This window comes from Labeo rohita, chromosome 2, assembly GCF_022985175.1.
Source record: "Labeo rohita strain BAU-BD-2019 chromosome 2, IGBB_LRoh.1.0, whole genome shotgun sequence".
Lineage (NCBI taxonomy): Eukaryota > Metazoa > Chordata > Actinopteri > Cypriniformes > Cyprinidae > Labeo > Labeo rohita.
Window position 1 is genome coordinate 15,568,389 of NC_066870.1, and position 65,280 is coordinate 15,633,668.

The following is a 65,280-nucleotide window of genomic DNA, read 5'->3' on the forward strand; positions in this document are numbered from 1 at the left end:
AAATTAGCTTCCCTTTAACGCCTTTATTGAACACAAGAGGCGGGATTTATCGCATGAACCAATCACAGCTGATCATAACCAGTCGTGTCCAATCATATCGCCTCCTCAAAAATGACTTTACTCCATTTATTCTCAATTTCCCCCCTATTTGTATGTTTCTGTTTTACATTATTTCATATTTATAACATTAAATTCAAATTTCATTATTTAAACAACAAATAAATAACATAATTTCAAAAGTCATTATTTCTGCATAATTTCTGCACAAGTGCTTTTATGCCACATCTGTGAATCATTAAACTGCAAATGTGCCTTTTCCTGGTATATGCACTCTCACATGAAGTTTCTGAGCGAAAAACAGTGTAAAAATGGCAATAAACTGATAATGCGTGGGACTAAATCAGCTTAATTTGAAAAATCACATCGCATTTCAGGAGCTTGGAATCAAGCATGTGTAATAGTACTGGCGGCTGGTTCAAGAGTGGGTCAGCTAGGGCTTTGCCTCATGGGACTACAGGCTGAATGTCACTCGTAATCTGCTCTCTCATTGTCAACACAATGTCTGGCGGCTCCTTCGGCGCAGCATGTAGTTCTTTTGGAACAACAAACCCACATACGGAGAGCATATGCTAATGCCTCACTCAACATTTACAATGAGTATATTTATAACTCAAAGCCTGATAAAAGAAAGAAAACAGTAAGTGAATAAAATAGAGGTAATGATAATTCCATATAGGCTACAGAATCAGATACTCAGAGAATCATTTTGCTTAGTGATGAAAATGTAGGGCAACAGTGGCCCTTTTGAGATGAGGTCATTTTTTTCTTGGTTTGATTAAGCATACGTTATTTCTTATAAATAAAAATAAGGATGTTAATACAGCAAAACGATTTCACTCTTTATGTGTTGAACTCAGATTTCTTAAATGTGCGCCAATTGTTGATATATCTTGAGTTTAGTGATGTAAAATGATGTTGAGTCTGCCTCTGCCTGACAACAAGAATTCCAATTTTCAGCTCAGTTTAGCTGTTGCTTGGTAACAGGAAGGTCTGTGAAGTGAAACCCCTTAGAAGCCTGTGCCGCTAACAGTCCCCCCTTTGAGAGTGAAATATCACTAATATCTCTTAATGTCGAATGTTTTTCCTCTTTGAACATGATCAGCAAAAGATACACGATTAATTAGTTTGTTTAATGACAGTCATATGGTACATGCATTGATGAATAAATGATGAATAACCACAGTTTCAAGGACTTTATTGAGTAGTTCTTCAAACTGCGTGTGACAGGAACAATAGCAGCAAATGCTACATTACAACATTATGGATTCTGCTATATTTTTACAGACCCCATCCCCCCTTTTAATCTTTGTGAAAGTTTCTTTGTTTAGAAGTGTGATGAGATGCGAGTATATGAAAATGATGGTCAGTTCTTTAAACAAGCTGAAATCTTCAGACCATTCAACAAATATTGTAGTAGTTTATCTAGAAACTTTTCCTATTAAAGAGCTCATCGTCATGACTCATGCAATGAATTTGTCTTATAATGTGTCTTATGTTTTTGCCAGAGTCATTATACAGACTGTCCAGTAAAGAATAAAATAAAATAGATATGAAAATATGAAAATTAGCCACTGGCTAAATCTGGTACAATGTATTCATGGAAACCTTTATGTTTAATATGATATATGGTCCCTTTCCAAGTATTACTAATATTATTAATTCTTTTATTTTGCCAGGCTCTTTGTAAATTATTATAAAATAAAATAAAATAAAATAAAATAAAATAAAATAATAAAATAAACAAGGGACTGCATATGAAAAATGCAGATTGCATTGGCTAAATCTGGTACAGTGAATTCAATAAAAACCCTTTATGTTTAATATTTTATATGGTCCCTTTCCAAATATTATTATTATTTTGCCAGGATCATTTCACCAAACTCATTACAGAAACTGTACAGTAAAAGAATAAAAATAAAATAAAATAAAATAAAATAAAATAAAATAAAATAAAATAAAATAAAATAAAATAAAATAAAATAAAATAAAAGTAAAAATAAAAATAAAAGTTTTCAACAGAACACTTTATGTTTAATATGGTATATAGTCCCTTTCCAAATTATTATTATTATTATTATTATTATTATTATTATCAGTTTCACCAAACTCATGTACGGTAAAAGAATAAAATACAACAAAAATAATAAAATAAAATAAATCTGGTGCAATGCATTATATAGAAAATGTAATGTAATAATGTTATTAATGTAAATAATGTAATGTAATAATATTATTATTTAATATGGTATATGGTTCCTTTCCAAATATTAATATTATTATTATTATTATTATTATTTTGCCAGGCTCATTGTAAAATTATTATTATTATTATTATTATTATTATTATCAGTTTCACCAAACTCATTACAGAAACTGTACAGTAAAAGAATAAAAGAATAAAAAATAAAAATAAAAATAATGAAATAAAATAAAATAAAATAAAATAAAATAAAATAAAATAAAATAAAATAAAATAAAATAAAATAAAAACAACCTGCCAAGGGACTGCAAATAAAAATTAGCCACTGGCTAAATCCGGTACAATGCATTAAATGAAAACCTTTATGTTTCATATGGTACATGGTCCCTTTCCTATTATTATTATTATTATTATTATTATTATTATTATTATTATTATTAACAATAAATAATTTCACCAAGCTCATTACAGAAACTGTACAGTAAAAGAATAAAATAAAATAAAATAAAATAAATAATAATTATTATTATCAGTTTCACCAAACTCATTACAGAAACTGTACAGTAAAAGAATAAAATACAACAAAAAGAATAAAATAAAAACCACCTGCCAAGGAGCTACATATGAAAATTAGAAAATCTGGTACAATGCATTCAGTGGAAACCTTTACGCTTCATATGATACATAGTCCCTTTTCTTTTATTATTAAATAATAATAATAACATTTTCACGATTAAATCGTGAGTTAACTATTTTTTTAATAATAGTAATATACAAGCATTAACGTGTAAGCGTTGATCTTCTAAATAAATTAGTGTCAAACATTTTTTTTTAAACAATAGAGTATATGAACAACAGAAACACATAGCTAAAAACTTCAGGGTGTTAAACAGTAATAATTTTACCCAGAGGTCAAGTTCATTATTTATGTTTGACATTTCATGTAACGGACCACAAACTGCGCTCATCAGCTGTATGTGGTTAAAGTAGCGGTCCCTTTAAGAAAATTGGACCGAGGTATTTTGAAAACGGGGGTGAACTGGTCATTCAAAACTGAAAAGTCATTGTACAAAGAGGGTATATATTGTATATTTGATCTGTTTATTATGCAACTTACGTATTATTTCCTAAACTGTAAAACTGGATATCAACTAATGATATTAAACTAAAATAATAAAGTCTGTTTGACCGATCACGCCTCTTTCGCGCAACGGTCTGTTCTGGATCTAAGGCTCATGATGCAGTGGGATTCAATAAGCTGGTAGGTGCTGCCCAACTCAAGGTTTTCAGCTCCAGTCGACAGCGAATGAGCACGGAAATATACCGCAGCATCCTCATTCATTTGAAGTGTTTAGGCGCAGATCGTAAAGGTAAGTTCTTTGCTGTAAACATCGTTTTGTTTAACGATGCATTCAGGACGCGTCAGTGTGTGTTTAGAGCTCATAACAGCCCATTCAATAACAGTCTAGCATCCCTCACCTATTGTTCAACTGCAGACATCCAAATTCCGCGGACGTGAACACTGCCAATGACATGTTGCATGTGATTTGGCAGTTTTGCTTGTATCTTCAGGGATTTTGATATATAAGCAGCTTATCTGAAGAGTCGTTTGCTCAATATAGCTAGTGTTTGAATCATATTATTCTTAGTAACTGCATTTTGCAGAAAAATCTTGCTGTTGTCATAAAACCGCATGGATTACAGAGCAGACAGACAATACGCTACAAGTAACAGCAAGCTTTTTTTTCTCCACATATTTAGTTTTTCTTAATTGTAATTGTCTGATAATGTAGATGTATGAGTCTGGGTCCTTGTAATGTGTTGACTAAGCTATTGATTGTCTATCAGGACTGTTACTAATGTAGTTTCAGCATGCCAAACACACAGTCTCATAAAGGTCTAGTTCTTTCCACTCTCACAATATGCATGTCCCCTAAACGTTATACTCCGTTGCTTATGTCTTGGCTCATTCTAGGCTTCTAATAGAGGTTTGAGGGGTATCAGAGCCAAAATGACAGCTTGCTTAAGTCATCCAGGCATCCAAGGTTTGACAGGGTGCCTGTCATTGCAGTGCAAAATGTGGCTCGGGTGACCTGTTGTGTTTATAAAAAATACTTTTGTAAAATACAGCTGCTCAAGCCAGATTTAAAGGCTGTTTGAATGGAGTATGCTGTCTGTTTGGATTAGGATAGCTTAAGGGGATGGTCATACAAAGTTAGAGCTTGCATCTCAAAATTCTTGTTTCGAGCATTAGTCATTAGCCAAAATCCCACTATATTAGGTCATTCGGTTTGAGCAATCACAAACTAATGCCGTTTTTGAGCACAAGGAACTAACCGTCACTTTTAAATGCCACCTTTGTTGGTTCACTCAGTAAAAATAGTCAGTTTAAACTCAACCGGTAGGTCAAAGGTTATGGATAGCAAAGAAACAATGTTAAATGCTTTGTGCGCTTTTAACTGTGTGTTATTGAGCATATTGTGTGAACAATTTGTCTATGCGTGTTTTTTTATATATATGTAATTTTTTTTTTACTTCATAATTTGTAATCAAAATCTTTCGGTAAACTTCTGTCCAGTGATGTGTGCTGGACTTCTCCAAACATTTAGTCCACTTTAGTCCTTTCTTACAATCAACTGCAAACTTAATTCATATCTGCATTAGCGCTGTCAATCAATTAAAACAAATGAACTAATTAATCACATTTTTTTCTGGAATTAATCACGATTAATCCCACCTAACATTAAGGTTTTAAATATACTTTTATATTGCAGTAATTTCACATGCAATCTTCATATTAATGTCGAAACAACGTTAAGACAATATACTTTCAATATTTGTTATCTTTTTATGACTGAAGGTGAGAATCACTGATACCAATATTACTGATGTTTCTATGAAATTGTTCTTTTTTTCCTAATATTTAACCATTGACTATAGCCATTCAAGCCATTTATTACAGTATAACTGAGAGCTATTAATTTTAACATTTATTAGACTTGAAAAAATATAAACTTCTAATTAAAGTAAACAATTTTCACATGAACCCATTATTTACCTGTGCCCTTCAGCAAGTAGGAAATATGTGACCCATGACCACAAAACCAGTCATGAGGGTCGTTTTTTTTTTTTTTTTTTTTTTGAGATTTACATCATATACATCAGAGAGCCAAATAAATAAGCTTTCCATTGCTATAGAGTTTTTTAGGATAGGACAATATGGTCGAGATACAATTATTTGAAAATCTGGAATCTGAGGGTGCAAAAAAAATCTAAATATTGAGAAAATCGCCTTTAAAGTTGTCCAGATGAAGTTCTTAGCAATGCATATTACTAATCAAAAATTATGTTTTCATGGAACATCTTTACTTAATAATCCTAATGATTTTTGGCAAGTAAAAGAAAAATTGATAATTTTGACCCATACAATGTATTTTTGGCAATTGGCAATATACCCGGTTTAAACTGGTTTTGTGGTCCAGGGTCACATTTTGGCTCAAATGTTTGTCATATATATTTTTTTTTATTGTTGGACCTATAAAGTTCATGGTAATATTAATGTCATGTTTTGCCGCATTTATATACGCTAAACTATTTTGATTAGTGTTTTTGGTTGCCAAAGATAGGTTTTGAATCAAAACAGCTGGTTTAGATAATGTAAGTAGTGTTTTATAAAAATTTAAATTAACTTTATGCGTTTAATTAGGCCGCATTTTGGTTACAAGCTACACTGCAACACTTACAGAAGTTGGTAATAACACAACAGGAATGCAGCGCTCTGTCTTCTTTGGTGGTGTAAGAAGGGATGTGGAATGAAAAGAGCAGAGCTGGAACAGTGTCATGGGATTGTAAAGCCATGATTATATGAGGAATGCCGTGATGACTTCAGCAGAGATGCGGAAATGAACTGCGTTTAGAGGTAACAGATGAAAATGCAGTTAGAGTCTTTGTCAGCACTGCTCTCAGGGTTTTAGGAAATAAAGGACTTTGGTACAGTCTCTACTTAGGCTGAGGGGAAACAATGGTGGAACTATGAATAGCTGACAGATTTTGACATCAGATTGGCACCTTGCAGTACATATTCAATCCAGCTGCGATTGGATCATAATTTAAGAAGATGATCCAGTGGGTCATTCAGGGTGAGTTTTGTTGTTGACATGTGGAAAATCTTGGGCATTTTCCGTCGTCTCACAGTATGAGAAGTGAGTCACAGGATAAATCATGAGAGTAATTAAATCCAGTAGGTATATCAGCTTTTCAAAGCCTCCCTCTTTTTACCCTTGCGAAAGAGTTTTCTTTTAGACACTGGCTTGTTCCTTTCGTGCAGTTCGTTTGCATCTGTCATCCAGTTCCTTAAATGCCTTGTATATGTATTATATTTTAAAATGCTTTATCATGCTTTGGTTAAATATGCAGAGACAACTATAACATAAAAATTCATCCGAACACCATTTTCTGTCAAAGCTGCTGAAGCTCACAGTCAGTCTCTTGTAAAGGTAAAATCTTGAATACTCTCAGCCATATCAATGAAGAAGATCCCTGCTATGATATTGGGTCAGCTTGATCTGAAGAGCAGGAGATCGGAGGGATGTGAACAGGACAAACCCATGTGGTCATGTCTCAAAACATAATAATGAGTATTTCAGATTGGACTTTATACATTTTATATCATGGAAGACCGTAATAACTAGAAAAGAAAGCCTCTGGGTTATGGACATGGTAAAACATTCAAACTCTAAGCTAGGTACCACTGACATTTTATCGAGTGTTAGAAATATAATTAGGGCTGTCAGTAGTTTAACTGCATGATATACCAGTTGATTAATTACAAAAGATGAGTTGATTGTGTACATGAATATTAATGTTTGCTTTAGGAAAAGTCCCAAAATTAAGAGAATTCAAAGATGTAACATTATTGCTGTGCACAAAACCACTAATCCACTTCTTTTTGAGTATTTTGAGTTATTTCAAGCAACTTTGTGTACAACCCACTCGTTCTTATATGCAGTGGTGGACAGTAACAAAGTATTTTTGTTACTGTAAAGGGATAGTTTACCCAAAAATGAAAATGCTGCCATTAATTACTCACCCTTATGTTGTATTGAACCCATGAGCCCTTCGTTCATCTTTGGAACACAAGTTAATATATTTTTCATGTTCAAGGCCCAGAAGGGTAGTAAGGACAAGGATTAAAATAGTCCATGTGACATCAGTGGTTCAACCGTAATTTTATGAAGCTATAAGAATACTTTTTGTGTGCAAAGAAAACAAATATAACATTATTCAACAATTTCTTCTCTTCCTTGTCAGTCTACAACACGTTTACGAGATAACCATGACGTATATGTGTGGTGCTGCTGACACAGGAGCTGGAAAATGTCTATTTCTCTTAGTTCGTCGTCTGTATATTCTGGTCCAAGTAAGTAAAGCTGGGTAAAAAATTGCAAGTCATCCTCTCTTTCGAAAACTTCAGACATGTTTACGAAGACTTTTAGGTACAGCTTGTGAACAAGGAGCAGTGCATCTGGGTTCCACGTCGGAACGCCGGCTCCTCCATCAGCAGCACCACACGCACGTGTCGTGGTACCCTCGTGTACGCGCGTTAGTGTTGTCACGATACCAAAATTTTGACTTCAATACGATACCTGACTAAAGTATCACGATACTACTACTGAACCGATACTTCAAAAAAAGGAAAAGTAATTGAATAATAGGTGATTCAAATGGAGACCATAGTTATTTTATCTATTAAAACAAAGCATTTCATCCCCCCCTTTAAAAAGAATAAATAAATAAATTAAATAATATTAATCACATGCCAGCAACTACCAAGCCTACAGGTATGTAGAGATCTTTGCTATATTGGTAAGTTATCTTAAAAGATGAATCCAAATCTAATTTCATGATATAGTAATTTTATTTCACAACAACAATTTATATCGTGACATAATCATTTTTTTATTTTATCTTTGTTATTAATAATAAGAACCCAGACGCACGTGACAAACTAAAGAACAATCACAATAAAACAAAGAAACAAATAAAATTAAGAGGGCCCTATGAAATGTTTTATTTTTTTCCAAATTTTATTTGAATTTTTTTAGACTTTATTTTAATGGTTAAATAAAAAAAGTATTTATCAAAAAGCATGTCTAATTAATTGAAATCATGAAACTTGCAGAATTTAACAGCAGTGTATTATTATTATTATTATTATTTTAAATTACATCTTTTTATAGAATACGTTTTATTATTTTTCTCAAATTCAGTTTTGTTTGTGAATCTCTGTTTTTCATTCATTTTCTGGATTCTATTTTAATTGTTTCATTAAATTTTAATAATCAAAAGCATGTCTAATGACTTTATAAAGGATAATTAGATTTGATAAAGAATTAATTTATTATAGGATATTTCCTTCTTTCTTTTTTCTTTTTTTTTAACAAATTTACAATTTTCAGGTAAATATTCCTTAAACATTGTTTTAATAATATTTTTATTATTATTAATAGTACTATCTTTACATTAAGTAATATATTAATATATTTCTGACTGTCAAATTAAACCAAACTTTTATTTTGACAGGTTGCTGTGAAGACTGTAGGGTCTTCATTATATGACCATAGTTTTCCACAAAAGAAACGGTAAAATGCTCACGAAGTGACTCTCAGAGCAGTTCTACAGATTATGTTGGTGTGTTCATGTACTCATATATTGAGGTGGCAGAGGCTGAAAACACCACGAAGCGCCACACATTTGTGTGTAGTAAACAAAACAGTGTCTGTGCAATTCACTAACACAGACACGCAGAAATACGGCTCTTATTAAAAACATTCTTACCGGTACTAGTAAAATGTGGAATCGTACCGTTTTTAAAAGCAAGGTATTGCGATACGAGTACCGGTATATCGTGCAACACTAACACGCGTTGAAGGCTGACATGAAAGAGAAGAAATTGTTGAATAAAGTCATTATTTTTGTTTTGAAAAAATTATACTGGAACATTCAAATTTGTATTTACACCGCTGACACAGAGAGCAGACATTCACCATGTTTGGGTAAAAAAACAGCTTCACAAACAGTGTTACAGTCATTCATATTATCACAGAAATACTAGGATGAAAGTTTATAGTTCAGATCTAAATATTGATGTCTATGGTAAAGACAAAATAGAGCAAATCCCCTTTTGAAAGTAACTGCCGCTTTACATAACGTGTGTCGGTTGCAAAGTGACTGTTAAAAACGTGTTTGTCATTGAATGAATCATTCATTCAAGAGATTCGTTCAAAATGCTGATTCAGCCAGTAATGAAACAAGTGTAGTATTATGATTGAGTCATTCAAATAATTCATTCAAACCACTTAATAACATTACGGTTGAACCACTGATGTCACTTTTTAACATTTTGTGACTGTTTTAACAATGTCCTTACTACCTTTCTGGGTCAGTTTCAGGATTTCATCAAAACTATATTAATTTGTGTTCTGAAGTTGAACAAAGGTCTTACAGGTTTGCAACGACATGAGGGTAAGTAATTAATGACAGAATTTTCATTTTTGGGTGAACTATGCTTTTAAGTACATTTTTCAAGTATTTTGAAAAAAAGTTTTTATTTTGAGAAACTTTTACTTCATCCCAGAGTATAATATCATACAACCAAGCGCTGTTGATGGTTCCCAGATCTATTTTGAAATGGTGATTGTGCTTTCACTGTAGATGGCCCTAAGCTTAAACCTTGCATTTATTTATTACAGTTAATCACACTAAGATACATGTGACCCTGATTCAGTGTTGGATGTAATAGCTATTGTTCTGTGAGCTTTTATAATAAAGACCAATCAGGATCCATTTAAATGGCAAGTAGCTTTACCGATTTCACAACAACGCTGACTAGCTTGGATGCCCTCTGACCGAGTAGTTATTAGCAGTGATGAAACACTTTTGTGCCCAGGTTGCGTTATTGTGGTTTCATGTTGCCTTTGTATTGTTTATTCTCTTGGGGCGGTTTAGGCCCATCTGTCTGATTCTTCACATCAATAGGGGCCGCAGCTGCATAGCCTGACCCCCAGCAGGCCTTTGTAATGTGCCCAGGCGTGGCGTGTGTTTGTGTCTGGGTACGTGCACGTGGGTACGTAGGCGCCATACTCTCTTTTTCGTTCAGGACGTGCCACTGGTCTGCTTTTAAGGGTCCTCAGAGTAGGCGGTGCATTAGTCACAAAAAAAAAAAATACAAAGATGTCAAGATTTTTATGATGCTGCTGAGTACAGGTGTCCTGTCAGCAGAACCACAGCTCTTTTGTCTGCATGCATAATTACAATCCATGCTCTGATTTTTAAGTCTTGAGTGCTCAATAATAATGATTTTTTTTCTGCTGATCCAGTCAGGTCAGATTTGTACTTGCCTTAATAATATTGTCAGGCTAACCGCCATAAATTTAACATTATATTTTATTCATATTGTTTTAGCAATAAATTTGATGTTAGAAATAAATTAATTTTGTTTTTCTTGAAATATTAAAGGGAAATTCGGTCATTAGTTACTCACCCTCATGTTGTTCCAAACTCGTAACACCTTTGTTCAACTTCAAAACACAAATTAAGATATTTTTGATAAAATCCGAAAGCTTTCTGACTAGTGTTGCACGATATACCGGTACTTAATAAGTAATTAATAAGAGCCGTACTTCTGTGTGTCTGTATTTGTGAATGGCAGCAGACGCGCAGTTTTGTTTACTACACACATACGTGCGAAGCTCGCATTTCACCCTTTCTTTCTATCGTCATAAATTGAAGACCCTAAAGGTGTTCACAGCAACCCGTCAAAATAAAGGTTTAAAAAAAGTTTAACTTGACAGTCAGAAATATATTACTTAATGTAAAGATAATACTACTACTACTAATAAAAAATATTATTAAAACAATGTTTAAGGAATATTTACCAGAAAAAATATTTTTTAGAATTTTGTCAGAAAATTGTAAACACACAGCACAGTATTTCTGAAAATAAGAGAAATAAATAGCCTATAAATAAATTAATAATAAATTAATTCTTTATCAAATCATAATCAAAAAATTATCCTTTATAAATTCATTAGACATGCTTTTGATTATTAAAATGTAATTAAACGATTAAAATAGAATCTAGAAATTAATGGAAAACAGATTCACAAACAACTAAATTTGAAAAAAAATAATAAAACGTATTTCATAGGGCCTTAAAAATTTAATTTTTGTTAAGCTTTTAATAAATTACTGTTAAATATTGCAAGTTCCATGATTTCAGTTAATTAGACATGCTTTTTGATAAATATTTTTTTAATGTAACCATTAAAATAGAGTAGAAAAATTAAAATGGAAAAAATAAAAAAAATTTAATAGGGCCCTTTTTACTTTTTTTGTAGTTGTCCTTTAGTTTGTTACTTGCGTCTAGGTTCTTATTATTAATAACAAAGATAAAATAACAAAAAATGACTGTCGTGATATAAATTGTCGTTATGAAATAAAATTACTATATCATAAAATAAGATTTGGCTTTATCCTTCTAGCTAACTTACCAATATAGCAAAGGTAGTTGTTTACCATAATCCTGTGTAGTGGCACTTGCATGTGATTATTTTATTTTTTTTTTAAAGGGGGGAACAAATGCTTTGTTTTAATATATAAAATAACTATGATCTCCATTTGGATCATCTATTATTCAGTTACTTTTCCTGTTGTTCTGTGTTTCTTCATAGTATCGGTTCAGTAGTAGTATCGTAATATTTTAGTCAGGTGTCATATCGAAGTCAGAATTTTGGTATCGTGACAATATTTCTGACCCTACATCAGAATATCAGAAAGCCAAATGTCTGTTTAAAAGGCGTAAACAAATAAATGATCAACGAACATAATATGGCCCTAATCCCTGGTCTCAGGCCATCTGGCTATTGGTCCATTCTTATTGGCCTTGTCGTGTAACCCTACGAAGCTGTAACCCCAAACCATTATGGTTTTATTGCTTTTTTTTTAATGTCCTGTTATTCTTACATAACCGCTGCAGACATTTTACAGGGCCTATTACTAAATATTGCTTTGATTTCACAGAAAGCATTGACAAACCAAATCCTTGTGTAAGCACAGCAGATCAGGCCTTTATTGAATCTCTCAGCACTTATTCCATCTCGGGCCTTGTCGACTTGTATTATAGAGAAACGCAACTGCGTCTTGTTTACAGGCTCCTGAGAAATATTTCTGCAATTAAAGCGGCCCAGCGCTGGGTCAGCTGATGAAGGATTAAGGCCACACTGCTGGGAGTGTGAACAGCTCAACAGAAGGTGTTGATGAAAGCAGCCCTATGGAGGTGCTCCACAGCAGATGGCACACACACTGGGAACTGATGTCAGGTGCCAGGTCACATTCCTTCTCCGACTTCCGGAGGATTATTAGAAATCATTCAATAGGTCTCTGTCTGGGTGATGATCTTTATTTGAGGCAGATATAGTATAAACTGTAATATCCTGCTTTTATGGACACAATAGTGACAGCTGTTCTCTGCTCTTTGTTCTCAGTAATCTATGCATTATGAATGTTTGCATTGCTGTTCACACCTTTAAATATTTGGCACGTAAATGCTTCCCTTGTAACTCATTTCACAGCAGTTGCTTACATATTAGAATTCTTTCTAACGTACGACAATCACATATAAGGGTGTTTCTTTAAAGAGATTGTTCACCCCAAAATAAAAATTTGGGGACCAACAACTATTTGGTTCTTCAAATTCAAATTCTTCAAAATATCGTTTTTTTGTGTTCAACATAAGAAAGAAACTTATACAGGTTTGGAACAACACAAGATGAAAATTTTTGATTTTTGAGTAAACTATTTCTTTAACTGTGACCGTTATTGATCTTTGTGGCATAAATTCTGCTAAAACACACTTAAACGGTCAACTAACAATTTCTAAAAAAAAAAAAAAAAAAGAACTCATGAAGAAAAGATTCATTTCTATACTTTATATAATTATACAAAATTGTAAGAAATAGATATTATATTTAATAAGGTCAATTTCTGCATGATATTTGCTTACACTGTAGTCACGATGGTCAAAAATAGTTGAGCCAAAATAGTTGATGTGGAACACGTAGAGAAATTGGTAAAAAACACAAGGGCAAAAAAATTACAAGCACAAAAAATAAATAAATAATACAAACAAACATACAAACAAACAAACAAATAAATACTTCTCTAACTCAAGTTACATGGTCAGCTCACAATGTCTGAAAAAAAAAAGTATTTTTTAATACATTAATTTTAATGTATTTTTGTATGATTCAGATTCATTTCCACACTTTTTGTGTAATGTTACAAAATTGTAGCTTAATTAGAAATTATATTTAATAAGGTAAATTTCTGCATACTGTTTGCTTACACTGTAGTCACAATGGTCAAAAAAATTTGGGCCAAAATAGTTGTTGTGGAACTGTTAAACTTGAAAAGAAATTGATAAATAGCACAAGGGCGAAAATAACAAGCACAAAAAAAATAAAATAAATAAATAAATAAAATATAAATAAATAAATAAATAAAAACTTCTCAAACTCAAGTTAAATGGTCAACTAACAATGTCTAAAAAAAAATATTTTTGTTTGATTCAGATTAATTTCCACACTTTTTGTGTAATTTTACAAAATTGTAGCTTAATTAGGAATTAGAAATTATATTTAAGGTCAATTTCTGCATGCTGTTTGCCTACTGTAGTCACAATTGTTGTGGAACTGTTGAACTTTAAAAAATTGGTAAATAACACAAGCGCTAAAATAAATAAATAAATAAATAAATAAATACTTTTTCAACTCAAGTTAAATGGTCAACTAACAATGGCTGAAAAAATATATATTTTTGAATGATTCAGATTTATTTCCAGACTTTGTTTGTGTAATTTCAGAAAATTGTTGCTCAATTAAAAATGGTACATTTTATTTAATCTGGTAAATTTCTGTATTACAATGCTTACACTGTAGTCACAATAGTTAAAAAAAAAAAATAAATAATAAAAAAAATGTAACTGTTGAACTTCAAAAAATTGGTAAATAGCACAAGCACAGAAAATGACAAGTAAGTAAGTAAAAATGAAAATTAAATAAAATTAAATTAAATTAAAAATCTATTCATTTGCATTTGAAATGTAGTAGTAATAAAGACTGGGTAAAATAATTCCTAGATAGTTAAGTTTTACATTTATATAACAAACAGAAAGATTTTGAAATCTCTTAGTTTTAATAGAAATCAACCCCTGGGACATTTAAGTGTCTGTAGTTGAAGAAGCACTCATGAATGTTTCATAAATGAATCAACAATGAAATATGAATGTTTAATTCATTCCAATACAGTGCAATGTGTATTATGTAAATAAGCAGAGTGCATTATAAAAGTAACGTCGCTTTGAAGTAATTAACTACTGAACTCTGTGAGGTTCGTCTGACTGCAGGATTAAATTGTGACCCAAATCCTCTGGACAGGATGAAAAGCATGCATGGACCTGTGATTTGTGTTCGCATTTAGGGAAGGGGCTCTTAATTACAGTTAAACATGCCATGGTGGTGTTCATGGGAAGATCCAAGCAATTTCTGACATTCGTCCACCTATTTTAACTCGTTCCATGTGAAGGAAAAACATTTGGTCTTATTTCTTTCCTGTTTCAGTCTCCATGTATCATTCGGACATTTTCAGCACAAACAATAGGATTAGCCTTACATGTGTGAGAGAAGCACAATCTCCCTCCATTTTAGGAGGCTTCATCCCAAAATGAAAAATTCTCCCCATCACTCATTTATTAGTGCAGCATGTCTAGCAGAATGAATAAAATGTCTGCAGTTTACATCATCTGCCATCTTGTGTTCGTATGACTGCTTTTACCGATCAACAATAAAGGAATAAAAAAAAGAGAAAGAAGCGGATCGGTGAATAGTTGGAAGCATTGGCGGAGGGCCAAGCACGACACTCAAACGCTGACCTATTTCACGTTGTCCAGAGTGTGCTAGACTAGAGAAGAGATGAATTACTGTCTCTGCTGCCATCTCATTTCAGGTGCTTATTTACTTGGCACTGTTTGTGCTATATTTTGGCACTATTTCTCTTTCAGCAACGGTTACGTCAGCTGGTTGCTAACAGCTGCTTTACATTATATGAAACGTGCAGTATCCTTCCAATGACCCTCATGCTATGGGACGTTATGTGACTGTTTTAGTGACTACTAGCTCACCCGCTGGGCATCTAGCTACAAATACATGGCGGTGGGTCCATTTAATGCACCCTGGAGGTTGTGCAGACGTATAAATCACTCGGTCTGAGTCAGTCCTTGCCAGGGTAAAATTGTGCCCAACCCCCAGGGTTGGTTGAAGTGGCAGTGCATTAGCACAATCCAAATGCCAATTCTCATGGTGGCACATCCAGTTCTCTCTGGTGGCACAGTATTGGCGGAAATGCAGATTATAGCCTGTGTAAACACACACACACACACACACACAAATGTTTGTTTTTCTGTCATTTTGGCAACTGTCCTTTCATTATTTTTGTACTTCGATAATTTTACACTACCAGTCAAAAGTTTTTGAACAGAAAGTTTTTTTTAAGTTTTTTAAGAAGTCTCTTCTGCTCACCAAGCCTACATTTATTTGATCCAAAGTACAGTAAAATTTTGAAATATTTTTACTATTTAAAATATCTGCTTTCTATTTGAATATATTTAAAAATATCATTTATTCCTGTGATTTTAAAGCTTATTTTTTAGCAACATTACTTCAGTCTTCAGTGTCACATGATCCTTCAGAAATCATTCTAATATGCTGATTTGCTGTTCATATTCTTCATTCAAGAAGAAATCAGATAGTTTCTATAAAATAAAAACTCTGTCATCAGTTCTTTCCCACCATATTGTTGTAAACTTGAATGACTTTCTTTATTATGAAGAACTGAAAAGGAGATCATTAAATGTTTGGTTGGGCTAATTTAGTCTCTTAAATGACTCATAATTGTGATTTCATGTTTAAGAAAGCAGAGCGTCAGCAAAATGCTTACAGCTCAGTGATCATTTTCCAAGTGGTTTTGGTGGTAAAACAACTCAATATTTAAGCAGTGTTGTTAAGACACTATTGCATTATTGCTGTGCACCATTGCGTGCTTCACACTGCTATCCATTAGGTAGCAAAATGTACTGCTGCTGCTCTATTGGATGTTCAATAAATGATATCTGTTGTGTAGAAAAAAGTCATACAGGTTTGGAACAACATGAGGTTGAGTAAATGATAATACAAGTTTTATTTTTGTGTTAAGTTTCAAATTTATTTCAGGAATATATGGCCTCTCTGCCCATAGTTCCACAAAATTATCATGAGATGGTAGATAGTCTTTTCTTCATTCCGTGATATATATACAATGCCAATCTCCATGCATACCCCGAATCACTTGACACATCACTACAAACATCACCAACAAGAACAACATCACCTATTGAGGTGATCTGGTATTTTTGCTTTAACTACTTCTTAAATTAAGCCTTTTCTGTTTTTGTTAAGACATTCAGGGCTGAATTCCTTGAATGAATTAGAGAATTCGATTTTGTCCGTGTCAGTTATCTGGCAAAATACCAGAAATGGCGCATTCCATGGATGAAAAATCCATGAATACCATTATTAGACCATTTTCTAAGGCTGCACGAAATATTAAAACCATTTAAAAATCATAATAAAGCATAGTGATATTGTGAATTCACCAAGGCTGCAATTCTGTTAAACAAGCATATGCGCTTTGGTAGGTTATGTTCACAGTAAATGCTGCTCCACACAAACAGTTATCTTTTACATGCGTGGACCGTCTCAAACTCCATCTTTGGATATTCTGTGAGTCGGAATTGCTTGTAACGTTCATCTGTATCATTTATAATCATTTTTTAACCTATGCAAACACAGGAGAATACATCATTATCTTTCCAAATATGTTAACTGTTCATCGTGGTAATGAACAGTTATGTTTTTATTACCTTAAAATGAGCAATTTCTTTCTACACACACTGTGGGTCCCCATGTGCCGCCATCTTTCTACAGTAGCCTTAAAGGGACAAACAGTGAGCGTGTCACTGTTATTCTTGCGAATAAAACACTGAACATACCTGTCAACCCTCCCGTTTTTCCTGGGATTCTCCTGTATTTTACCGTTCTGTCCCGCTTAAAATATCTTGTTTAAATATTTTCCCGTATTTCTCACGTATTTTCAATCCTTATATATAAAAAAAATCCCACTGGGTGTATTTTATGTTTCCTACATTCGCAACATATTCCAAGGTTTTCAAGTTGCCAGATCTTGTATGAAACGCATGTAAATTGAGATATAGCTTACACTTCAAAAGGCTATGGTTTAATCGATTAAATATCAGCGCTGCAAGTTTCAAAGTCAGGTGCTGTGCTGCTTTGTTTACCATGTTTACCATAAAATTGATACTTTTGACTCCGCCCCGCCCGTTTTCTCGTACTTTGGATCCCAAATGTTGACAGGTATGCACTGATACAATGATGAGTAAGTAACAATAATATTCACAGTAACATATTGGTTTACTGAATAATTAAGTAAATATAATTCCGTAAATTGCCACTGGCTACTCTCTGCTGTCTCAGATGACGAAATCTTTGTCCTGTGTCGGCCACTGTAGCTTCTCTGGTTACAATTCCCAGCCTCACCACTAGATGCCACAAAAATTTACACACTGCATTTAGATCGAGCTGTAAAGTGTAAAAACAATAGTTTTTGGTGCCCTCTGCAGGCATTTTTGTTTTATTAAATTATGTAGTATAACTATTCAATAAAACCATATTACTTGCTTTTGATATTCATTTTAAATCATTTTAAAATCTATTGTTCGCTTAGATCAGCTCGACTACTCAATTAATCGCCAGAATAATCGACTGATTACTCGATTACCAAAATAATCATTAGAGACAGCTCTAAAGACATTATTTATATACTTAAAGCAAAATCAAAGATGATCTGGTATGGTGCCATTTCAAACAAAATCAGGCCAAAAATAAGTTTGTTTGCAAGTTTGTTTCGGAAGTTCGAAATGACTCTTGGAAAGTTTGTTTTGGTTGCTAAACCCTTTCGAACAACCATTGGTTTGTGGCAAATACGTAATCGGTAGGTGTGTTCAGAGCTCCGCCTTCTTTGTACATTTTCTCTGGGTCATTTCTGTGAAGGTCAGATGTCTGCGAGGTAAAACGTACACATTGAACACACTAAAGAGCTGTTTTTTAGTAAAAATGGAAGTAATTCTATTTGAAAGCGACACTGACACTATATGTTTGTGATTTTGTAGTTTTTAATATTATTGTGGGAACATTTGGTCTGACCCGAGGCCTCCAGAGAGTCAAAATAATCTGCATTGACAAATAATAGGCTGTTTCTCATTTGATGTCCTTTCACACATAAGAAACCTTTCAATATTTGTTTTTGGTGACAAAATGGCCAAATTCTCACAGTTTTCAGCACAGCTCTAAGTGACTCACTAGCTGTTGTTAAACATAGCATGTGAATCACTGTCTTTGATGCCAACATTTTTTTTTTTTTTTTTTTTTTTTTTTTTTTTTTTTGCTCTTACCAACTTACGTGGCCTTACATAACACAAATCCTGAAACAAATCCTGAAATTGCTTAATGCTACATCTCAGCCTGAAATTAGCATATCTTTCCTCTCATTGGCCAGTCGCTATAGTCTGACTGAAGGTCATTGAAAAGTGTCCTTGTATGTGTTTTTTTTTAAACTGAACTTTCTGTGGGCAGTGAGAGCGGCGATCACACTGTAATCCCATTGAAATCTGGCCTACAATCTCCACTGATGCGATTAAGATGTTTCTCAGCGCTCTATTGCTGTAGGCTCTGCTTCTGAACAACAATTAGGCTTCATCTCTGTGGGCCAATGCATGACCTGTACATGGTCTTGCGACTTTATTTATTTCATAAAGTCTTCGTTATCACAAACATGTTTTTAAAAGTGAAGATTAGGGTCTTGCCATTTAAGGAAAGAGGGTAAGCAGTTCAATGTTGACCTGTGATTAAGGAAGGCAGTCAGACTGTATTAGACTAATAGAAGTTGATGGAGGGCTAACTTGCATCCTGGCTGGTGTATCCAGTCGTTTGTAAGATTTCGTTTAGTTTGAAGGACGCTGTCATTCCTGTGCCATCGTTACGACACTAAACCCGTCAATGAAATATGTCGAAAGATGTGTACTGTGATCCTGTGCTTCCTTGTACGCCAGCTTTGGAAATGTGTCATTTCTGTGTGGATTTCAAAGGAATGTTCATCACGTGAGTATCTGGTGTAGCTTTGATGAATTTTGGTGCTTTAGCGTATGCATTATTACAAATGAACGTTGAGTCCCCAATGGCGTTTTTTTTTTTTTTAATTCCAAACAACTGTTTGAACTAGACAGCTTTCTCTTTGTCATTCCCAACGTTTGTAGCTCAGCCTTACTAAATATTAAAGACTGATTTGGGCTTTTGTGATTCGAGGGTGTGCAACAGAGATACCTGTATTATTGTCTGTCTGAATGGATGACTGCCAGAATTAATCTCTTTATAAATGACCACGAGAGGATTATTCAGATTCAGACCCGTTTCATGTGGAGAGCAATAAATCACCTCGGCGAGCGATAGGAGTTTAGCATTGAACAGACCCAAATGATGAAATGCAAAGTCACTTAATGATGTATAGGGGCTTTCGTGAATTTAATTAACAACTTCTGGTTGGGGGAATGAATATCTTTTCAGATTGCCTGATGTAAGTTGTTGCTAAGGTCAGTGACGCTCATTTTTCTTTTGTCCAGATCTATTATTAGTTATATTTATTTAAAAAAAAAAACATTAAAATGCAGTTCACTTAAATACATGTAGTCTTTGTTGAGCATGTTATTAATTTTCAAATTAAAGTTTATTTTAACTTTTAAGATTAAGATTAAGAAAAAGTTTGTCCTCCAAAACTTTGGGATGTATACATGCTTATTTTTTCATGTATTCAAGGTGTACATAAAATATTGTAATGTTACAAACTAAAAGTTTGTGGTCCTAATTTTTTTTTTTTTTTGTTTTTTTTTTTTTAGAGGAATTAATATTTTAAGTAAGGACATTTACACTGTTAAAAAAAGGTTTGCTGTTCCTTTGAACTTTCTATTTACTAAAGAATCCGGAAAAAACATACTGGTTTCCACAAAAGTATAAAGCATCACAACTGTAGGGTTCTATGAAATCTGTTTTATGTTTTTCCAAATTCATTTTTTTCCGTTTTAATTTTTCTGGACTTTTTTTTTTTTTTTTATGGTTAAATTACATTTTATTAATCAAAAAGCAAGTCTAATTAATTAAAATTATGAAACGTGTACAATTTAACATCAATTTATTTCAAAGTTTAACAAAAATTACATGTTTAAGGCCCTATGAATTTATTTTAGTTTTTCTCACCTTCTTTTTTTGTAACCAAATTACCAAATTACAAATTATTATTGTAACCTTAATTTATTAAAGTTTATTTTTACAATATATATATATTTTTTTTATAGGCGTAAAATATTGGGCATAAAATATTAATTTAATTTATCTTTTCATGTGCCCTATAGTCTGTGTGTAGTAAATGAAACTGGGCACCTGTGCCATTCACACACACGGAGCAGCAAATCAGCATATTAAAATGATTTCTGAAGGACCATGTGACACGTAAGTAGTAGGGGCTGATCGATCATCAGTGCCGATATTAAGCATTTTTATGGTTATCGGTATCGGTCATTTTCAAAACCGATTTGCAGATTAAAATAATTCAAAAGCATTTAAAGAAAGCCCTTGGTATTCTTAATTTTTGCCTCGGAAATATATCGGTTCAAAATATCGGTCTACTTGATCTGTAATAATCGGTATTGGCTTTGGCCCTCAAAAACATATCGTTTGACCCCTACACTGAAGAGTGGAATAATGACTGCAGAAAATTCATTTAAATTTACCGTCAAAGAAATGAATTATATTTTAAAATATATTGAAATAAAAAAAGTTATTTTAAATATGTAATAATATTTCACAATGTTACTGTTTTTACTGTTTTTGATCGAGTAAATGCAGCCTTGTTTAGCATAAGAGCATAAAAACATTTAAACTTTTGAATGGTGGTGCATATTAGATTTTTCTTTTACCTTAGATGTTCTGATTTGTCATTGACCCACTTGTTGTAGGACAAGCAATTCAGGATACAGTCACAAGTCTCGATGCGCTTATCTTGTGAACGCTCTTGAACATTTTGAATGGAATTCCAACTTGATAGCAGTCTTTCAAAGTGCGGTTCAAAACCGCACATGAATACGGCTGAGTAAAGTTGACTTCAGATAATTTCCTAAATGGTGTATGTGCTGTGATGTAGCGGAAACTTTGAAACGGCATCAAACAGATCAGCAACCAAGCTGGATGTTCTTTCTCTGTGGAAATTACATTTCCATGTACAAAAGCTTGCTGTACTCTCTCAGCATGTTCACACAGCATTCAAGAAGCACGATTTGGAAAAAGGTGAAACTGCGCTTATGGAGGGATTAAGAGCTCTGACTCACAGCGGTCTTTTTTTTGTAAGCCAACCTTCCACCTACTGAGAAACATTGCAGGAAACATCTACAGGCCCATGCAGTCACTGACACTTTATATATGTTGTTGAGCTCTGGTGTTGGAAAATGTACACATTTTAATTGTATTTTGTTATATGTAGCTAAATAAGCTAATAGTAATTGATTAACATGATGAATTCATATATTGAATAAATTGGCACAGACTTTGTTACCATTGCTTACAGCTCTTTGAATGAGTCTTTTGACTATTATGCTAACCTACACCAGACTTGGCCAGGGAGTGGATTTTTGGCTGGATAGCATGGTAGAGTTAGCCCATGCTGGTAGATACTGTAGCTACACCATCTGGTCCCAAAAAGCATATTTTTTCCACTGACAGCTATTTAAAAGTTGCCATGTGCTCTGACAGGTTTTCCAAGGAGCATATAAATTGTAAATATTTCATTATATTAAAGTAGATATTTTAACAGTGGCCAAATTGTCTGCTGGTTTGCTCATCACGGCTCTGGGTAGATACTAGCGACTCATTGAGGTGAATGGAAATGCTAACGGATGGCTTCATAGATGTTGCTAGACCCTACAAGCAAGAATTAAACTCGTGACTTCTTGCACTCAAGGCAGGAAGTGTTCCTCTGAGCCACATCAGCTCAGGCTTAACTTGCAGAGCTGAGCCCCTCGAAGACTAAAGTCCTTGAGTGACCCAAGAATACCTTTATCCAGGTATTACAGACCTCCTAGGACTTAGACAGTGAACTAGATGCCCCCTTTCTTCAAAATCCCACTCTCTTAAAGGAGAAGTCCACTTCCAGAACAACAATTTACAAATAATGTACTCACCCCCTTGTCATCCAAAATGTTCATGCCTTTCTTTCTTCAGTCGTAAAGAAATTATGGTTTTTGAGGAAAACATTTCAGGATTTTTCTTCATATAATGGACTTCAATTGTGCCCCCGATTTTGAACTTCCAAAATGTAGTTTAAATGCAGCTTTAATAGGCTCTAAACGATCCCAGCCAAGGAAGAAGGGTCTTATCTAGTGAAACAATCAGTCATTTTTTTTCGAAAAATAAAAATTTGTATACTTTTTAAGCACAAAAGCTCACGTAGGACAGGCTCTGGGATGCGCGTTCACGACACTACGTACTATTGAATCACATCGAAAGGTCACGCCGAACTACAGACCCAGTGTTTACAAAGCAAATGCGCAAAGAATAACAAAGTGCAAGTAAGTCAAATGCTGTTTACAAACAAAAAGCTACACCGATGTTGACGATTCTGAAGTTGTAGGAGAAAATAAGATGGATTTTTGCACCATTCTCTACTTTTTTTAGCTGGAGTACACAGACGATGAACTTCAGACGTGATTTGTAGTAGTGATGGGAAGTTCGGATCATTTTGCCGACTCGGACCTTTGAGTCTCGTTCAGCAAAATTAACAAATCGTTTTTCGAGTCATTGTGTTCATTTTAGCAAAATATTATTAAAATGTTTAGTGTTACTTCCCTAACACATCTACTGCTTACACAAACGTTGATCACACTACAAACAAGACAAAACTATAATGCTATAAGAAACAGGAAATATTAATTTGTTGTGTACCTGGGTCTTTAGTCTATGATTAGCTCACCTCACCTCTTATCTGACAAGTTTTCGAGTCGTTCGTGACAGCCCCATAAGATGAATGAACGACTCGAAAAATCCGAAGACTCGAAACAGGTGAACTAATTCCAGTACAGAACCTATTAAGATGATGTGCATGTGCGACTGAACGATTCACTCCCTGAGATGATTCGTTCTTCCCGATTCACATTAAAGATCCGTTCAAAATGAGCAAATCATTCAAGAACGCGCATCCCAGAGCCTGTGCTACATGAGCTTTTGTGGTTAAAAAGTATACAAAAAATGACTGATCGTTACATAAGACCCTTCTTCCTCAGCTGGGATCGTTTAGAGCCTTTTGAAGCCGCATTTAAACTACATTTGAAATGTTTTCCTCAAAAACCATAATTTCTTTACGACTGAAGACAGAAAGACATGAACATCTTGGATGACAAGGGGGTGAGTACATTATTTGTAAATTGCTGTTCTGGAAGTGGACATGTTTGCAAAACCGTTCGAATGACTGTTATTAAAACCTTCTGACTGGCTAAAAAAAGAGCAGTTCGATTGTTTTTGATATCAGATGCTTTATGCACTGGTGCGATTTATTTACAGTGTTTTTCCCTCCAGAATGCTCATTTATCACAAGCATAAAAAGGTCAGCGTCAATATGATGTTATGTTACCAGGGCAACAGAGAATGCCAGAAATAGTGACTGGTGGTGACTTGCAGTGACAAAGCTGCTGATGGAGGTTATGCATGTCATAATTAAACAGTTTTGATGGAAAAAGATACTATTGGATCTAGGACTGTCAACGATATCAGATTTTTCACAACACAATTATTGTGGCCTCAATTTCACAATTACGATATATTGTGATATCTACAAAAGTCTTGAAAATTACAAAAAATTGTAATAGTAACAATAAATACATCATGCTATGAGTCAAATTAATCTTTTCTTTCACATAATTGCACTAAACTGCTAACTGGTTTTAGTTTAGCACAGTTGTCAAAATAAGACAATTTATTAGAAAAGTACATATTTCAATCCAAACTTGCGTTATGGTGTTGATCAAGTGTCTAAAATAACTTCTTCTTATTTTATAGTATTTAATACACTGTTAAAGGCTATATTGATTAGTATTGCTGTATAAATACACATTATCCATATACTGGTATATCGCGACAACCCAGATTAGAAGTCAGTGGCTACTGCCAACTACTTGATTACTAGGGCCGGGCATTGACGCAATCTTCATCATTCAATTTGATTTTTGATTCAAAAGCTTTCAATTTGATTAAATTAGATTCAGTATTGATTATTTTGGATATATATCAGGCTTATTTTTTCTCAAGGAAAAAAAATCTCTCAACCAATAGGGTCCTATGAAATCTGTTTTATTTTTTTTTCCCAAATTCCATTTTATTTTTTTCCAAATTCCTTTTTTTCCGTTTTAATTGTTCTGGATTCTGTTTTTTTTTTTCTATTTTTAATTTTTCTCGGCTCCTTTTTAATGGTTAAATTAATTTATATTATTCATGAAGCATGTCTAATTAATTAAAATCATGAGACGTACAATTTTGTATCAATTTATTAAAAGTTTAACAAAAATTGCATGTTTAGAGCCCTATAAAATGTATTATTTTTTCTCACTTTTTATGTGAGATATTTTTTATTTTTATTTTTGTTACCAAATTCTGTGTTCTAGCATGTCAAATTGTTTGAATGCATAAAAATAACTTGATTTATTCAAATTTATTCTTAAAATAGCCTTACGAAATGTCCCCAACGTGTTGTGTGTTTACATTTTTCTAATCAAATGAAGGCATAAAACATCAATTTCATTTATGTTTTAATTATTGAAATTTAAACAAACTTTTTTTTGGCAAAGGGGATTTACTATTAAAATTAAAAAATGGAAGAAATGTTGTGTGATTATTCCTTAAAAAATAATGTTTATTTCATTTTAGTAGTAGTAGTAGTAGTATCTACATTTTACTGAACAATAGTAATAGTTTCTGGCACAGTGTCTTCAACTTAAACTGGACTTTTATTTTGATGGGTTCCCGTGAATTCCTTTAAACTTCTGTGCGTATATATGATATGATGCTAGTGTTATGCAAATTAAACTGTAAAATGATCATGAAGTGACTCTCAGAGTAGTTCTGGAGATGTTGTTCATGTAATTTAGTATGTGTGTAGTAAGCGAAACCACAATCTCTGCTGTTCATTCATAAGGAGACACGTAGGATTCATATTTAGTCTTTTTGAGGCTTAATATTCACAGAGACTAGTCCATATTGCGATTTGATTTTAAGTGTAACAACCTACTTTTGATTTATTCGTCCACATTTTGACTAATTCCGTGACATTCTGTGTTATACATTAAATTCTGTTTTTTTTTTTACTGGATTCCGTCCACGTTTTCCGCATCACGGAAATCTTATGGGCCCTAAACTAATATGTGAGAGTAAGTTGGTACTGCATTACTATAATATTTAAGGTTAAAATTAATGGATTTGTATACAAACACTTAAATTACAATCACGTTTTTATAATAATAAAGCTATAATGCTAACTTTACAAGTACATGGAATATAAACAAAAAGTAGTGGCTGTCATACAAACTTGACAGATTTATGCAAACATTAAATATTGAAGAACAGTAACATTTATAATGAATATGTTATATGGTTCGCAAGCGAAGCTGCAGAGAAGGCCACAAGGTGGCTTTGGATAAAGAGGGCTGATCCGTGGACTGTTACTGGGACGCAAGTCGGGGCTTGATCAACCCCGGCTGGGTCACCTGGGAGAGGGTGTATGATGTTGTGAGACCCGAAACACCCAGTGATCCCAGGATACATCACTGAGAATGCGTCCCAGAGCATCCATGAGTTGTCTCTTGCTTAAATATGGTACATATATTTAGCAAAATGCTCCTCTCTGGAGTTAATTTTTTGGCTGATGAGTTTATGGTCACCGAATAGGTGTTTTTTTTTTTCCTGAGATAAATGTGATGTTACATGACATTGTTTGGAAGCTGTATTACTGATGTCTTTCCGCAGCTGAAACACTGATTGAGTGATTACACGAGACAGGATACGGATTTCGGCAAGTTGTACTCTTTCTTTTAACATGCCTTCGGATGTTCATTCGTGTTTATTTCGTGCTGCAACTTTTCTTGAACTGAGGCGCGACAGTAATCTGTTGTTCAACATTAAACAGCACCAAAACGCCATTGATTGTGTTGAAACTTTTTCATATCAAAAGTAACAAAGCACAATGCTTATTGCGATGTATTGGATGGGAGTTGCGCTACAATGTTCCGTTTATTAATTTAAACAGTCTTGGGGATTTAAGAATCAATATCATTTTGTAAAAATGAGAATTGATTAAAGTTTAGAAATTGTTATTTTTTACCCAGCCCTATTGGTTGCCAACATTCTTCAAAATATCTTCTTTTGTGTTCAGCAGATGCAAGAAACTCATACAGGTTGGGAACAAGTGGAGAGTGAATAAATGAGTACAATGCAAACATTTGAAAGTGGGTTTTAATGTGCAAGGTTTTAAAAACAATACCATTATCATATCTGTGTAAACTACAAAAAAAACTACAGCTTGTGAAAATGATGACAAAATGCACGTGTATCATATTCATTCTATAGGTATGTGCTCAAAAGTGTAGTGTTTTTTTTACAAGTTACATTGCCGACTACCGAGTACTAGAGTATGCAAGTACTCTTACATATTTCTACCAGTTCCTTCGTGACAAAGTTGCTGATGGTGTAAACTGGGCTGAAGGTGCTCCGTGATGTCATGGAAGAGGAATATTTGACACCGCTCTTCACGTTTACTGTTTCTCCTATGGTTTTTTTAACTGGCCAGAGCTGAGAATTCAATGTGTACGCCTGTATATTCAGGGAAGTATGTGGTGCTGAATGCTCTAGTTTTTGTGTGTGAAGGCATGTTGAAGGTAAGGTTATGATGATGACTGTGGTTTTAGTGAATAGACTGGGTGAGGTCTGAATCCACAATGCTTTTGTCCAGCTGGTCCACTTATTAAAAGAACAGCAGTATCAGGTTGTCTTCGAAAGATTTAGTTTATGAAAATTTAATATAGCTGATACTCTGCACCGGCCTCCGTCCTGCCGTTGCTGTCTGCCGACAAAAGCAGCTGGTTGAGGGGACGTAATTAGATTAGAGAGGAGTGGGTGGCAGTGGGCAGATGTGTGTGTGTGTGTGTGTGTGTGTGTGTGTCTCTGCTGGTGTCAGAATCACGCACATGGCTGATGTCACAACTGGCTGGCTGTAATCTGGCACCATGAGTTGTGCGGCCCATACTGCTGATGGAAGGTGTGTGATAACATCCATTACTCTTGCTCTGTCCCTCTTTCCTTTATCGTTTTTTTTTCTTCTTCATTCTTTCAATGCATATGGTTGCTTTTGGAACATTGCTTTGCATTTACTATTTTCTATAAGGGAACACATGGTGGGGAAAGATCATTTAATTTCTGAAAAATTGCTAATATACTTAATGACCAGGGCCAAATGGAATCTGCAGCTTTAGATTTCACATTTTCTTCCCTTCCCTTCCCTTCCCTGTTTTTTTTTTGATGCCACCAATATTCTTTTTAATCAAGTACCAAGTACTATCATGGAACTGTTTATAAAACATTTTATATTTTGTGTCTACACTACAAGTAAGATTTTTAATAATATATATATATATATGATCCAAAGTACAGCAAAAACGGTACAATTGTGAAATATTTTTACTATTTAAAATAAATGTTTTCCATTTGAATATATTTTAAAATGTAATTTATTCCTGTGATCAAAGCTACATTTTCAGCATAATTACTACAGTCTTCAGTGTCACATGATCCTTCAGAAATCATTCTAATATGCTGGTTTGCTGCTCAAGAAACATTTATTATTATTATTATTATTATCATCAATATTTAAAACAGTTGAGTAATTTTTTTTTCAGGATTCTTTGAAGAGAAAGATCCAAAGATCAGCATTTATCTGAAATAAAAAGCTTTTGTAATATTATACACCATACCATTCAATAGCTTGGAGACAGTATCATTATTGTTGTTGTTGTTATTATTATTATTATTATTATTATTATTATTATTTTATTTCTAATTATAGAAATTCATACTTTTATTTAGCAAGGATGCTTTAAATTAATCAAAAGTGATGATAAAGACATTTATAATGTTTCAAAAGATTTCTGTTTCAGTTAAATGCTGTTCTTCTGAACTTTCTATTCATCAGAGAAACCTGAAAAAATGCTACTCAGCTGTTTTTGTTAACATAATAATAATAATAATAATAATAATAAATGTTTTTTAATGATGCTAAAAATTCAGCTTTGAAATCTAAGGAATAAATTACATTTTAAAATATATTTAAGTTGAAAACAGTTATTTTAAATAGTAAAAATATTTTAGTATTTTACTGTTTTGTGGTACTTTGGATTAAATAAATGCAGGCTTGGTGAAAAGAGACTTTTTTGAAAAAGCATTAAAAATCTCACTGTTCAAAAACTTGTGACTGGTAGTGTATATAATATTTTATATTTTGTATGGATACCAAAACTGATATTTCTGTTAAATGCTTTGTGATGTATAAAGATAAAATGGTTAATTATAGGCTTCAAAGAAATAGGAATCATATTAAAATAAATAATAATAAGTGATATGCTAATGATAAAATGGCTAATTATCGTAATGATTGATCCACTGAAGGCGAGTTAAAGTAGAACGCCACGTTACAATTATAGCCATTTATTATTTTTCAAAAAGAAGCAAATAAATAATAACAAATATTATGCAAGCAATATAATGAGTTTAATATAATGAATTTTTTGTACGTATAATACACAATTATTTGCTAACATAGCCAATAGAATAGTTTCTTCCACTTGACTTAATGTTCTTGATATGCATTCGTTTTCACACAAAAATCAATTTAAAAATGAAAAAAAAAAAACAGTTGATATTATGTAAGTATTGACAAAAGATAGCATAAATGTCGGAAGTATCCACATTTCAAGATCGATCCTTTCATGTCACCCGATGATTCACGTGTGTAAGTATATTCTGTATATGTTCAGATCATTTTGTATGATGCAAGATGCATTAGTGTTTGCATCCTACTCTCAAATTTTGCCTTTCTATCCTGTCATATTATTGTGATTTCAGTGGGTGTTTGTGTTTCTCTCTCTCTCCCTTTTGATATGCTACTGAGACATTTTGGGTAGCTGAGAGGGCGAAGCGGGGAACAGGAACACGCCGAAGAGTTATTTTTAAAACTGCCAGGCAAAATTGCTCTAATTAAGTAGAGTAAATTTTCAATGAAATTGATTCCCATTATTTGACCCAGCATTCCTCCGTAATGATGGCATAGAGCATGATGAAATACCGATTAGCTGGTTAATATGATACATGACTCTGAGAAGCTTTTGTTTCTAGTAAACAGAGACCCAAGTGCCATTATTCATAAGAGGATATTGTGCACCACCCAAAATATCTTGCAGTGAGTTCTTGCAATCAGTGTGAAAGTGAATGGGCAATCACATTGAGGATTATACAGGCGTACATGTGTCTCGGCGTGCACACGTCAATGTTGCATCCGGATTGTTTTGTTTCGGTCGAGTCTCCAGCTGGTTTTCACGTGGCATGGCTATTTGATATTCCATTCATCATTGATTTTTTTTCACAGCTTTACATAATACAAGGCATTGACTATGCTACTTCATGAAAGACGAGCTTAAATTTCTTCTTAAGATCAAAGATGCTTGCAACAGACTGAGCTGGCAGAAAATAAATCCTTGTCTGGATTCACCTTTAGTTCTCTATCTTTTGACAAATCTAAAAAAAGTTATTTTTGCAGTGACACGGATGGTATCAGGTTCTTTTTTGTGAGTCACTGGAGCATTAAATGGCTCTTTAGCTGAGTTTCCTATGGAAAAGCTTGTGCTGTAGTCCGTGCCCTTGGCCTGTGCGTGAGAGACTAGGGCTGGCAGAGCGTTGACGAAACCTTTAGAGATCGTGAGGCAGCAGACGGGCACTGCAGCACTCCTTACTCAGCACAATGTCCTCTCTCTGTCTCAGCTCCCACCCTCCTGTAGCTTTCCAGCGTCTGCTGTTGTTCTGATCCTTCCCCAGACTCCCGTGTGTCCGATTTAATAATGGCGAGACAGCACAACCTCCCTCTCTATATAAAACAAACTGACAGAAATATACTACTTAATAAAGATGTAACGATATTATCAATATTGTCATATCGTGATACCAAAACTCTCAATAATATTGTGGTCACATGACGATATCAAACTTTTTTTTTTTTTGCATCTAATTAACAACAAAATACTCCTGTAAACCTCTGTACACTGGAAAAAGCCTAGATTATTATATGTCTGCTTGATATTTTTTTTGCTTTTAAGAGAGATATTATTTTTCCGATTTTACGCAAAATAGGATGTGTTTCATTTATACTGGACGCCCTCGTGCAGAAAAACCACATATGTGTCAAAGAGATAACACTGATGACGTTCCAGCCAGGAAATCTCTAATATGGATAAAGCAAAGTCCCTTTAAGGCAAGTCATTTCACTCGGCAGCCACTATTGAAACGCCTCTCTCGCCTCTTTGAATGGAGAAACATCAAATTCTCCAAAACTGTTCACCAAGCTTACAATTAAATTTCATATTTAAATAGGCATGTGACGAGATCTCGTGACCAGTCGGATCTTGCGAGATCTCGTGACGATATCCCCATAAAACATTTTGCTGTGTTTACATTAGAACTGCACCATTAATCCTTAAAATATCGAGATCTCTATTCAAACATCCACGCGATCAGAATGTGAGAGAATCATGGTCTCCAATTTATTAAAAATAACTGGGATTCTCAATTTATCCAGAATCGTGAAGCTTTTGTTTAAATGTTGTGTATTACTGCATATAATTCATTAAAATGTAATTTCAAAATGCAACTACATTTTTTTTTTTTTTTTTTTTTTTTTTTTTTTTACATTTTGACTTTTTCAGTTGAATAAAAGACTATTTTCCCTATATATTTCATCATTGAGGATTTCTTAAGAAAAGTTTAAATCTCGTGTCGTTCTTGTGAACCCAGTCTCGTGTCTCGTCTCGTCACACCCCTATATTTGAAATCACCAATTAGATCTGACAAGAACTGCCTCATAAATATTGTTCCTTAAGCTCCAATAGCATTAAAAAGCTTATTTTTCAGGCTAGATCAGCCAGTGTGTATGCACACAGTACTGCAGTACTGAGCGCACATCTCAATAAGAGATGCTTATGATTATTAAAATGTAATGAAAGTGAAATCCTGAAAAGTTTGGTTTAACTTGAGGAAATTGTGACAGAAATATGTCACTTAGAAAATAAAATCCGTAATCCTGGAAAAAACAGACTTTGGTTAAAAAAATAAATAAATAAAAATACTGAATTTAAAAAAATGTAATTTTTGTTACACATTTAATACATTTCTGTTTAATTGTGTAAGGTTTTTTTTAATAATGATTTAAATTAATTAGACATGATTTTTGATTAATATTTTTCAGTTTAACCATTAAAAGCATTAATCGAAAAACAAAAACACAGAACTTGTGAAAAAATAAAACGGCCCTGCTTAAAATGAACAGTTTTCTATTTTAATATATTTTAAAATATAATTTATTCCTGTGATGCAGAGCTAAATTTTCATCAGTCATTATTCCAGTCATCAGTGTCACATGATCCTTCAGAAATTATTTATATATATGTATATGTGTATATATATGTATATAAATATATATATATATATATATATATATATATATATATATATATATTTTATCATCAATGTTGAAAACAGTTGTGAAACCATATTTAATATTTTTGGAGAACCAGGATTCTTTGCTGCATAGAAAGCTCAAATAAACAGCATTTTTTTAAACTTAAAAATTATAATAAATGTCTTGTTACTGTTACTTTTTATCATACTTTCTGAATGAAAGTATCAAACCTTTTAACAGCAGTAAATACAGTGGTGAGTACATAATAACTATTCACTAATTATGTAATCCACCAAAAATCACATTGTTATGGGAATATGTATATATTTTTAAATAGAAGTAATGAAAAATACAATTTGATGACCGGTACAAATATTTATGTCTGGTCGGTTTTCCAGATTCAACCGTCACTGGCATAAAGGTATGTCTGAAGGTAATTTTGGGCTTTGTGAACCATAAGCGTGTGTGTTTGTGTGTACGTATGCGTTGCCTCCCTCTTTCTGTTTGAGCTCTCATTAAGCTGTTTCAGTGGTGCCGGCCCGTAGCTTGGCCTCTTTCTCAAAGCGGAGCTGCTATGTAAAGACGTTTTACTGAAGAGACGCTTCTTGTTTCCGGCTTTTAAGATACTAACAAACCTATTCATCTCCCTCCTCAAAGGAGGCCAGCCTCTCCCACACTGGCCTTGTTGGTAAACAAAAGGGCCAGTGCAAAAGCCGCCACACCTCCAACCTGTTTAGCCCCACTGGGGCCTGTTTCCTTAAAATAAACCTCGGTGTGTGGCGACGGGGAATGTTCCTTTGGTGGTTTGGGACTGTCCTGCTTTCCTGTAGGAGAACTTGAGTAAAAAAGGAGACTTTTAAAGTTTCTACTATTTTGTTTTTCCAAACCATCCGATATCCCAAGAGAAGCAGGGATGGATTCCTTGAGAATTGTTGAAGTGGTTCCTTTTATGTTTTAAATATTAGTTGTTTCTTTAAGTCAAAACGGCCTCTGCAAGGTGGAGCTCAGATTCTGTGTGGTCTTCCAGGTCCATTCAGACCATAACTTCCTCTCTTTAGTGAAAGATCCTGTCTGATGTTTCCCCTGCTGCAGCTTGTTAACTCATTAAAACTGGAGCTTTGAGAAATCCGTGCTGCTGGTGGCAGGATGGCATGATGGGAGTGCCATCAAAGAAAAGCAGCGCATCCAAGGTGAAGAGTTTGCGCTTGAAAGAGAGAGACGCAGTGAACATAAATAGCGCTGGCGTTCAGCATTATAATGGTATTCTGGCGTCGCGCTGATGTTTGATGTCTGGAGTTTTAGCTTCAATGATGTCTGCGGATCGTTTGAGGGATGTTACTACGATGGTTTGTTAGATCTTTGTTCTTGTTTCGCACTATTTCGTTCTGTGTTGTTCTTTAGCTTCGCGCTGAAGTGGAATACGAGGGTTGTAGTAAGTGAAGTTGACACTGTTGGCTGTAGATTTGGGAACTGACTCACCCACATGCTGTTGTATGTGATTCATGGCTCGGGACTCGTTTGGAATGATAATGCAGGCTTTGGTGTTTGCTCACAGATAAATGAAGCTGTGAAAGTCGGCGATTGGCTCTGCGAGGAGCGCCGTCTGAACGGAATGCCAAATGACCACGTGAGAAGCGAAGGCTGTCTCTGTGCTTGTAGTATCTCAACCAGCTCTCAGCGGGATTTATGATCTGCTAGTAGAAGTTTCTGAACACGGTCACACTTAAACCTAGAATGCATGACTGGAAAAGAATCTACAATAATGTGTAAATGGGTCAAAAGGACTACTGTTGGATTTAGTTGTTTTCTTCAGCTAGAAAATATCCTGTTTTATCTTATCTTTATTTTCATTCTCAATTAATTCTCAATTTGATTAAATACAATTTTTGTTAACTTGATTTTGCCCATCTGAGAATGATTGGAATTGTTGGATCATTGTCGTTTGCTAATTGAATTTTTTACAAATACACGGATATGTCCACGGCTACATTATTTTAAAAAATATTCCATGAAAAATTTGAATCGTCAATGTTGATTTTATGGTCACTTTTATGTTTCAGTGATTTAAATTTTTAGTTCATGTACATAAAATTAAAAAATGAATTTATTTACATTATTTACGTTTTTTTTTTTTTTTTTTTTTTTACTAATGTAGACTAAACAAGTATATTTAAAAATAATTATTTATGATTAATTTGAAAAAAGAAAAAAAAATACTATATTATTATCATTAATAATAATAAAATTATATGATTTTTTTTTTTAATATTATTTTTGTAAATGTATACATAAGTAAATAAATGTAACAAATAGTTATGTATTTATTATTATTATTAATACAATTAAATAATAATAGTACATAAAACAAATAATATAAATATTATATTTTAATTTCTAGTTAATGTACATACAATTAAAAATGACTTTACATTTGTAGCTTTTTATTAATGTATATATTTGCATCGACTAAATAATTATATTTAAAATAATTATGATTTATTTTAATAATGATGATGATGATAATAAAAAAAAAAAAATAAATACTACTACTAATTATGCATTTTAGTAATAATAGTAAATAATATATAATTATTTGTAAAAATATAATTTACTTTATGTACATATAAGTACAAGTAAATACGTAAATAAATATAACAAATATTTGTTAAATGATTTAATATTATTATTATTAATAATATAATTAAATAATAATACTTATTACATAAAACAAATTATATAAATAATATCATTCATTATATAATTTAATAATAATAAAAAGTAAGTAAATAATATAACAAATAATTATTTAATATGATTTATTATTAATATGATAATAATAATAATAATAAACCATATCAAATAAATATTTTTTAAAGTATAATTTAGTTAATGTACATTACATAAGTAAATAAGAAAATAAATATAACAAATAATTATGTAATATGATGTATTATATAATTATATAATGATGATGATAGTAATAATAATACTTATTTTATTACATAAAAACAAATAATGTGAATATTATTATTTTTATTATATTTTATTAGTATTTAATAATTTATATAAATAAATATTTTACTTATTTATTTTAATAATTAAAATATAATTTAGTTTCTTAATGTAAATATATACATAAGTAAATATAACAAATTCTTCTTATTAATAGTATTATTATTATTTTTAATATACTACTACCACTACTACTTATAATAATAATAGTAATAATAATAATAATAATAATAATAATAATAATAATAATAATAATTATTATTATTATTATTATTATTATTATTATTATTATATTACATCATGGAAAAAAGCAAATAATATAAAAAAGCTAATAATATAAATATTCTTATATTTAAATAAGTATTTAATCATTTATAAATACATGTTTTACTCAGTTGCTTATTTAAATAAATAAATAAAGTTTACAAATATATATATATATATATATATATATATATATATATATAATTATTATTATTTTATTTTATTTTTTTCATTCAGTTGACATTATTGCTTACTTGTTGGTTTGATTGCTTCTATTGTCCTCATTTGTAAGTTGCTTTGGATAAAAGGGTCTGCTAAATGACTAAATGTAAATATATAAATAAGTATTTGTAATTTGCTTAACAATAAAGTGAACTCATTTAGATAAACATTTTAAATAAATAAGTATATATTTGTTGTTACAAAGTGTATATACAGTTGCGAAATATTTTCAAGCTTATCACCGAGGAGTCCTCTCATACCAAAACCAGGTGCACCCTCACACACGCTGCCAGTAGAGATCTTGCATTCTAGTACATCCCGTAAAACGCCCACTCCTGTCATGCATCTGGACCTGTGCCAGAGAGACAAATCCTCCATCTCACACCCAGGAAATATAGACCTAGAGCCATTGGTTATCCTCTTAATTGTTTCCATAAGCTTCTCAAAGTAGATGCCTTTCGTTCTGTTGATGGATCTGTAAGTCTCATAACTCAAAGTGCATGCGATGTATGAAGAAACCAGCTGACTGTAAATGTGGGTTCTGCACCTTCATATCATCAATCGCATGAACTGTGCCCTGTGCTGAATGTTTTAGGGAGGAAAGACATGATGAATATGCCTTTTTGACATCTCGTGTGTGTCTTGATTAGTCAGCGGGAAAAAAAACCCCTAAAAAATATGGAAAAATGAAACAAAATGGAGCATTAATAATGTGATTCTGAAATTCCGAATCTGAGTTTTGCTGTTAGGTTGTTTACAAGCCATAATGCTGACTGAGGTAATAATGTGGTTATTGGTTCATTAAAGCGCTGAGCCCTGAGCAGCCAGTTTGTAGCAGGGTTTTCTCATTATCTGGATGTCCGCGTTGTCGGGAGGAACTTCCCCATAAAATGACAAACTGTAGCCCTGTGAGCCTGTGAAGTTCCAACATCTGCTGCTTTCTGTGGTGTCCTGATGATTCATTAACACAGTGTAAGGGAAGGAACACTGTGAGCTCAACACGCAAACACTCATCATTCACTCTCTGCATTTATTCAGCCCGCTGCAAATGTCCTTACAGACACAATAGGCTCCACATTACCAGATTTAAAATGCGCTTTAACCCCTTATAACACTCTTTTGATCATCTTTTGCAAAATTATGATATGCTAGATATCAGAAATGAGTAAGGTAAAAAAAAAAAAAAGGCCTTCTTTCATTTTTTTTCATTTTCAACCAACTGTTGATCCAAAACCTCAAGAGGTCACACAGAATATTACATCAGCTGTTTTATTTACTGTTTGTGGTTTGCCATTTTTGCAACCTTATTAACAGAATACAGGGAGATGTGTGATTCGTGTATTTTTAAAATTAAGGTAAAAACTGCTTAAGAATGAGCAAAAGGGTTGCAAATTTTTGGAATATATTGAAATATTGTAACAATTGATGACCTGTGACTATTTAAAATATGAAGAATATTTAATATTGTATATTCAAGGTGAATCTATTTTATAATATTTGAAAATAATTGTTTAATTTATATTTACATTTATAATTGTTTAATGCAAATTCAATATTTTGCATTGTCAGTTTAAAATGTAATAATATTTATAATTTTTAATATGTATTATTTTATCTTAGAGTAATTTTGGTAACACATTTGAATGGTTGAGTTTGACAAACACACAGTGAACATAATTTTGTCAAAACTCAGAAAATATAATGCAAATATTTACTTATTTCCCAATATTTAAAATATTTTTTTTTCTTAGAATAATTTTGGTAACAAATTTGAATGGCTGAGTTTCACAAACACACAGTGAACATAATTTTGTCAAAATTCAGAAAATATAATGCAACTATTTAATTATTTTCCCACCGTCCTACAGAAATGATGTGTACTAATATTATTTATTTATTTATTTATTGCTTTGCTACACTGCCATTCTGAAGTTTGGGATCAGTAAGACTTGTATTTTTTTAAGTCACATCAAGGCTGCATTTATTTGATCAAAAATACAGAAAAAAAACAGTAATATTGCAAAATGTTATTACAATCTAAAATAATGGTTTCTATTATAATATACTTTAAAATATAATTTATTCCTGTGATGTCAAATTGAATTTTCATCAGTCCTCAGTGTCACATGATCCTTCAGAAATCATTGTAATATTCTGATTTATTATCAATATTTTTTTTTGGAACCTGTGATTCCTTTTTTTCAGGATTCTTTGATGAATAAAAAGTAAAAAAGAACAACGTTTATTCAAAATTCACTTTTTATCAATTTAGCACATCCTAGCTGAATAAAAGTATTAATTTCGTTCAAAAAGAAAGAATAAAAATGTACTGACCCCGAACTTTTAAACAGTAGTGTGTATTGTTAGAAAATATTTCTATTTTAAATAAATGCTGTTCTTTTTAACGTTTTATTCATCGCAGAATCCAGAAAGTAGTTTCACTGGTGTCAGCAATATAATAAGCAGCACAACTGTTTCCGACATTGATAATAAATCAGAATATTAGAATGATTTCTGAAGGATCATGTGAAGATCTGAAGACTGTAATGATGACTGTAATGAGTAATGATGCTGAAAATTCAGCTTTGATTAAAGGAATAAATTATATTTGAATGTATATTAAAATATAAAAACATTCTTTTACATCATAAAAATGTTTCACAAAATATTTTTTTCTGTATTTTTGATTAAATAAATGCAGCCTTGATGAGCATAAGAAACGTTAAAAAAAAAAACTTTTGAACGGCAGTGTATACGGTTCATGTGGTGAGAACGCCGAGTTTTATGTTTTTAGAATTCCTATATGCATTATTAAATGTCACTCTCCCTGGTTTGTTACCATTATTATTTGCATAAACTAACATTTTTCTCATCATGGTAATAAAACAATTAATAAATACATTCTCAAGTTTACCGTTCGCTGATTTGTGATGGCTGCATCTTACCTGCTGTTTTCTCTTTCCCAGGCATCACCCCCACTGATAACCTGCAGCATCTGGAGGACAAGGGCAATTCGGACAGCAGCTCTGAGCCTGTTAAAACCTGAACCACACACAGGTTCGTTACGTATTCCTTATTTATTAACTGCTTTTCCATCCAGTAAAACTTATAGAAACTAGTTGCAACGACAGTAATTGAAACAACATTCAGCCTTCTGTCAATACATCCACAAACATTTCATAAGATATCTGCAGTACTGGTGCACAGAGTCTTTTTCCATTCCCAGGTCCTTTTAGTGTTTTGTGTTGTGTTTGTTATTGTGTGCATTAGCAGATGTTCCTTCACAGAAAAACATGAGTTACCTGAGGGAGCAGCTTTTAGTGCAGGATAAGTTTTTCCCTTGTCATTTCCTCTTAAGCTTATGGGGTATATGAGCCGACAAGTTCCCTTTGATCATTTCCAACCCTTCAGAAGTGCAGATCTCAGTTTGGTCATCTGGGTAAAGGCGATGAAGTCGAGGTTCTCCAGATTCAACTAACAAGCCGTTAAAATGTAATCATATGATGTTTGGGATGCATTTTGCATTTTAAGCATAATACTTTAGTTTGAGAACCTTTGTTTAAAAAATGGTACCTAAAGAGATTACCCAAAAATGCAAATTCTGTCATTAATTACTCACCCTCATGTCGTTCCAAACCTGTAAGACCTTCGTTCATCTTCAAAACACAAATTTATAAGATATTAAAATATATTTTTGATGAAATCCGAGAGTTTTTGTGACCGTGCATAGACAACTACCATGTTCAAGGCCCTGAAAGGTAGTAAGGATTTTGTTAAAATAATCCATGTGCCATCAGTGGTTCAACTGTAATTTTTTAAACTTTATTTAACAATTTCTTCTCTAGGGCCCTATGAAATCCGTTTTATTTTTCCCAAATACTGTTTTTTTTTTTTTTTTCCAAATAACGTTTCTTCTGTTTTATTTTTTCTGGATCAAAAAGCATGCCAAGTTAACATTAACATCAGTTCACATCAATTTATTAAAAGTTGAACAAAATTGACATGTTTAGGGCCCTATAACATTTTTTTTTTCTTACAGTACGTTTTATTGTTACCAAATTCTGTGTTTTAATATGTCTAATCATTTAAATGCATAAAAAGAACTTAATTTATTCATATCTATTCTTACACTAGTCTTACAATAGCCTGATTTTTTTTTTTCCATCAGAAATTCTGTGGATAAATTTTATGTATGTATGTATTAGGGCTGGCAAATGATTAATCGTGATTAATCACATACAAAATAAAAGTTTGCCTAATATGTGTGTGTACTGTGTATAATTATTATGTATATATAAATACACACAAATTAATGTATATATTTGAGAGAAATGTTATGTACAAAATATTATATATAATATAAATTCTATAAAATTATAATAAATACATATACTTGTAAATATGTCTTAAATATATATATGAATGTGCTTGTATTTATATATACATAATAATTGCACACAGTACAAACACATATATTAGGCAAACTTATATTTTGTATGATTAATTGCAGTGAATCGTTTGCCAGCCGTAGTATTTATGCATGTACGTATGCATTTATTTATTTATTTATTTATTTATTTTTGTAATTAAATTATTAGATTTATTTCATACATTTGGACATATCATTTAATATCCAGAAAAACTGAAATACATTTAAATTTATTTAAATGTATTTAAATTTTTCTGGTTATCAAATGAAGGCATAAAACATCAATCAAACTTTATTTTTCAAGGAATAAAGATTTCTTCCATGTTTTAATTTTAATTGTAAAACCCCATATTGGCCAAAAAATAAATAAAATTGTAATCATTTTAGTAGTCGTACTGAACACTATATTGCTGGCACAATGTCTTCAAGTTAAACCGAACTTTTATTTTGACGGGTTGCCATAGGTACCTTTTAAGTTACTGTATATATGTGTATATCATATGACGCTAGTTCTACTCAAATTAAACGGTAAAATGCTCATAAAGTGACATTCATTCAGAGACACAGAACATGCAGGATTCATATTTAAATAGTCTTTTTGCAGCTTAAAGTGGTGATCGGACGCCCATTTTCCACAAGTTGATATGATTCTTTAGGGTCTTAATGAAAAGTCTATAACATACTTAGGTTAAAATTTCTCAGTGGTAGTGTAAAACACCCTTTTTACCTTGCCAAAATCAGCTCTTTTCACAGCAACCCATCTGTTGCATGCTTTTTAAATGCTAATGAGCTGTGTCACACCACCCCTCTCTTCTGTGGGGTAACAACCTTCCTGTTTACTTTAGCCACATTTAGCTGTGAAACTGGCTAACTAGCATATTATTAAGAAAGGCTATTTGCAAAGATGCATTAAAAAACCCTTATACTCACTTCTGCTGTAGGTAAAGCTTGGTTCACAAATGACTCACGTGAACATAGACGCATTTATGTAGATCGAGGGTGCATTCCTTTCAAAAACGCAAGTAATCCACTACATCTTCAGTGGCTCAGATGTTGGGAGTAAACGACGACCGCTATGTTCATTATTACATCCAACAACAAAACACCTCAATCGCTTGGGAGCCATTCTTGTCCGGCGTCAAAACAATGGTAGACTGTTCATAGCTAATTCAGGGCGGGACTAAGGTAAGACAGATGTGCCAATGCTTCATAGAACGTCCATGACTTAGTTCATCGACTGTATATTCTGGTTCAAATAAGTAAGGTTTAGGCAAAAAAAATCGCAAGTCATCCGCTCTGTCGAAATCTTTAGACATTTTTACGAAGACTGTTTTATGTACAGTGTGCGTCTTCCTCTGCTTGTATACAAGACTCAGCACATCCAGGTTCTGTGTCAGAAGGCCGGCTCCATACGCTGAAGACCATAAAGTGAACCGGTCCAACTAAGGCCATCCTCGGTTCTCCGTCACTGCTGTCCTCTCGCTGCTCCTTGAGTAGTACTAACGGGATTATTTCGCCCGTATCCGGGAAGGATAAAGCATTACGTGCACAAGAGCTTAGGGTTTTCAGTGGACACCATCCACTTTTTAATTGATGAGTCTGTTGTGGGTTCCTCACAGTGTACGGTGAAACTGTATACATACGCTCATTATTCATTTATCTTTTTTCTACAAGTAATCAAAGCCCTTAAGCTTTTGGAGTGATGAGGGCAAGAGTAAGGTCATAAGTGATGAGATTTGTCCCATGTGCTTTAGTACAGGATAATCTGGGTCGTGGCTTGGCACTAAAGGAACCTTGGTCTGGGTTAATGTCCCTAGCATCCGTTTACACCAACTAGATTAAAATCTTTCTCATTAACTCACAGTTAGTTAGGTATTGATTACTGCACAAACGGCCACAACTAAGTTTTGATAGAACGTTTGTGTTGTCCCAGGATGTTTCGGATTGGACTGTTGAAAATTTCCCATAAGGAAGATGTTTGTTTCTAATCTGAGAATTAGCAACTGTATGATATTAATGAGGCTACCAAATCTAAAGAGGTTCCACTGTACTTTTATTTTTCTTAATGTGAATTCATGTAGCCAGCATCCAAAATGAACACTTAAATGCTTCTCTGTTAGCATGACCTTTGAAAGTGGTTTAAAGGTCATTCCTAAAGGGTGTCCCATAGCGAAGCAAGCACATTTAAACGTGCGAAAAGCCACCGTTGCTCTCTAAAGAATATTGAAAACCGTGCATGTTTCGAAAAGCTCACTTGCAGTCTTACATGAGCCATAGAAGGCCAACTGTGGTAATGTCAAGTTGTAATTTAGTGTTTTGTGTTTTGCAGACCTCCTCAGAATAGATGCACCGTTGCTACCTGTGCCTGCTAGGTATCCCCCGACAAAGCACAGTACGTCCTGTGTTTGGTCTGGATGTCAGAATGATGCCTTTTAATAGGTTCGCTATTTACCTTAGGCTTTATTTTCAGAGCCTTTCCTCTGTCACAGAGCACCTTTGATTTACTGCGGTGGCATTGAGATCACAAATATCCTTGAGAACGCTGTGGGCCCTTCGGTGCCAGCATCACAAATAAAATTAAAGTGTCGAAGACAAATATGTTTTCTGTCTGGATATTTTGGCAGAGGCAATGTCAGATGGTGATGGTGAACTGGAAGTGATGCCAGAGACTGATTTGTGGCTCTTGATGTCTGACGCATATTGACATTTCTTCCAACTTCAGAATCTTTGAGTTTTTGGGATTTTTGGGATGTCGGGTGTTTTTCTTGTGCTATTTAAATGCATGACGGCTTTTGAATTTAAAGGGACAGTTCACCCAAAAATGAAAATACCCCATGATTTACTCACTCACTCACAGGTGTACACTACTGGTCAAACGTTTTTGAACAGTAAGATTTTTAATGTTTTTTTTAAAGAAGTCTCTTCTGCTCACCAAGCCATTTATTGGATCCAAGATGCAGCAAAAGCAGTAATATTGTGAAATATTTTTACTAATTAAAATATTTCTTTAAATATATTATTTAAATATATTTTCTATTTGAATATGTTGTAAAATGTAATTTATTTCTGTGATCAAAGATACATTTTCAGCATCATTACTACAGTCTTCAGTGTCACATGATCCTTCAGAAATCATTTGAAATTGCTGTTCAAGAATTTATTATTATTATTATTATTATCAATATTTGCAACCATTTTTACAGGATTCTGTGATGAATAGAAAGATGCAAAGATTGACATTTATCTGAACATTATACACTATACCATTCAAAAGCTTGGAGTCAGTGTAATTTGTTTGGGGGGGAGAGAGAAAGAAATTAATGCTTTTATTTAGCAAAGATGCTTTAAATTGTTCAAAAGTAATGATAAAGTCATTTATAATGTTACAAGATTTCTGTTATAGATAAATACTGTTCTTCTGAACTTTCTGGAAAAACAGAAAATTCCTATTTTCAACAACAACAACAACAACAAAGCCTTTTGAGCAGCAAATCAGAACGTTAGAATGATTTTTAAGGATCATGTGACCCTGAAGACAGGAGTAATGATGCTAAAAATTTGGCTTTGAAATCACAGGAATAAATTACATTTTAAAATATATTCAAATAGAAAACAGTCACTTTAAATAGTAAAAATAGTTCAGAATGCTACTGTTTTTGCTGTACTTTGGATCAAATAAATTCAGGCTTGGTGAGCAGAAGAGACTTCTTTAAAAAAAACATTAAAAATCTTACTGTTCAAAAACTTTTGACTGGTAGTGTATATGACCTTCTTCTTTCAGCTGAATACAATCAGAGTTATATTAATAAATGTCCTGGCTTTTCCAAGCTTTCTAATGGCAGTGAATGGGGTTTAAGATTTTGAAGCCCAAAAAACTGCACCCATACATCATTAAAAAAAAGTACTCCGCATGGTTCCAGGTGGTTAATTAAGGCCTTCTAAAGCGATTCAATATGTTTGTGTAAGAAAAATGTCCATATTTAAAACTTTATGATCTGTAATCTGTAGCTTTCACTAATTGTCGTATGTTCATTCACGAGAGAGTGGCATTTCAGCAGATGACATAGGATGTAGGTGTAGCGTAAGCTCCGGTGAGAATATGCTGGTCTCACGAAAACCAAGTTTTGTTTACAACTTTCTTTACAAATCTTTGTTTTATATTTTTAATTTGTGACCGGTGTTTTGTTTTGCTCTCTCCACTGCACTTCTGCATTTGTCACTGCATTCACCTCTGTCATCTGCTGGAACACTACTCTCTCATGAACGAGCGTATAAAGCTTTATAAAGTTTTAAATATGGATATTGTTCTTACATAAACGCATTTATTGTCACAGAGAACAAAGGAAGTTCATATGGATTTGGATTGCTCTCTACAATGCGTCCATTGTAGACAAGCTGTTGCACAGTGGAACAGACACTGCGTGACACTGCGACTGGTCTTGTAGCTTCTATACATCATATTATTATGTAACAAGGGCTCGGGTACATTCACACACACACCTGCTGTGAGGGTGGGCTCATGTCTGGATGAGTGACAGGAGGAAAGAGCCAATGAGCTGCTCTGCCCTAAGGGACGGGGCTCATCTGCTGGCTCCATGAGTCTGTAGTCCAGCCCACTGCACACAGCACACAACCAGCTTTAATGTCACAGCCTCGTGCTGCTGCTGCTGCTGCTGGTGTGAGCAGATAACAGATGGACACTAGAATCTGTTGCTTATATAGCAGTTTATCAACACACTGACAGTCTCAATATTACAGCTCGTTCTTTTTAGCTCAGTGCCATCACGGCTAGCTGTGGTGTAATCTTATGAAATTATTGCAAGCATGAATATACAGTCAGGCCAAAAGCCTTGCTTTCATTATGGCCAAGATGCTCTTTAGATAATCACAAATCAACTTCCTTTGTATGTACTATTAAGACAGTGATGTTTGTTTTTAGAAATCAAAATAAGGGGGAATCATACAAAATGCATCTTATTTTTTGGTTTTTATTTAGTACTGACCTGAATAAAATATTTCACGTAAAAGACATTTACATATAGTCCACAAGAGAAAATAGTTGAATTTATAAAAATGACCCTGTTAAAAAGTTTACATACACTTGATTCTTAACACTGTGTTGTTATCTGAATGATCCACAGCTGTTTTTTATTTAGTGATAGTTGTTCATGAGTCCATTGTTTGTCCTAAACAGTTAAACTGCCTGCTGTTTTTCAGAAAAAATCTTAAGGTCCCACAAATTCCTTGGTTTTTCAGCATTTTTGTGTTTTTGAACCCTTTCCAACAATGACTGTATGATTTTGAGATCCATTTTTTTTCACACTGAGGACAACTGAGGGACTCGTATGCAACTATTACAGAAGGTTCAAACACTCACTGATGCTCCAGAAGGAAAATCGATGCATTAAGAGCAGGGGGTGAAAACTTTTGAACAGAATGAAGATGTGTACATTTTTCTTATTTTGCTTAAATGACATATTTTTTCATTTAGTTCTGCCCTTCAGAAGCTACAGAAATTACTTGCATGTTTGCCAAAAGACAAAATAAGTTCAGTTTACTCATCTTCAAATTCAAAAATGTTTCACCCCCCAGCTCTTAATACATCATGTTTCCTTGTAAAGCATCAGTGAGCATTTGAACAATATCGCAGTCGATATTAAGAAAAGCTGCGATATTCATGTGCGCATCTTGTCAGTGAAGCACGGTTCTGTGATGTAAACAACTTTTATGTGAAATATCTTATTCAGGTCAGTACTAAATAAAAAATAAGATGCATTTTGTATGATACCCCTTATTTTGATAAAATAATTAACATTTTGCAGAATTTGCAAGGTTTATGTAAAATATATACATATATATGTATTGTTTTGACACCAGAAGCAAAGCAGGTTTAATAAAAACCGGTTTTGCTGTGAAGCAGGATCATACTGTAGCTCTCGTCACAAGAGAAATGTTACCAGACGACTGGCCTTTAGGCAAATGTGATAAAAGGATTTCAGCTGAAATCCAATCTTCTCTTTGTTTTCTACAAGATTTTGTAACCCAATACACCCAGTGGGACATTAGTGCTTAATATCATCTCAGAGTTGATAAATGCAACAGACCTGTGTGAATCTTGTGGACGTTTAAAGTGTTGTTGTACTAGTCATGTGGCCTCCTTTTCTCAGTTTCGGTTTTAAAATGCTGAACTGTTCGCGTGATCATCATGTGTTTGGAGTTAAAAAAATAAAATAAAAAATTGGCCTCTCAGACAACAAGATGGATTTAATGGCGGTGTTGCTACATTGCCAGACAGCTCAGCTGATGTGGCGTATTTTCTGTGCATGTTTCTGTGATTTTTATGACCTGAGGCGTTCTGGAATGTGGCTTACGTGGTCATACAGTATAATACTGATACAGCTGAGAGCACATTCCTAACGTGGGAAACGCACTCTCTTTATATGTGCTTTACGGTATGCTAGCTGCACACGTGAAATGGTAAAAACCTCAAATGCGCATTGAGTATTCTCATAGCTTCATAACATTACGGTTGAACCACCGATGTCACATGAACTAATTTAACAGTGTCCTTACTACCTTTCTGGGCCTTAAACGTGTCAGTTGCATTGCTGTCTATGCAGGGTCAGAAAGCTGTTGAATTTCATTAAAAATATCTTAATTTGTATTTCGAAGATGAACGGTCTTGCAGGTTTGGAACGACATGAAGGTGAGCAATTAATTCAATTTTCATTTTTGGGTGAACTACCAGTTTAACTAGTGTTTACCATTAAAAGCAACTCATTGTGGTCTTTTAAGGGTAGAAACGATTATTTGTAGACACTGGAGGACACACATGGTGGGTATGTTTCTAATAAGCACAGGATCACATATAGAGGTCTCCATATGTAAAGAGGCCTGGTCTTGGAGCAAGTCATTCCAATATCCGTTTTACAAATCGCTGTTTCATTTCAGCAGGCCAGCTCACAGGGATGGTGCGATGAGGTAAAGTGTTTTTCTTACATGGACGATAAGGGTGAGCGGGTACGTTGAGAAAGCTGTGGGGATTGTCTTTGGCTCTGATAATTCAGAAGGGCTTTGGAGGGAGATGAAATGATGTGAGATGGCTCTTGGCTGGAGTCCCACAGCTGGGCTTACTCTGTTTTGGGGGAAGGGGCTACAGCACACAACACAGAGGATTAAAGGCGACTGTTTTTTTTTTTCTTTGTGGGGGCGTTTAGGGAGATCGTTACAATTATTACTCTCTGCATGACCAGGGTTTTAGACTCCTCTGTGTTCTGTAATTATGTTTGAAGAGAAAGGCCCATTGCCCGTATGCTGTTTAGGCTCATAATCACTGACCCCTTCTTGAAACATATAAACAGTCATTGTTGATAGCGTTATTAAAGAACTGAAAACAGTTTTCATCACGGGCTGCTCATATTATGTCTAGCTAAATCCCAGCAAAGCTGTTTGCTGTATATGCTTGTTTTTGCCCTGCCAGTGTTCTGCAAATGGCAAAAAGGGTTAGTATAGAGTGTAGTATTTCTTAAGATTACACAAGCAGTGCTTTTATGCTAGCACTGGAACATATAATTGTTATGCATTTACTAGTTTTATATGCGTATGTCTGTGTTTGTTTTTTCACCAGCAATATTCTGTTTTAAACTCAAGGTAAGCTTTGTTAATCTGTGGCATGTTGTCGATTGGCACTAAAAGTAAATGTATTCCTTAATTTTTCGAAAAACACATAGATTGTATATCAGGGTTTGTACAAGGTGCTTAAAGTGCTTGACTTTTTGAAATTTAAGGCCTGGAAAACCCTTGAAAATTGCAATATTCCTGAAGAGGTACTTGAAAAGTGCTTGAATTACTGAAAGACATCTATGAAATAAGTGTTTAATTGTTTCAGTAAGCACGTTTTTTCACACAAAAGTGAGCAATTCAAAAAAACGTCATACTTTTTTGCTTATTTCAGTAGGGCTGACAGTGATGTGTAAACATGGCTGAAGTCATGAAAAGAGGAACAGATGAACCGAATTAGTTGAGTGAGCCACTTCGATCATTCATTTCAAGTGATTCACTAGCCGGATCAAGTTAAAAGAGCCATTCATTTTTGAATTTCGACATTGTATTTTTTTAAAAAAAAACTGAAAAACTGAGCTTTTCGAAACTCCAAATCATTTAAACCATTGTGTTGCAAAATGATTCACTGTTTCAGAGTGCTCCAGTCGATCGCAAATCATTTGATTCAGATCGGGACTTCAAATCGCATATCGCAATTCACTTGAGTTATATCGGGAATTCGGAGCGGGTTCCGTGAATCGTTTGACTTAGATCAGAACTTTTTGTATCGCGAATCATTTGATTCAGATCGGGACTTCAAATTGCGAATCATTTGATTCAGTACTGGATTTCAGATCACGAGTGGGACTTCACATCAGGTTCATGAATCATTTTGCGAATTGAATGATTCGCGATCCACAATCTTGGTCGTGACCTGAAAGAATAGTTAGTGAATCATTATTCAGATCGGGACGTCAAAGTGAGGATCGCGAATCATTTGATTCCGATTGGAACTGATTCAGATCCTGACCTGAAAGATTCGCAAATCATTATTCAGTTCGTGACTTCGGAGCGGGTTCATGAATCTTTTATTTCTGACTTCTTTTTATAAAACAGTAGAAAATCAAAGAAAAAGTCCTTTAAAGTCTTAGAAGTTCGTTTTACAGTATCTGTACGAATTCTATACATGTTGTATTTTTGCCCTTAGACAAACTTGAATTGTCTTTAGACAAGCAGAATTGTCTTTTTAAAGGCCATCTTATTCTCTTTTCTCTGATACTTCCTCCTCTGACATTTCAAGACTTTGGAAAGCCTCTATCTAGCCCAAAAGTGACTCTGGGGATGTTTTAAGTGCTTGGGTGGAAAAAAAATGAGTGCTTTCGGGTCCAGTGAGGTTCGCTTGCCAATGGGAGTTTTTGTAATTAAATTATATGATATTTCTGCAAAGCTGATTGCCGCACAACAGTAAAATCCCTTGTGAGCTTGTAATCAGTGGATTTGAATGGTTTAAGGTCGAGATGTACAAAATGATGAAAAACTAAGTGTTATACTTCAGATATGGGTGTCATTGTAAGATAATGTTTCACACAGGTTTGACGTTAAAAATATCTTGTAGTGACAAACGCTGTCATGTCATTAGGGCTGTCACTAACGATTATTTTGGTAATCAAGTAATTGGTCGATTATTCTGTCAATTAATCAAGTAATTTTTTTGTGGTAATACAAATAGACCTAAGCAAACAACAGTCTTTAAAATGACTTAAAACACATATAATAGCAGGCAATAATAATTGGTCCCATCATATGGTTTTATTGAAGAAAACACTTAAAATACATAATGTAATAACACAATATAATCATAACTTAGGAACATTATGTAATATATCAAATGCCTGTAGAGGGCGCCAATGGCCTGGCGTTTTTTTTTTGATAACTCTTTGTGTGGAGCAGCATTTACTGTGAATTGAGCCGCTTTGAGATGCTCGCAATCTACACGGATATAAATAAAGTGCATAATAAACCCACAGCGCATATATGTATTTAACTGAATCACAGCCTTTGTGAATTCACAGTAGCACTATGCTTTATTTAGATTTTTAAATGGTTTTTATTAAGGCTGTCAAACGATTAATCGCGATTAATTGCATACAAAGTAAGTTTGAGTTTGCCTAATATATGTGCGCGTACTGTGTGTAATTATAATGTATATAAATACAAATACATTCATGTATATATTTAAGAAGTATTTACAAGTATATGTATTTATTAAAAAAATTAATTTATTTTATATATAATAATTTATATTATATATAAATACAAATATTTTGTACATAAATAACATATGTCTCTTAAGTATACACATTAATTTGTGTATTTATATATACATAATAATTACATACAGCACACACACATACATAAGGCAAACTCACACTTTAATTTTGTATGCGATTAATTGTGATTAATCATTTGACAGCCCTACTTTTTATATTTCATGCACCCTTGGAAATGCTTTTATGGATTCTCGTCTGGAGTATGCCACTTCTGGCATTTAAACAGTAAATCAACAAGGGCAAAATGCAAACGAAGATTTTTTATATAATCGAGTACTCTAACTGAATCTAGAAATTGATCTAGATTGTTCTGGACTGCCTGACAAAAATATGACTAGAATTTTTAAAATGACAGACCACTTTTAAATTTAAACTATATAAGCGAGAAAGAGTATACCTTTTGATCTGAGCACCCAAGGCTTCTGATAGCTTAAAATAAAATGGGCCCGAGCACAAAGAAGCAATTCTTGTATGCTGTTTCAGTAATGGCTGCGCTGATGTTTATTTCTTTTATTCATCTCTGCAGTGCTTAGATTGAATCAGAAGATTGTCACAGACTTTTGTGCCATAAAATGCTTTGTCATAGCAATTTCCAGAACCATTGTGGCTACCACCAACACTCTTGTCCAAGAACCTCTGTAATTACTTTTATTTATGAGACCAGGAAAGTTTTCCACCATTTTGTGTTTCCTCCTCTCTTCAATGTATTTTTTTTCTTGTCCCTCTGCAAACAGCCTGAGGGTTTTGGCAGGAACATGAGCCCTGATCATACGTCTGTATTTCTCTGGCTGCGAAAAGAAAACTTGCACACTCACATGCACACAAACTGCTGAATCATTGTTTCTTGCATTTGTATGAGAATGAGCTTTTTTTCAGAGAAAGAGAATATATAAATATCATTTTGATGTGAAATAATTATAAGCAATAAATAAGAAAGCTAGCTAATCAAATTCTCTTTTCGCATTATCCGATGATTATACAGATGAATGGCAGTAATATATTATATAAACGAAGGATTTTCATATAAGGATAATCCCTAGATAAATTGTAGTTATACATATGGGACCACAGTGAACTCGTCTACATAAATATTCCTAGATTAAAGTCTAAGATTGTCTCTCCCTCGCTCACCACCACCCAAATTATATTGATACTGAGGTGTGCATCTGTTTCTATTAGTTGTTTCCTAGTGCTTACTTCATCGGCCAACAGCACGCCAGAGTCGTAGCTCTTCCTGTTGTTGCTAGGAATGTGATGTCACCTGCTCCCTTAACAGGGTTGGTCCTTGTGTCTTTCAGATTCTCAGCCTTGGCCAGGAACAAAGGAGCAGCGACAAGGCTTTTCCCCACAATCCTCTGGTGCTCCCTCCCAGCTGGCTGAGCCTGACGGGTGCACTGACACTGACTGGAGCTGAGTGCTCTCTTTTTTTGCCGTGCGGGGCCTGGCTGCGTGGAGGAAGTGGGGGCTAATTAATGAGCTGTGAGTATGAGGCCTCACTGCTGACAGCCAGTGGAGACAGGATTAATAGTCCGGTCATCTGGCTTGATGTGTGTGCCTCCAGGCTGCCCCTTGACGAGAGTCCACTGCGGAATCCACCACGGCGGCCGCCGAGAGACCAGCAGAGATGCCCACCGAGACGCTACAGGCAGATAGCAAGCCCGCCGGCCAGGGTGGGGCCTTTGCATCCGCCGTCCCGCTCCGCATCCTCAACAAGGGGCCCGACTACTTCCGACGGCAGACCGAGCCCAACCCGAAGCGGTTGAGCGCCGTGGAGCGGCTCGAGGCCGACAAGGCCAAGTACGTGAAGAGCCAGGAGGTCATCAACGCCAAGCAAGAACCCATCAAACCACAGGTACTAGCCAAGCCCCCCGTCTGCCCAGTACCGGTCAAGAGAAGTGGCGGTGTGGGATCAGGCTTGAAAGCCTCCAACAACAACGCCAAGTCGGACACCTGTGCAACCACCACCAAACGGGAGAATCTCAACCTGGAGATCCTGAAGAACATCTTGAACAGCTCCTCCTCATCCGAGGGGCCAGCTAAGGGGACGTCGCACAAAGTTGGGGCACGTAGCTGGACGCCGCATCGCTCGTCCGAACTCTCAGAACCTGGATGTCGTTCTTTTGCGGATTCGCTCAAGGTACCACCTTCCACGCAAGGTCGACACAGTCCGCAGGGAGGCAACTTAAACCTAAGTCGCAGGCTGCTGGAGGAAAGGTCTTGCGAGGTGGACGGCGAGCGCTCGCCGCTGCACGCCTCCCACAGCTCCTCAGACATTCGGCGCATGTGCAATGGCAAGCCACTGAGAGCGGCCCGCAGCAGCAGCTCTTCCGCACCACCACTGCCACCCAAGCCTAGCGCCAAGGCCTTGGCTGCATGTGACAATGCTCCCTGCTCCTCTGAAAGAGAGACACTATCAACCACTGCTACGGAGCTGGAGTTGGGGAGTTCTGTAGCCCGCAGACCTTCCCTGCACCGCTCCAAGTCAGACCTGAGCGACCGCTACGCTCGTGCCGGCGCAGACGTGGAGCGCTTCTTCAACTATTGTGGGCTGGATCCCGAGGAGCTGGAGAGCGTAGGTGTGGAAAGCTTCGCCCGAGCGAACTCTGACATCGTGTCGCTCAACTTCCGTAGTGCCAGCATGATCAGCTCTGACTGCGAGCAGTCACGGCATAGCAACGACGACCTGACCGACGAGGAAGACGACGCCGGGGAGCGCGTTCCTTACGGTATTTCCGCCGTTGAACGCAATGCCCGGGTCATCAAGTGGCTCTACAGCATCAAGCAGGCACGGGAGTCTCAGAAAGTCTCCCATGTCTAAAAGAGGGAGCGGACCTCTTCAAACTGGTCTGGACTTTTGCAACCCATGCACTGTCTTTGAAATCTTGAAAGATTACATGGCAAAGCATTTTGAGTTGACGGCTCTTTTTAGTCGCTTTTTGCATTCAGTGTTCGCTGTCTTCTGAATCTGCATGACTCCTTAGACACTCAGCCTCTTTGCGGCCTCAAGGTAATGCAGCTTATGTAGGAGCCTCTTTAAGATGGTTGCGTCAATGCCATCTCTGTGCAGAGAACAACTCATCTTTCTTTTTTCTTTTGTTCTTTCTGCTTCTGTCTGTCAGATGTTTTGATGCCAGCACCTTTCAGGTGCTTTTTATTTCACTTAGGCGCACTGAGCCAGGAAGCCATATCGGTATGAATGCAGAGCTGCAGTGTGTTTAGACTTCTTTTGATCCTCTCTTTCTGTCACTTTTTTGTTTTTTGACTTGTTCTTATGATGGATACGAGCTGTATGTATATAAACCTCTGTGAATAGACGCAGCAGAAGCATGTTTTAGTCTATTCTCGAGATCCCCTACCCGACTTCTCTCGGTCAGCCTTGCACTGGTCATATTGTTCCAGCAGTATCATGACACCATTCGGCTTCATGTGGTTTGTTTTCACTTTGTCTGTCGTCCATAAAGTTCCTGTTTGGCGGTTGATTATTTTTGTGGTACTATTGTTTTCGAAAGGTGTAAATGCTGTAAGAATATGTATATAATTTACAGAGTTGTCGGAAAAGCGTTGTGCGATGACAAGTATGCTATGTTTCTCCATAGCTCCTTGTCTGTTCGTTCCCTGGGCTTGCATCGTGAGGCTGTGTGAGACTATGTCCATGAACAAAACTGTACGACACTGTTGTTGCAATGACATATATGTTCGGTATATTGAAGTTTGAGCTGTTACTTAAAAATTTCATCAAGACGTTTGTTCACATTTAGTTTTTTCATTTCAATAAATGGCTGATTTTGCCAACTTTTGCCATCAACTTTAAATGTTTTAATGCATCTTCCTGTTATTTATATATTTGTTGCATGCATATGATATTTTGATGTTTCTCCTTAAGAAAAAACATCGTTTTTTTTTGTGCTCCTCTGAAAAAAGGAAGTCAAACGAGTTTGGGAGTTTGGAACGACATCAGGGTGAGTAAACGATGACAAAATCTAAATTTTGTTCACAAACTTTCCTTTTAACCAGTTACACAGTAATTCTTAAACCAGCTCACGCAGTGGTGGAAAAATCACAAAGGCCAGTCATGTGATTCTCCCACTGCTGACCCTGAGAAAACAGCTGTCAAGTCTTATATGCTCACAATTTGCGCATGGGCAAGATCTTCCCTGCTTTGAAAGCCTGTTTGGCTCTCTCGTTATAGCCCTTGTCTCTTTGCAGAGCATGGCTGTCCGCAGGAGGGTAGGTATCTTTAATTTAGTCATTTGTGCTGCCTGCTTTCTCAGGGCAAGAGGAAATGATCTAATTCATCACAAATGTTTAGAAAGGCCAGACCACTGCACTAGAGGCCCCCTCACTCCCTAGAGCACCTAACTCACTCCCATAAACAAGCTCAAGGGATCTGTGGGTCACAAGCTTGAACACTTACATGAAACCTTATGTTTTCACCCACTTTTCTCTGCATTTTAGACTTTCAACTTGATGCTATCGGAAATACTAAATTGGGCTTTGTTGTGCTTGCTATGGCAAGTCTCAATCTAACTACATACAGTTGTTTGTGCTACAGACTTGAATGATACCTCAAATCATGTGGTGTAAGGAAAGGTGGGTTTGCTTTTACTTTTTGAAGCAAATGGACTAATGGTTTTAACCTGGTGGACAAAATAAAGACCTGCATTTTAGGAAAAGTTTACATACACCTTGCAGAATCTGCAAAATGTTAATTATGTTACCAAAATAAGTGGGAACATATAAAATGCATGTTATTTTTTATTTAGTACTGACCTGAATAAGATATTTCACATAAAAGATGTTTACACATAGTCCACAAGAAAAAAAAGAGTAGCTGGGTTTATAAAAATTCAGAAAAATCCAGCAGGTCCCACAAATGTATTGGCTTTTCAGCATTTTTGTGTTTTTGAACCTTTTCCAGCAATGACTGTATGATTTTGAGATCCATTTTTTCACACTTAGGACAAGTGAGGGACTCATATGCAGCTATTAGCTACAGAACGTTCAAACGCTCACTGATGCTCCAGTAGGAAACTCAATGCATTAAGAGTTGGGGGGTGAAAACTTTTGAATTTGAAGTATTGAACTTTTTTTGTCTTCTGGGAAACATGTAAGTATTTTCTGAAGGGAGTACTAAATGAAAAAAATATTATAGTTTGCCAAAATAAGAAAAATGTACACATCTTCATTCTGTTTAAAAGTTTTCACCCCCTTCTAAATGCATTGCTATTTCTTCTGGAGCATCAGTGAGTGTTTGAACCTTCTGTAATAGTTGCGTATGAGTCCCTCAGTTGTCCTCAGTGTGAAAAGATGGATCTCAAAATCATACAGTCATTGTTGGAAAGGGTTCAAATGCACAAAAATGCTGAAAAAAAACAAAAAGAATTTGTGGGACCTGAAGGATTTTTCTGAAGAAAAGCAGGCAGTTTAACTGTTTAACCAGGACAAACAAGGGACTCATGAACAACATTCACTAAACAAAAAAAAAAAAAACAGCTGTGGACCATTCAGGTAACAAAACGGTATTAAGAATCAAGTGTATGTAAACAACAACTATTATTATTCTTTGTGGACTATATGTAAACATCATTTATGTGAAATATCTTACTCGGGTCAGTACTAAATACAAAATAACATACATTTTGTATGATCCCTCTTATTTTGGTAAAATAACTAACACTTTGCAGATTCTGTAGGGTGTATGTAAACTTTTGACTTTAACTGTACTGATAGTGATCAGAATGGACTTTTGACTTAGGACATAAGGAATTTGCCATTTTCCTCCCAGAACCACCCTAGTAACCACATAGAACTGCACTAAATTACACTCTTGAGTGACATTACACAGGTTATACTGTTATACTGAACGGCTATTATACGTGACTGTTCATTTTGGTAACTAGAATAAGGCATGTCTCATTTAAGCCACAAAATGGCTGCCGACTGTTGTTGTTCTGAAATTGAATGTTGTATTAGGGTAATTATAAATGACTTGTAATAGCATTTGAGTGCCTGTTAAACAATATTTACACAATGCACGCCAGCTTCACTACTCCCCTTCCCCCCCAGAAAAAGTGTGTAATGTAGGATTAGCGAATCCTCCCTCCGGCTTTGCATGACATGAAGATAATTTCTCAGCAGATCTAATGACGAACGGGGGTTTATCTGTTCACGTGAGGAAAACACAAGACTGTCGAACTGTGACGGGGAAAAAAGCCTTACTTTCCCTGTCAGGACCTGGATTGACACAAAATGGCACCCCAGGCAAAACCAAGACTCTATAAAAATGAGGAGGTAAATTTAATTTTCCATTTTGTTTCCTGAAGTTACACTAATAACATCAGACCCCCTCATGAACACCTTCATTAATTTCCATCTAGCATGCCTGACAAAAGAGGCATTGATGAATGCCCTTTCTATACACCCTCTCTCTCTCACTTTCCCTGGCAGGAACGAAGCAGAACATTAGGCAATGAAAGCAAGCCATGTTTGAGCTCTGTCTCTCTCTCCGCTGGAGGGATGCTGCGACATGGTTGTTGGGGTTCATTGGCTGTCATCATTCCCCCTGCATGCCTCTCTCAGCAACACAAAGCCTGCAAGTTTCTCCATCCCTTTGACTCATGCTTTTCTAATGCAGCAGTTTAAGCCCAGCGCTTACAGCTGTGAGCTAACATGACATTTACCACCGATTCCCGCTCAGCGGTTCTCTCAGGCCAGAGGCTCACAGTGATCATGTGGTGTCATAACAGGCTGAGTGTGGCGTCGTTGTCCCTGTGTTTTGTTTATTTTGCTAGTGTTTGCCTGTGATGCTGCAGCATTAATAACCAGAGATTCCTTTAACTCTGCATCTTATATCAATATTGAAATGAAGAGAACATGCCCCACATATTTTTAAAGGAGACATTGGAAGCCCATTTTCCATAAGTTGGTATGATTCTTTAGGGTCTTCATTAAAATTCCTCAATGGTTGTGTAAACACCTTTTTACCTTGTCAAACCAGCTGTTCACAGAGACCTGTTTCTGTACATAGCTCTTTAAATGATAATGAGCTACTGCTCACCCCGTCCCTCTCTTCCGTTTTTTGTGTATTCGGAGGCATGTTACCATCAAAAACAAAACTAATCCATCGCATCCTCAGTGGCTCTGATGTCAGGAGAAAATGAAGACTGCTAAATTCACTTTTACATCCAACTACAAAACACTTGCATTGCTTACAAGACGTTGTCGCTACCAGCGATGGGAATAACAGCGTTATAAATAAACAGTGTTATTTTTTCAGTAACGAGTAATCAAATTAATTACTGTTTCCCCTGTTACAACACCATTACCGTTACTGACAATAAAATGTGACGTTACTATAATTTATTATCATATTGTTATAATTTTTTTCAGTTCATATGAATGGATGTGCAGCGTACCTGTATTTGACGAACCGTAATCTCTAGTGTGAGGGCACGACTAGCCATCGCTTTGTCTCACACACATGCAAAGAAAAATACAGAGCAAGAGAGTCTTATGTGTGACCCTGGACCACAAAACCAGTCATAAGGGTCACGTTTTTGACACTGAAATTTATCATCTGCTGAATAAGCTGAATAAAAGCTGAATAAATAAGCTTTCCATTGATGTATGGTTTGTAAGGATAGGACAATATTTGGCCGAGATACAAGTATTTGAAAATCTGGAATCTGAGGGTGTAAAAAAAAAAAAAAATTAAAATACTGAGAAAATCGCCTTTAAATTTTTCTAGATTAAGTTCTTAGCAATGCATGTTACTAATCAAAAATTAAGTTTTGATATATTTACAGTAGGAAATGTACTATCTTCATGAAACGTGATCTTTACTTAATATCCTAATGATTTTTGCCATAAAAGAAAAATCGATCATTTTGACCCATATATTGTATTTTTGGCTAATGCTACAAACATACCCGTGCTACCTAAGGCTAGTTTTGTGGTCCAGGCTCACATATACCATGCAGAATTGACATGCTACATGTGAAGGATATTCTTTGCTGTATTTTCCTGTCAAAGTCTTCCTTTGAAATTCTTCAGTTTTTAAGAACTGCCGGTAGTTCTTAAACTAATGTGCAAAACAAAAATCTCATTGGCTGGCGTTCACCTATTATCGCCCATGTTTTGATTTCAGCAAATCAGTTTGAGTGAACGCAGACAGCGTGATTAATATTCATGAACCCAGCAGCTCCATTAATCCTTAGTGTGTTTTATCTTTGCAGTATTATTTTTAGTCCCCCCCCCCTTTTTTTAAATAGAAACACTAAATTACAAACAATATCTACCACCATCTACCACAAGTTCAGTCAATATGACAGATATGCATTCATACATGGTTATTCTAAAGTTCTAATTACTGAAGTTTAATGCTAAATTATCATGATGTCATATTATAATGCTTGACTGACTGTGTACATTCAAATATTTAAAAGAAATCTGTGCCATTAAGCTTTATATATCTTGTGAGATAATATAAAACTAAAAAATGTTTAAATGTCCTATCATGGTGGTTCAGGGCCTTTTTTTTTTTTTTTTTTTTTTTTTTTTTGTAGGACTTCATTTCTACTTCATTTGTCAACAGTTTTTAGTCAAGACGTAGGCCTACCTTGTCTAGTGTCTGAACAACACAAGCAAACTGTCAGAACGAAATATCAGTAGAAAGCATGTGGGGACACATCGTTAAAATTCCAGTAGCTTGGTAAAAGCTTTGTCAACAACCTGCATTCACTTGTGTTCAGTCAGGAGAGTAAGAGGGCTCTGTGTGCATTGAATGCTCCTGAAATTGAAATTCAAATGGTAGCCCACAGCTAACCAGCATCAGCTGCTCTGAGATTCCTCTCTAGCTTCAAATGACTAAAGACGCTTAATGAAAGAAGGGAGAAACCTGAATTATAAAAACATAATTTAGACTTGTAACAGTGTAGACTTTCATATCGTTTATTACGTGTTTGATTTACAGAAGCGTTTTTTAACATCTGTAGTAGATTTAGTTCTAATACAGCTCCCTCAACTACACATGTGACCAATAACCATAATCATCTGATTGAAGTGTTTTCCATTTCTGAATATCTTTAATGGGCATTTCATACTAAGATGACATGCAGATGTTACAGTATTAGTGTGGTGCATGAATGTAGTGTCTGCATATGAAATTGAGATTAAGAAAAGCTTTTACTTAGGCTGTGTATTAAGGCACAATTTGTTTTCAACATTGATAAGAAATTTTCTGAATTCCAAAGGATCATGTGACACTGAAGCCTGGAGAAATGGCTGCTGAAAATTCAGCTTTGTCATCACAGGAATAAATTTACATTTACATTTTTTTATTGTAAATAAATACAGCCTTGGTAAGCATAGCAGACTTCTTTTAAAAAAACTGACAGTGTACTGTAAATGGACTTTTTCTTGCTGAAATCTATCTTTATGCCTGGTATTAGTCTGGTGTTCTTTAGAAAACCCTTCGCTGTCTGTGTTTTTTTTTCAGTGTCCTTCAAAGGAACAGAAAAATTTCACAAAATCAACTTTGAAATATCAAAATAAGTGACTGTATGCATACAAGTTGAAGAGTTTCACATGCACACTTGATGTCTCAAGGACACAATGCACAAGTAGGTTTGTGGTCACAGCACCGAGGATGGAAGGTCAGTCACGCAGGACTATAATTGACCTAGAAAGCTTTCATTTCAGTTCCCAGTTCTGTATCAAACTCTCGCCCCCAGAGAAGGAACAGAAATTGATCCTTATTGGTTTGCAGTGAAGGTAAGCCATCGAACAAGTTCCTCACATTCAGATTTTACCATAAACAGTGCATGTGTGGTGCAAAAATCTTATAATACTGTATACATTAAAAAAACAAAACAAAACAAAAAAAAAAAAAAAACAATCTGTACACTGGTTCATTCTAGGTGCTGGATGTCAAATGACAGTCATTCCAGACCAGTATGAACAATAAGCTACATCAGGACAAACAGAGACTGTCCCCTAGTGGTGATTTCAGCTTCCTACAAGTAAGAATATACACAGAAAAAAAAAAAGGACAATCTGATCTAACAATCTGATTTCACATTACTGAACAGCAATGTTTTATACCGTGCTTAATATTAAAATATGTTCACTTCTGAAACTAGAATAAATGCCAAACCACAGGTCAACAGTTTGAGAGTCCATTCAAATCTATAAACAGAGCCTAAAGAGGGCAGCACACACACACTGATGATCTTAATGTAAAGACACATGCTGTAGATCGGGGTGCCCAAACTCAGTCCTGCAGAGTTTATCACAAACTAACACAGGGTTAGTTGTAACACACGTGGTTAAAATATATTTCCACACGTGCTAGCATAACCAAATTTAAGGTACTGACTAGTTGCCATATCAACACTATATAGAGAAAAAAAGTGTGCCAAAATTCAAAAATCTTTTGAAGATATGGCTGAATATTTATTTTACCATAGTAAAAGCAAATTTCTGCCTGAAGTAAATTTTTAATCTCGGTTTTTAGTATGCATTTAAAATGAGACAAATCTGTTATTGGGTCATTCTACAATTAGAAGTATGTATAGAATTTAATAAATGTGAAGAAAAAAGTTTTCCTGTTTCCCAAAAACCCAAACGTGACCTAACATAGCTGCTTTGAAACAATCTATATTGTATAAAGCACTATATAAATCAACGCGATCTGTAGGAATATGCGCATAAAATACCATCTGTATTTGCTACTGTCCACCATGTTATCTTTACTGGGTAACACAGTTGACAGGTAACTTAGTTGACATTTTTAGCATTTTGGGTCTATACTCAGCATGGAAGACTAGAACTATTGAGCATATGGGATGATTAGAAATATATTTTCATAAATACATATATAACATTTGCAATACTTGTGTAACACTGTTGCCAGTCGGTTAATCGGCTCTTGGCACAGGTTTGCTAGTTTAACCAATATTAGAGGAAAGAGAGAGAACATAATGTCTATTGTTTCATCCATGTGCTTCTAGAGGAAATATCATCATACTGTGCAGATTATGCAAGAATGGGAAAAACCATTCCTTTTTAAGGGGGGTTTTCTAGTGGGTAACTTAGTTGACAATGGTTTTTCAGACACAAACAAGTTAAATCACAATCAACACTTGTTATTTTTGAAGGACACACCCAAATGTCTTGATAACATAATCTAACTGAAGGCAAAACTATGAAATGAATTTATATTTGAGGTCATTTTCATACTTAAATGCATAATGAGCAACTTTACAAAACTGGACAGCTGAATACCAGGGTTGTATGTGATATGAACGTGGAATTACACAAACTAAGAAAGTCAAAAAGTGTTAGGTTGTGCCCTGTGTTCCGCTACTTCTGATTACTTTGCCTCAACACACTTGACAGGAGGTTTCTAGTGTGCTTAATAAGAGCTTTATTAGCTGGTTCAGGTATGTCTAATTGAGATTGAGTATTGAGTATTAATGCATTTTTAAAATCACAGCAGGATCCATCAGTGAAGGTTGTAGGCTGTTAAACATACATAACTTTTAGCCAATCACAGCAGTGGGCGTTTACTTCTGAGTCTACAAGACTACTTAATGGAAAGACTAAAATTAAGTATTACTTATGTGTTTTTGAGAAAGATTAGAAAAGAGGGAGACTTGATAGTGTTCAATTTTCAATTGGAATTTGGAACCGTTTCAATTACACGAGCTTTTGCTGAAAACAGAAATGTTTTTGTTGTTTTTCCCAAGTTGCATTTAATATACATGCTAAAATCTTAGAATTCAGTGATGTGTCACAAGAATATATGACAATAAATGTATTAATTCTGTCAGGGAACCACTTTATTTTAGTTGACTTTATTTTTATAGTGCTTTATGCAATACAGATTGTTTCAAAGCAGTATTAGTCACACTATTAAACAGTAAAGTAATAGAATCAATTATGTGAACTTGAAAAGTAAGATTAAAAATAGTGTTATTTATTCAGCTCCAGTCTGTTCAGTTCAATAACCGTGTAAAGTTCATTCATTATGAAACAAGTTCAGCTCTACTGAAGACAGCAGTGTCTTTGTTCAGTTCAAGTCAGTTCGATGATGATTCAGCTCAAAATTACTACTTGGGTTGCTTAAAAATAACTGATGTTCAAATTACATTAACTAAATTAACATGAAACCAATGTATATTTCCAGTGTTGTGTTTTACCACAATTTCATGACTGAAAAAGTACTTTAGCCACACACTGACCTACTGTGACGAAGACATATATCATATAGTAATCATTATGTCAACATGAAAAACTGGAATTAGTCTTTTTTTAAAGTCACTGACTCATAGTCATCTTTTTGCATCCAACAAAGTTAGCACAGACCTAATTGGACTGTTTCCTAGAGTTTACAAACTATGGCCTACCAATCCAAACAACTAAACATCTGCCCGGCGACCACTCGGGGCACATTCATATGGCCCAAAAAATCACAATAAAGCTTATAACCTTCAAACTTCCAAAGTATTAGAAGTACACACAGTGTAAATAACCTTCACACTTCAAACTAACTTTCACGCTAGGCTTTGTCAAGCCAGCATTCAAAGTTAGCCTTGACAGACTTTCCCTTTCTTTTTCTTGTTTATCTTCAAGATTGTTCTGCTAGGAGCAGATAAAATGGCACACTGTTCCCACATTAGGCAAATCGGCTCTTACAACAGCACACACTGACATCTCATCCATTTAGCATGGAGGGCTCATCGAGTGCTACAGCAGACGTTGTGTTCTCCTGAGGGACTTGGCTTTCTTGAAAGGCAGGGTATTCAAAAAATACATGAGGGACATGTAGATAACAGTCAGCAAACTGTGTGGACAGATTGAGGAGAGTCTGAAAATTAATTACACTGAAAAGAAAGTCATTCGGTGACTCCTGTGTATCATAAAACCAGGTGAGTTGAGGACAAGACTCATCAGTTTTATGACAAGAGGCGAGCGTAGAAAAGTGTCATGGAGTCACAGCGAATAAGGAAAGCGGCAGTACATGCATCAGACGCCTTAATAATTACTTTATATAGGTCAACAGGACTTAAATAGGGTCGGAAACTAGAGACTAGTCACTTTTTATGTTAAGTTCAGACAGGGATGTGGTGCTCTATTGCTAAACTAGGCCCTATAGTTTAGGTGTGTGAGTGACCTGAGAGTTTTTTTCAACATGACCAATATAACAAAACTATTTTTTTCTTCTATATATATACCTATATGTATTAGGGCTGTCAATTAACACACTATTTAATTAATTAGTTATGGAAAAAAACACAATTAAAATATTTTAATGCAGACATCAGACATCCCATATAGCACACGTACGTTTGCAAGATCAAGTCTCTTGATCTGGAAAGCATCTGCTGTGTACAAACATCTGACAGTAAGATGTAAGTTTTACATACATTCTAAATCATAAACATCTGGGTGTTACTCCACCCCAAAATGAAATTTTTGCCATTAATCACTTACGCCCATGTCGTTCCAAACCTATAAAAGCTTTGTTTGTCTTCGGAACAGATGTTTTGGATGAAAACTGGGAAGATTAAAATAAATAAATACCACTGTCAAGACCCAAAAAAGTATGAAAGACATTGTTAAAATATTCCATCTGCCATCAGTGGTTCAATCTGAATTTTATGAAGCGATGAGAATACTTTTGTACGCAAAGAAACTAAAAAATAACGACTTTATTCAACAATTCGTCTCATGTGCATCATCGTAGCGCCATTTTGGAGAACATCCGCTGGATGCGAACTGCATACGCTGTTCTCTGTCAGCTGCATCACCCGGATAAGTTTTCTCCGTAACCAGCGTATCCGCGTGACGCGGCTAACCGAGAACAACGTACACTGTTTGCGTACAGGGGCAACAGCTTCCGATGGAACGGCTATGATGACCGGAAGTAAGCTGTTACACCGCCGTAGCCGAGAACGTAAAAATCATTAAGCAACCATAAACAAGACGGTGTAACAAGGCGTTCGGTCATTTATTTAAGTCCAAATGATGAATTAGCTTAAATTTAAAACATATCAACAGAGATTAAATGAAAGACTAATGGTAGTCTTCCATCTTACTGATGAAATTACAGTGGTATATATTATAAAACGTAACATTCATCTACCTAATCTGTCATGTTGTAAAGACTACGGCGAACCAGCTGTTCTCCCGTAGTAGACGGTTACAGTAGAATGTCAAAAAAGTTGCAGCTGAAGTCGCGAACGCGCAATATGACGTCGGAATGCAGTTGCCGTTCCATAAATGACTGCTGCTTAAAGTCCCTACTATCCAAAACGGCGCTACGGTCACACTGAGGAGAAGAATTGTTGAATAAAGTCATCATTTTTACTTTCTTTGCATAAAAAAAGTATTCTCGTCGCTTCATAAAATTCAGATCGAACTAACGTTACTGATGGCAGATGGACTATTCTGATTATTATTTTCTGGACCTTGACAGTGGTATTTACCTGGCAGTAAATGGGACAGTCAAAATCCCCTGGTTTTCATCCAAAATATCTTAAATTGTGCAAAATTTTCATTTTGAGGTGGAGTAACCCTTTAAAGTCCCCATGAAATCAAAATTAAAGTTTTTTGGCTTTTAGTATAAATATGTTAGCCTTACGGTTATCTATAAGGTAGTGTGCTCCAAAACAATGACAAAATTCGCATTTACAAGATATAAACATTCAAAACTGGAATTCAAAATATGGATTAACGATTTTGATGACATCGCGCTGCACTTCAGCTTCTCATCAAACTTTCTGTCCAATCAAATGCGCTCTAGAATCCGAAACGTCCCGCCCCCTACACTATAAACAGACGTTGAAGTTGCGGCTGAGATCGGTTACTTGTTCACAGTGTTAATGTTTTCTGTACTGTGAATGGCATGTAGTGCTCAATTGCAGCAGCGCACACAGTCTACTCCGGACTTTGGCTCAGGTCCAGAGAAGAGATCGCAGGGAGAGGATGATATGCGCGAGTCGGCATATTAAACACTCAAAACTACACAGCCACGGCATGATTATGATCACTGTTTTGTTTTAGTAAGAGTTTGATATTGAATCTAGAGGTAGACTGTGGCTGTCATAAGCTGTAAAATCCGGCTTTACCGAGTGGCCAAGCAGATATAAATGAAACGCTTTTGGCTATTTAAAAAAAATGGGGCGGGG

General features: G+C 34.8%; 1 protein-coding gene across 1 annotated transcript; it reads left to right on the forward strand.

Moving 5' to 3' along the window:
- Positions 1–3,493: 3,493 nt before the first annotated feature.
- On the forward strand, positions 3,494–53,894 carry fam110b (family with sequence similarity 110 member B). Its single transcript, XM_051094636.1, has 3 exons — positions 3,494–3,630; positions 38,755–38,845; positions 51,388–53,894. Exon 3 carries the CDS (start codon positions 51,714–51,716, stop codon positions 52,905–52,907), a length of 1,194 nt encoding a protein of 397 aa, XP_050950593.1. The 5' UTR covers positions 3,494–3,630; positions 38,755–38,845; positions 51,388–51,713; the 3' UTR covers positions 52,908–53,894.
- Positions 53,895–65,280: the final 11,386 nt, after the last annotated feature.

Coding starts and splice junctions, on each gene's coding strand:
- fam110b (XM_051094636.1), top strand. CDS start 51,714: ATGCCCACCGAGACGCTACAGGCAGATAGCAAGCCCGCCGGCCAGGGT.